The sequence below is a fragment of the Necator americanus genome, chromosome I (assembly GCF_031761385.1).
Source record: "Necator americanus strain Aroian chromosome I, whole genome shotgun sequence".
Taxonomy (NCBI): Eukaryota; Metazoa; Nematoda; class Chromadorea; order Rhabditida; family Ancylostomatidae; genus Necator; species Necator americanus.
This window is the reverse complement of record NC_087371.1, coordinates 2335241-2406519: the sequence shown is the minus strand read 5'-3', so window position 1 is coordinate 2406519 and position 71279 is coordinate 2335241. Positions and strand designations below refer to the sequence as shown.

General features: G+C 37.5%; 8 protein-coding genes across 10 annotated transcripts; 5 read left to right on the top strand and 3 right to left on the bottom strand.

The window, feature by feature from the left end:
* Window positions 1-13104: 13104 nt before the first annotated feature.
* Window positions 13105-15362, bottom strand: RB195_004260 (uncharacterized protein; the record flags this gene model as incomplete). Its single annotated transcript, XM_064181437.1, has 2 exons — window positions 13105-13237; window positions 15289-15362. 2 exons carry the CDS (start codon window positions 15360-15362, stop codon window positions 13105-13107), a joined length of 207 nt encoding a protein of 68 aa, XP_064033289.1.
* A 4292-nt stretch (window positions 15363-19654) lies between these two features.
* RB195_004259 (uncharacterized protein) lies at window positions 19655-27892 on the top strand (the record flags this gene model as incomplete). The annotated part of the gene is made up of 19 exons (XM_013442715.2): window positions 19655-19810; window positions 21042-21210; window positions 21276-21412; window positions 21561-21686; window positions 22481-22552; window positions 23394-23515; window positions 23592-23742; window positions 23795-23894; window positions 23946-24055; window positions 24121-24235; window positions 25335-25471; window positions 25530-25678; window positions 25732-25822; window positions 26259-26384; window positions 26440-26618; window positions 26914-27019; window positions 27417-27512; window positions 27617-27688; window positions 27743-27892. The coding sequence occupies 19 exons, from the start codon at window positions 19655-19657 to the stop codon at window positions 27890-27892; spliced, it is 2364 nt and encodes a 787-aa protein (XP_013298169.2).
* Window positions 27893-30967: 3075 nt separating this feature from the next.
* On the bottom strand, window positions 30968-31712 carry RB195_004258 (uncharacterized protein; the record flags this gene model as incomplete). The annotated part of the gene is made up of 3 exons (XM_064181410.1): window positions 30968-31010; window positions 31133-31209; window positions 31593-31712. 3 exons carry the CDS (start codon window positions 31710-31712, stop codon window positions 30968-30970), a joined length of 240 nt encoding a protein of 79 aa, XP_064033288.1.
* A 1787-nt stretch (window positions 31713-33499) lies between these two features.
* On the top strand, window positions 33500-35473 carry RB195_004257 (uncharacterized protein; the record flags this gene model as incomplete). Its single annotated transcript, XM_064181393.1, has 5 exons — window positions 33500-33568; window positions 33633-33716; window positions 34953-35095; window positions 35337-35381; window positions 35467-35473. 5 exons carry the CDS (start codon window positions 33500-33502, stop codon window positions 35471-35473), a joined length of 348 nt encoding a protein of 115 aa, XP_064033287.1.
* A 1230-nt stretch (window positions 35474-36703) lies between these two features.
* Window positions 36704-39899, bottom strand: RB195_004256 (uncharacterized protein; the record flags this gene model as incomplete). The annotated part of the gene is made up of 12 exons (XM_064181378.1): window positions 36704-36757; window positions 36855-36955; window positions 37010-37094; window positions 37353-37451; window positions 37532-37685; window positions 38056-38138; window positions 38841-39002; window positions 39065-39205; window positions 39262-39350; window positions 39418-39532; window positions 39663-39758; window positions 39810-39899. The coding sequence occupies 12 exons, from the start codon at window positions 39897-39899 to the stop codon at window positions 36704-36706; spliced, it is 1269 nt and encodes a 422-aa protein (XP_064033286.1).
* Window positions 39900-40317: 418 nt separating this feature from the next.
* On the top strand, window positions 40318-45057 carry RB195_004255 (uncharacterized protein; the record flags this gene model as incomplete). 2 transcript variants are annotated; one of them, XM_064181360.1, is made up of 19 exons in its annotated part: window positions 40318-40434; window positions 40972-41086; window positions 41331-41552; window positions 41614-41824; window positions 41898-41985; window positions 42066-42155; window positions 42283-42319; window positions 42607-42654; window positions 42828-42883; window positions 42936-43041; window positions 43120-43194; window positions 43438-43496; window positions 43602-43728; window positions 43811-43940; window positions 44005-44164; window positions 44218-44295; window positions 44614-44727; window positions 44787-44907; window positions 44984-45057. In XM_064181360.1, 19 exons carry the CDS (start codon window positions 40318-40320, stop codon window positions 45055-45057), a joined length of 2028 nt encoding a protein of 675 aa, XP_064033284.1. The 2 variants fall into 2 exon arrangements, with proteins under 2 accessions (XP_064033284.1, XP_064033285.1); XM_064181359.1 differs by having other exon boundaries at window positions 43787-43940.
* Window positions 45058-49918: 4861 nt separating this feature from the next.
* RB195_004254 (uncharacterized protein) lies at window positions 49919-54840 on the top strand (the record flags this gene model as incomplete). Of its 2 annotated transcripts, XM_064181347.1 has the most annotated exons (7): window positions 49919-50129; window positions 50349-50482; window positions 50693-50776; window positions 52428-52555; window positions 52626-52806; window positions 53750-53932; window positions 54673-54840. In XM_064181347.1, the coding sequence occupies 7 exons, from the start codon at window positions 49919-49921 to the stop codon at window positions 54838-54840; spliced, it is 1089 nt and encodes a 362-aa protein (XP_064033282.1). The 2 variants fall into 2 exon arrangements, with proteins under 2 accessions (XP_064033282.1, XP_064033283.1); XM_064181346.1 differs by lacking the exon at window positions 54673-54840 and having other exon boundaries at window positions 53750-53965.
* A 10975-nt stretch (window positions 54841-65815) lies between these two features.
* On the top strand, window positions 65816-69905 carry RB195_004253 (uncharacterized protein; the record flags this gene model as incomplete). The annotated part of the gene is made up of 10 exons (XM_064181334.1): window positions 65816-65834; window positions 65897-65985; window positions 66229-66378; window positions 66457-66588; window positions 67836-67924; window positions 68077-68209; window positions 68324-68437; window positions 69454-69551; window positions 69614-69687; window positions 69787-69905. 10 exons carry the CDS (start codon window positions 65816-65818, stop codon window positions 69903-69905), a joined length of 1017 nt encoding a protein of 338 aa, XP_064033281.1.
* Between the last annotated feature and the right edge of the window lie 1374 nt (window positions 69906-71279).

Sequence of the window (71279 nt, the reverse complement as noted above, 5' to 3'; positions counted from 1 at the left end):
GACTTCTGGAGAATGGTGACGATGAATTGCAAAATTAGTTGCTCTCTATACCCCTCAAGCGGCGAGAGTGTAGAGAAACGAGAGCGACGGCATTGACGTGAGAGACGCAGAAGCAGCTGAGGCGTAGTGCCACACACTTCGACAGTATCCAGAGATGATAGAAGAAAACGAGATAGACGGGGGGAAGAGCGAATTCGCTAATTCCCCGGAATCAGCTGTTCGGGATCAGCAGGCCACTGGAACCGTTGCCGACATGAAGACGTTCCCCCGATGTCGGTGTGATTTTTGGGAACGAACTACGAGTTTATGGACGACTCAGCTTCCGGCGAACCAATGCATGTGGTGGTGGTGGTGGTTGGGGACCGACGGGATGTGGTGGTGGAGAAAGTTCGTCAAATCAAAGTCACAGTGCCTGGGGGAACGAGAATTCATCAGTACAGTAATCAGATGCCCTTTAGGAAGAATCCTATGTAGGAGCGGTTTTCTTTCCGTGTTCGACGACTGAAAATCCATATGACCGCTTATTTACCGTGCGCCAACTCATCGAGGGAAAAGATGCTGACGACAGCATCGTGCCATGCTGTGAGTTACAGCCGGTAATAGACATAATTACATAAGGATTCCTGGAGAAACTAGTGGGAAACCCAATGAGAACTGAGCAGGGAAAACATCAGGGAAAAATCCATTTAATAACTTCACTGGGTGGTGATGTCACTACTGAGGTTGAGTACTCGATCAATTCCCATAAAAACCGTTAGAACCTTAACATTCTGGAAGTTCCTGACGAGTACGCTGTTTTTATGAAAATTCTCCTCACTTTCTCTGCTGACCTTGAACTCCAGAGAAAAAACCTGGAAAATCTGAGGGCAAAAACTGGAAATTTCTTCTGACACTAACCGCTGGCCTATTTGTAATGCTCCTGTTTGTGCTGCGGAACTTCCGAAAAAAACACTGCGCTCTCTTCTTTCTATTAATTTTTCTTATTCCACTCATTAAAAGATCTAAGAATTCATGAACCTCAGGATCTATTTCAACCTCACGACAACATTCCAATTTTTCGGGAGTTCCGCAGGATAAGAGAACATCTACACAGTCTTCATGATGAAATTGCTCAATTTAAAAGAATGATTTTACTAGTGATAAGCGCCGAATAAGAATCTTTACAATCAAACGCACAACAAAGTTCTTGCGGTTCGACCGCAGCACCCAATCGAGAAAACGATACTCTTCGGCGAAGGTTTTGTCGCTGTTGAAGCAGAACCTGCACTGTTTTATGGATAATCCATACGAAATGCTCATTTAACTTTTTTTGTCTTAATTGTTTGTGAATTCCTCAGTGTCATCCTCGAATGGAAAAATTTTTCCATCCATTAAAGTCCTCTCCGTAGCTTAGTTCTATCTAATTTCCCATTGTCTCATAAAATTTCACCGGGATTTCCATTTTTTTGCTAAGGATTATCGTAAAGTACATTAAAGCAATGAATTTTGCGATGTTATTCGAATAAGCAAGTTCGAATGAATATTCGAATATGCCTGGGAATTCTCAAAACAATGTGGGCATCTGCACTATCTGAGGAAAAGTTAGAAATTCGACCAAATAAACAAAAAAATGTCAAAAACCCGAAAAAAAAAACATCCGATTATCCGACTTATTTGAAAAAGAGCCAAGAATCCGATAAAATAAATATTTGAAGAGCTCAGAAGAGTACTTGCTAAAAGGGAAATTCAGAAGAAGTTCAGAATTCAGACGAAGAGTTTTTTTTATCCGAATATTCGAATAATCGAGTGGAAAGAGTAGCAGTAACGGTAGATAGTAACACCAATGTATAATTTCGTTGGACCGGCCGGTTTGGTTTTGAAGAACAATTTCAATTTGTTTATTTTATTTATTTAGAATTAAGAGAATTTAGAGGATTTTATCCTGAAAAAACTGCATTTCTAAATAGAGTTTGGAATGAATTAGTGTTGCTTATTATGCGGGTGCTCTCAAATTTCCGTTTTCCGAGGATTCTGTTCTTGGATCTGCAATTATTTGCCACCATATCCAAGTTTTATATGAATTTCTCATAGCGGCTGTCACTGTCAAGTCGCTTTCTTTAGGATTTTATGGAAGGGGGTTGTGGAGAAGCGATTAAAAAGAAGGTACAACTGTGCTATCTATGTTCGAGACAGCAGTTCCCTGCCAGGTAAACGTGTTGCGGTTCAACCGCAGTAACCAAAAGATCCTTAGTTATTCATCGATAAACATTGTTTTCAATATTCGAGATCTCTAAAGAGTGATTGATTCAATGAAAAAAAAATAGGAGAAAGTAAAAAAAATGGATTGAACCTAACTTTTCTCCAAAAAAAAACTCTTTTTTGAAAGTCAAGAAAAAGAAAAAGTCTTTTTTTTTTTGTTGGAAAATGTTAGGTCCAATCCACTTTTTCACTTTCTCCTCATTTCTCCTCAGGGTAATTTCATAACTTTTTAAACTAATTTTTCTTAAAAAAAAATAGTGGTTGTTGTAGTCTCCATTAGTGCTCGGATTTATATTCAATATTATTTTTTCCCTCCTATCATTGTCACGGTTATAGCAACTAGAAATCCAGAAAATACTTACTAGTCAGGAAAAAGAAATCCGAGGACGCCGAGGACGAAAAAGAGACGGCAACGACAGAAGCAACGTCCCGAGTAGAAACAACCTTATAAGAATATTGAATGAAACGGAAAACAAAAAATAAAAAGATTTTTTTTTTGCTGAGAATTTTTTTTTTGATTTGAGGGAAATTTTTTATTTGCTTTTGATAGATTCGAAAACGTATTTCTTAGTATTTTAATAGATTTTGTGCTACTCTTTGAAGGATTAAAATAATTTTTTGTCTCGTTCTAGCTTTACATCACCAGCGTTTTCGTTAATGAGGAAATTTTCAATTTTTTTAAAGGAAATTTTCATTTCAATTTTAAAAAATTTTCATTTACGATGAACGAAAAAGTTCAAATAAATTATTGAACTGTGAAATTTCTTTTTTTTTTCTTGGAGACTTTTTAGAAAGTGTTTCATATTTCCACGAATATCCACAAAATGTACTGGTCTCAACTTTTTCCGGATTTATCTCATTTTTTTCTAGATTTTGACATAGTAAACGTAAATAATGTGACACAAAGACATGAAAGGAAGTGGAACGAACGTTAACGTTGTCCAGAATTATTGGTGGATTATCCTCATCGAGCTATTTTCTTGCTATTTCCGTCAAATTGTAGAATAAAGTGTCTCCTTTTGCAGTCGCTAACGTTCTCGGGAAAGAGCTATTTTTAGAAATTTTCTTAACGAATTCTTTGAACGAATGCTATAGTTATTGTATACGAAATAAATATGAATAATATAAGCAGTTTATTAACTTTTCACGTCCATATAACATGTGAAAAAGAATTTCTTCAATCATTTCTATTTCTTACTATTTTCGTAACTCCTCTCACGCTATTCTTATCGTGTTAAATTTTATTTCGTTTTCTCTTTTCCCAGAAAACCCATGCGTTATCCGTTAAAAAGACGACGGGTGCAGTGCATGCAGCTTCCTCATTATCCTAATGCACAGTTTTCAGTTTAAAATAGTTAGTAAATAGTAATGAAGTAGTAGTAAAGTAGTTAATGATAAATAAATAGTTTTATATCCATATAGGTAGCTTTGTATGGTGGTAATTTTCTTATTTTTAAACTTTAATAGCTGAGCAAATAGAAAAATATCGATAATGACGGGGCTAAACAGCTCTTCTGTGCTTATTGATGACCTTGACCTTTCAATTTGAATCGTAGAAAAAGTGCACTTCCTGATACTTCCACCTTTTTCACTATAAAGAAAGAAGGAAGGATTAAAAATAATAGAAAATATCAATAGAAAAATTATCTAGCATTAATTACAGTAGTAAACAGCCTAAAGAATTGTTGTTCTGAGCACTTAATGCGTATTTTTACGATTTTTTCGGGGAAAAATTCCTTACATTACTCCATGAGTTGAATAAAACCTGTTATTTCGTATTTTTTCTCTGAATAAGATGCAATAATATCCTTAAAAACAGCACTGCGGACGCGATCCTTCATTTTCTTACTTTTTCATTTTTTAAATTTTTTTTAAAAGAAGAATTTTATTTGATTTTAAGAGAGAATTTTAGGAGAATTTTTTTGCTTTAATTTTATGAACTCTTTTTCACTATATATTATCAAACTTTATTTATTATACTTATTATACTCTATTGCTTTATTTTACTGCCGTTCTCCATTTTATTTTACCATTATTCGATACCATTATTTATTTGATTTTAGTTGCATAGATCGGAAATGCCTCTTTCTAATTTTTTTCTTCCTATTTCTAATATTTCTAATCTAATCTTCCTATTTCTAATATTATTATCATTAATTATTTCTAATAGATTTTTATTGTGTTTTTATTTATGTACTGCTAAGTTTAGCAGTAAGCAAGCTTTGTGGATAATCTGCCTATAGGATCAATGTTCTTGCCTGCCGTGTACAAAGTGCAGCTATTCGACTCTATCCGCTTCAAGTGCACTGGATTCGTTCCATGGGGTGGGGGAAAAAAACGAGAGATTGTTAAATCCCGGCTTTGGATTATTGGATTTACACAGCATCTTCCTCTATTCGCTTTTTTTCCCCTCATATTTCGTTGTTTAATTAGCACTATTCATTAGCACCCTAAGCCTGTACAGAAAAAAAAAGAATTAAGAAAATAATCCCTTAATAATTCAATAATAATAATAACAATAATCTCTTTCTTCTAGCATTCTCGTGGAAAAAAAATGAACCCTATTAAGGATTTGGTGGCTGAGATTATGGAACGGGCACAGAAAAAATGAAATGGAATTATAAATGGGTAATATCAATTTAAATAATCAAGCAGTTAATAATAATAACATATTAATGATAATATAAATTTATATATGTTGAATAGTGTAAATTTAAAAAAGATGAGATCGTCGAATCATCGAAGGAAAGGAAGAAAGGATCCCATTCTATCGTATTACTTAAAACCACGTATCAGTGAGTCTAATTATTATTATTATTATTATTATTATTATTATTATTATTATTATTATTATTATTATTATTATTATTATTATTATTATTATTGTTATTATTATTATTATTACCATTATTTTTTTATTTTTGCTGTGATATCACAATTTTTAAGTGATGTTTCAAAATGTTCTCACTTAGACAAGGTGTGTTTCCTTCTTCTTTCTTCTCTGGTGCACTATTGGTGGATGTAAATAAATAAACAAATAAATAAATATGTTATTTTGCTCATCAAGCTTCTGTTCGCATGTTTATTCATTTTTATTGAGGTACCTTTGTACTAATTACACAAATCGGCAGAAATTATCCTCCAATTTTTTCCGGTCTTACATTTTCTCGATTTTTTCCATCGCTCTGTGGAATAATGGACGAATGTGATCCTTAAAGAAGGGCCTTTGAGTTGTGGACTATCCTCATTTCACATTTTTTTTCCTTTTTTCGAGAACCTTCTATTTCCATGCTGATTCGGAGGGGTTTTTAGTCATTTGCAACGGCGTTATCACTATTAAATTTCCGGATTTTCCTTCCAGCGGATACCTCGCCGAGAAATTATAAACAAAACGTAACTTATGCTCTTTCAGCAATGTCGTCGACGAAAATCTAAGAAGAAATTCTTTTAGGATTTCAGAAAATCCTAGAAACCAAAAAAAAAAGAAACAAATAGCACCTATAAGGGCTGCCAAACAGTAACTTAGGACATTAAAGTTCCTAAAACAAGTGATCGATGACGGCTAAGAGATTCAGAACGATGAAATTAGCATCTCTGTTCGTGGATGTGAATCCATAAATTTTTAGCAGCGATGACTCCCGTTCTGGCTTTTCCCAGCATGCATTAATGGACTGAAGAGGGAAAAAAAACCAACAACGACCCAACGCTTTCCATTTTAATTTTTTTCCCCCGGTTTTACCCGACTTCTAACCTTACCAGCAAGAAAAAAAAAACAATTTTTATTAGCATCAGACATTACTTTAGATTGAACTCATACAAATTAAGAGTGGTCCGTGACTTCTTTTTAACCATAAAAATTTAAAATTAACGAAAATCCTGGTCCTGGTGAAGAATGAATTGCGAGAGTTGAAGCGTCAAATAGGGGACGAGGCAATAGGAGCCGCTTTGTGGATTACAATTAAAAGATTTGAGGAGATGATTGTAATCTATTTATATATTTATTTATTTATTTATTACGCTCAAAGGCGTGCCCAGAGTAAGAGACAAGGAATGAATACAAATAAACAATAGAAAATCCAGCAACGAGAAGAGTAGAATGAGAATAAGCAGGAATAAGTCACGCGAATAGTAATCTACATAAAATTTTTCCATAACTAAATTTTTAGGCGTTGATCTCCGGATGTTCCGGGATCGGAACATCTGAATCGGCATGAGCATGACTCAACGGAATTCTTTGCTAATTCGCATTCCGTAGGATCCTCTCGAATTTTTTTTCGACATTTTTTTTCGTTCAACGGGATTTTATGGATTCAATTATTACTGTATTTATGTACTTATACTGTACTTTAAAATGATTTTCAAGAATTTTTTTTTCCTGAAAATGTCAGCCAAGGTCCACTTCGGGCTCGAACATTAGTCGTAATAACAACGGCGCGGGTCTGTCTCACTTTCTCACTCCCTGCCGCTTTTTCCGAATGTTGACCGGCATCCGGCAACAGCTATTTATTTATTTATTTGTTTAATTGAGCCGAGATATTGTCATATTAATTCATTTCAAATAATAAAAAAAAACCCAATTGTTTGCATTGAACAATTGAAATTTCACAATTGGATTCACAGACTGGAAATATTTATTTTTATTTTTTTTTAAATCTATAGTGATTTTTGAATCTCTAGTTAGTTTATAAATCTATAACAGTAGTTAAATATATAGTAATACTCTAAGAACGTTGGTTACTATTTATATTTGCTATTTATTTTATCTGTTTTTGTTTATTTGAAAGCGCGTATAAGTAGGGTATTGTAAACAAAAACAAAAAAGGACGTAGATCACTTATTTTTTTTATTACTTTTTTTTCTTACTTTACAGCAAAGTTCACCCTTTTTTTCTGAAAATATACGCAATAAGCAGTGAAATTGAAATTTTCAATTTTGTTTACTATTTTACTGGTTTTATTTACTGGTGATTCTCAATTGTGGGTATATTCGCTACTTCTTTAGGCTTCACTCCATTGTCCTCAACAATATTCCCACGATTTTTCCGCGTCATTGCGTCATGCAACAATCGGAGGCAGCGGAAAGCGATGATTAATCGCTGATAGCATAGTTTGTCGCACTGTTTACGAGGAGACCAAAGGAGTGATTTTAAACTTATTCAAAGCCTCTAGGTCCAATCCGATCGTTTTTTTTGTGCCGCTATTAGCGATATGACCCCACGTAATTAAAAGAAAAATTTCTAACAGCTCAATTGCTTCTAAATTACGTTGTACTTCATATCTTATTCCTATGTTATCACCTTTTTATTGTTATTTATTTATGATGTTTACTATTTGTTATATATTATTTATATCGCTTACTATGTGCTCTTCATATATTTTTGCCGTTAATATTTAATTTTTCTTTGTTTTTTTTTAATTCTACCATTATTATTTCACAACAATTTTTTTGAACCAAGAAAAATAATTTCAAACATCAAAAAGGAAACGAATAAGTAGAATGAAATAAGCAAAAAAAAGAAAATGAAAAACACAGATTTTCTAAATAGTTGCTCATTTCTAACACAAAATGAAGGTTAATTTTGCCAATTTTTTCCGGAAATTCTACAATTTTTTTCAAAACTGTTATCTATTGTCACGTGCGTTCATCGTTAAAGACGTCTTTTTTTCTTAAAGTCAAAAAATTTTCCAATAATTCGATTCGATTCTCCACTAGCCCCGCAATTATTTATCGGAGAATTTTTCTGTCGATTTGAATCAACCTCATGCGTGGCTGGCGCATGTACTATGGACTCTTCCTGGATGTTCTGTGTGCTGCTATAAATAAAAATGACCGAACGACCAGTAATCCCGGGAAAAATTTCCCGGGTTTCATTTGTGAAGATTGAAACGAATCCACTTTCTGCTGCTGCTGTTTTTTTTCATTATATGTGAATTTTTCGTCACAAAAATCCCGTTTTGACAATAAATCACAAAATATGCGTATATTTTCTCAGCGACATTTTGTCGCTGTTGATTTCAGCGACAACACGTTACGGGTTAAGTACAAAGAATGATTATTTATGCAAAATTAAACTTAAAATAACTTTTATAAAGCTCCGAAAATCTTAAAAAGCTCCACAAATCCTTCATTAATTCTGGACAACATCGTCCTATTCTTCTCCGTTATCTTTTCCGTCTAATTTTTGTTTATCATGCATAAATGAAAAAACATAATGAGAAAAACCGCGTCGGAAATGGACAAGAAAGCATTTCGATTGTTAAAAAGGCATCTGTTGATTTTAATGCAAAAAAATAAAAGTAAAAAGTGATACAACAATAATAAAGCCAAATATTAAAAATAATTTCAATGATAATGACAAAAAAATTGAAAATGAAATAGAAACTAAAAATTTAAAAAACGGTTGTTCATAGTCATTTTAAAAATACTTTGAAATAATTTTGAAATAAAAAATAATTTATTTCTCACTCATTACCTTTGTCCTCTTCCGGAATTGAAGGAGCGCTCAGGCAGCTGAACACATTTCTCGTCGACGACAGAGGTGAAATCGTTGAAATTAAAAAGAAAAATGTTCAGCGAGCTAAATTTTTCTTTGATTTTCTCCTACAAAATCCCTTTAAAAGGGAACAAATTGACCCAAAGATGGATCGTGGATGTTCATTAATCGCTATTCAAGTGAACCATGCATTAAGATGTAAACAAGCGTTTTTAGACACGAAAGATTGTTTTACACTCTATGTACTGCGGAGAAAAATCACAATTGAATGACTGTAAACAAAAACAATTCGACGACCAGAAATCGCCGAGGGCTCGTGAGAAATTTATGAGATTTCTGGATTTTTAGCATGTAGAGGGGAAAGACGCTTGTAAGTATCGAAATGGTTCACAAATACACCAAAATTATATTGATAACCTAGTGACATATAGGACACAGAGCACTAAATCACTAAAAAAAAATCTTAAAAAAATCGAAAAATTCAAAAATGTTGAATCGTTGCATTTTTCCAAGGAGAAATAATCGTGAAAAATTGTGCAAAAAAATTTGGAACTATTTTTTTCAACATGGCATGACTGGTCGCCTAGTTCTCTTCGTATTCATTGTCTCCTGGTTTAAACCCAATTCCCATTTCCTGGAGAGACCTGGGATGGAGGGAGGGAGAGAGAGAGGGCTGGTTCTGAAAGTAGGCCACGCCAGCCGAGGAGTACATAGATCCTTCGGAATTCCTTCCTGATTCCTGAATTATGTAAGAAGAAGATAGAATTTGTATAGTTTTTTCATGCTTCGTTTATTTTTCGTTTTATTTTCTTTATTTTATTTAAAAAAAACCTATAAGTGTTCTACAAAATAATCCCTGATTTTTTTTAATGAAAAAATTTTTTGAAGGGTTTTTTTCCTCTATTTTCTTCGTGTTTACTTTACCCTACCTTCCCGGTGATATGTATTGGTATTTTTTTTTACATTTTAGAGCAAATTTTACTTTTACCTTTACCTGTTTACCTATCCTGTATGTATTTCCCTTGTCTTTCTCTCGTTCCTGACACTTAGTCGATAACGATGGTAGGATCCCCGTAGGCATCCTATTTCTGGGATAATTCTCAGGAATTGTTGACTATGCATAATTTTTTTTTCTTACATTTAAAGAAATTAGAAAAAAACGGGTGTGCTTGGTACCTCGCTGATCAAATTTTCTTCAGGGGAAATCATCTCGGGTTCTCGAGGCGGTTTTTTTAAGAGTTGAGGTGCCTAACCGTTTATATACATATTTTTCCAATAAATATGGAAAAATCTAATTTGAAAATGATGGAAATGGCTGGAAATGCTACAATCCAGGAGGATGGTAAAAAAAAATAAGCTGTGAACTTGGCTTTTATTTGATTCGATCAATCACCTCTATAAAAAATTTATTTTAAAAAATCTTCTTTAAATTTTTTAAATTTTTTGTCTTATTGAATCTTGAATCAAATCGCTTTCGGACTTTGTAGTTGTGTGCACTTTGTCCACAGTTTGTGGATTTTTTCTATGAAATTTGGATCTTTTCCTAAATCCTACAGTAGGTGCAGTAATTGTAGAGCTCTCTATGTACTATGGAATTATATTTGTTGAAAAATCCTTGAATTCTTGAGTGGTTTCCACTTCCCTCTCATTTTTCCAGAGAAAAAACAAAAACAAAAACAACAGGAAATTGAAGTCGGAGCAATTTTGAAGGCAATTTACGACTCCTGGCATCACCACTTTATGTGGATGGATTGCGCCTACAGCTTCCAGAGCGAAAAGCAGATCATTGTTTATTTGTTTATTGATTATTTTTTGGATTTTCCATTTTTCAAACTACATAGTGGAACTCCTATTCCTCTCCGGAAAACCATGATACTATCTATCATTGAAGGATTTTTTTTTTCAATAATACCATGAAAAAGAAGAACTCCTCTAATGAGGGGAGGAGACTTAGACCTCGTGAAGGAGGGACTCTGAGACTTTCAACGCTTGCTATTGATTGCAAAAAAAAAGTGCAAGTCGGAAAGCCTAATGCAATGCATAACATATGCTCAGCTAAGGAAGCTTAGCTCAGGCCTTTTCATTTCCTGAACACACTATTCAAAGTACAAGAACTTATCCAGAAACGATGAGATGTAAGAGGGACATTATTGTGATTTCATAAAATATTAGGCAGGTGTAGCACAGTCACTGAGAGGTCCGCTATGGCCGCCGCAGGGCCGATGGTTCAAAACCGCCCCAGTGCCAACCAAGCCTTTCATCCCTCTGTGGTCGATAAATTGGTGCCAGGCTTGTCGGGGAGGACAGAAACACTGGCTTGATACATCGGCTGCCCTCGGGAAGTCATTGTATAGGCTAAGAGGCGTTCCGGGACCCAACGATTACGAATTGCAGAAAAACGCGTTGACGCATCCCAAGTGGATTGATACGCCAGCGACTTTTATCTTATTTACAATATTACTGTAAATACTGTGTTCTATTATTTTTTCTATTTTGTTAATTTTTTTTATTCCATCTATTTTATTTTTATTTCTTTTTCGGAAGCAAGCAAGAAGAGAATGTCATAGAACACTCAATTGAAACGGTGAAGCTGGGATTGTCTCGGTTTACGCAAGTGAAAGAAGGGATTCGAAGTTCAACCCCACGTTATCGATCGGGGATCAGAAACTCTGTCGGGTCACGTGATGCGTTTCAACGACAATCGTTGGACCAGAGCCGTAAGCGACTGAATACATACATACCTCTCGACAGTAAACGCGCCACAGGAAGACCGCCGTGTTCTGTGCGAGCTCTTACGGTAGTCGGAGAAGGTCGAACAGAACTTTGTTCAAGGATGACACACCTCGGCGAAGCAAGCGGGGAACCCCGGAACCCCGTCAGGGATCGTTCGTGTCGTTCGTTGGTTCGGTGAACAGCTCAGAGCAGTTCAAGCTTCTTATCCCTCAGGGAAGATGGATCGGTGACAGACTTGTCTGGAAAGATAAAAAGTCTGGGATGACACCTCTGATTCATTGGAAATCATTGTGTAAACCGTAAATAAATCTCAGACAATACTGAATTGAAGTTCGTCTCAAATAGTTGGCGGTTCCGAGACCAAGGTGGTTTCATCGAAGCCAAGGACCTAATTTTCTCGGCTTCGATGAATCTAATTTTATTTTTATTTAATTGTCTATTTTTTATTTACTTCATTACTTATTTCGTTATATATTACTTATTATTTTTATTTAACTTCGACCTTTTAACTTTTAATTTTTAATTTTAAAGAATTAGGGTTTCCAGGGATTTCTGTTATTTTTAAATTTCTCCCCATATTTATTCCAAGATCCTAGATCCATTGTTAATGCACGTGATATCTGAGGAAAAAAATCACTCACAGTCATAAATTTTTCTAAAGAAAATTTGTTTACTAAGATAAACCGCAAGCTCAAATTTTTCTAGAATGTAGGAAATCCTAATCCAAGTCCACGGACGAGAGTCATGTCCAATAAGTTGAGGAGATTTTTTTCAAAAATACGGTGACAACGACGTATTGATTGATATTGATTATTAGCTGATTCCAATTTAATAATAACTTTAAACGAAGATACCGAGACATTTCTTGCTAATCGACTTTTTTGAACATTTAGAGAGAATCAGAAGACGCCCATGTCTCTTTTCTGGAATTTTCTCGGAATGATGTCCGAACCGAAACTGAACGTTGTGATCCGACGATCCTGTTTTCGGGAACTGTTTCTGATCCGTTAATTGCTTTTTGAATGCGCTTACAAGTGGTATTTGTCACTTACGATAACGTAAGCGTACCGTAATCCGGGAAAACATGACAATACGTCAGTGTGGATGGTATATTTTAAAATTATGTATATTTTATCTCGTAACTCAAGGCTCCATTTCTCAGAAATGCCATTTTTCACATGGTAACGCGTAGTTTCGTGAGATCTACCTGACTTCTAAGGGAATTTTTCGTTATTTTCTTTCAAAAAGAGCGCATATTTCCTCTATAAATAAATTTTATTTTTTTTCTCTTCTTTCTACTTTTTCCTCGGGTTAATGAAATCCCCGACATTAAATATTAAGGACTACACCTGTTTTCTTTACGAAGCTGCTTCAATTTATGTAGGTATATTACAGAACTTTTTCTGGAAGAGTTCTTCTCTTCTCAGTATCTAACTGGATCATTCATTCCTATTTCCCTCACTTTTTTCTTCTTCGGCTCATTTTTTCTGATTTATTTATTTGTTTTTGATATGTTATTTTATTTTATATTTTATTTTCTGATATTTTATTTATTTCTGATTTATTGGTTGTCGATCAGAACATTGCAGTTCCTACGTTCTTCTGCATTTTCATTTCAATCTTTAGCTGGACTTATTTTTTTAAAAAAATTTATTCAAAACTGGTTCTGCTTGTTCTTCGTCGTACAAACTGTCCTCGTGTTCCTCCTCGTCCTTCTCATCATCTTTTTCCTCTTTCTTTTCCTTTTCGTCGTCTTCAGGGGCAGCAGGGGAACTGGTAATCACGAGTCATCTTTCTTTGTTTCTTTTTTTTATTAATTAATTACTTAGTTAATTAATTAATTAGTTTATAAGCCAAGGGTTCAGCAAAAAAAAGAAGAAAACTCTTCTCGGAGTCAATTACTGTCCAATATGATTAATTCTGATCGAAATTGGCTCAATCAACGTCTGTGGATACGTTATGTCTCCTTTTACATGGATTTACGGATCCCGAATTTTTTACACGCTTTTTTCCGCATCAAAACAAATGTTGACATTTAAAAAAACAAGCTATTGTTCTGAGGGGAAGGGAACAAATGGTTCTGCATAAATCCATAAATTCACGATTAACATGGACATTTCTTATTTTTACGGACGAAAAAACCCATAAAAACACGCGTTTTATCCGTGTTTCACAGTGTTTTCTGGAGGAATTTCTAATGATTTCTTCGAATCTGTTCTTCTAGAGGAATATTTTCTCTTTTGATATTACAGCGCTTCGTATTTTTCAAAAAATGGCTTATAATATGATTTTTCACACATCCAAACCAGTTCTGGTGTTTTTTTTCCTGAATCCTGGTCAGAGAGCAACTTCAACATGTAGTCAACAACATAAGTTATTCGAAAAAAAAAACAAATAAACAAAAAAACTAATAAACAACCTGTTACGAATAACTACATCATATATCAACTCAGATCGGACTTTCTAATGATTGATTGATTACTAGACGGGTTTAATTGATTGATCAGTAAATTCATTGCAATTACATTGTGCTGCGGAACTCCCGAATCATGCACTCTGATTCTGCCCATGCACACTACACGAGAAGGATTACATCTGTTTTTTTTTTCTGCGAAAAAATTGGAATTTTTGAAAAAGATGAAAAAACAGGACAATTATTGAGTTATTATGTTTAAAAAAGAAAAAAGTTTATTGTGTTGTTTTTATGTTTAAAAAATCTTGTTTAGCTCGTGCACAATATCGTTTTCTCTATTTTGATGTCTATGACTTAAGTGTGTAAATAAATAAACAATTTAATTAATAGTAAGGGGTTGTACCCAGTGTTGATCTGCTTGAATCGGCCAAAGGTCCCATTAATATCTGGGATTAGCTCACAAACTGTAGATGTACTATATAAATTATGAAATTCTGATTCTCTTCTTTAATTTTTTTTTTGTTAGAAATTCCTCCTCTTTTCTCTCACCATTCTCATTCATTACTTACTTGTTTCTTTTCCTTCTTTTGCCCTTCAGATTCCTTTTTTCGTACTTCCTTCCAATCATTTTAATATTTTTACATCATTTAATTCCTTAATTTAATTTTGCTATATTCATTAGTGTTTATCATTAATATTTTATTATTATTGTTGTCCACCACTCTACCCTCTCTCCTGGTGAATTCTCCTCTTTTTATCTCATACAGACAGATTTATGGGACCTCTCATGGGAATTTTGCACTTTTCCAACAAAAAAAAAACAAACAAACAAGGAGACTTGGTCCTGACCCGCTCTATTAATGCAATTTTGAAATCTGACTCTTGTCAAGCATTGGTAGATGACCGGTTTTTTATCTCTCACTAACGTCTTTCTAAGATTTTCGTTTTTTTTTTGAGAGAGAGAGAATTTTCTGGATGAATCCTCCTCAGCATCCTGAAATTACGACACATTTAGATTTCTTTAACCAACTTCTTTAACCGAAAATAATCCATTTATTTACGGCGGTCAACGTCGCGACCCGGCACCGTACAAATAGACACTCAATCACTCGGTTCCCCTAATTCCTCCTCCGCTTATCCTTCTTCGGTTACCTGGTCGAGCTCTGGATTTCCCTCCTCTCCGGAATCGCGCAAGAAGATGGATCGTAGCAAGGAATATCGATTTTCTCGGTGCAGCCATCGAAAACTCCTATCGATATGCTGGAAATACACTTGAACTAGTTGCGCTAGTTGCGTTCTGCGCGTCGATTGCCGTACGGAACTGCGAGCGAGCGGGGCCTGGCTGGTTTTGTTTGAGAGCGCAGCGCCCCGAACTCTTCTCGTCATCGGGTCTACCTACACTATGACTGACCCCGTTTCGCTGTCAGCACCGACCATTATCGATCGATCGCTAGGCTCGAAAGCGTTCCGGATACGAGGCTGCATCCTATCGCTGCGATTCCATCCATTTATTCTTGATCTACGCTCATTTTCCTCGAAAAATTTTCTATTATTTATGTTACTATTGTGATTTTTATCGATTTTGCCATTTAATTATGGGTTTTTCATCTACATCTCCATTTCTTAATTCTCCCCTAAAAGAAATTTCCCCAGGAACGGGATGCAAGGCTCTTCCCGAGAAATTTCTCGCCGTGAATCGATCTCTGTTCATTTTTTCTTGTATCATAATCGTTGCTAATCGCTATTTCACGTTCTGTCCGTATGTTATCCGGCAACATCGGCGCATAAATGAGTCATCCTGGACTGATCTCGGATCATTAACGAGATCATTGAGGATTTCGATCAGAACAACACCAGGTGCAACTGTCGATATCTGTTTATTTACATATTTATTTATTTACAGACATCAGATGTGCAGTAAAAAGGCAGAAAGCAGTGTTGTGTTTGAGCTAAACAAGTTTTTTTTTTAACTGAAAAGTTTTCCTCATTTTCTTCAATTTCTCCTTTTTCCATTTTTTTTTGAAAGAATTTTCAACTTTTCAACAATCTAAACGTACCTAATTCTTCTCTTTATGAGCAAATCAGATTCATCTTTTTTCCATTCGGACTCTTTTTGTAACGAATATGTGTGAAGCACAAGATATATTATTTGTTTACTTATTTATTTACTTGTTTACCACCCTCAAGGGGACTTCTAACATTCGACGGAACAGACTAAAGAAACTAATTTCCGCATGACAAAAAATCTTAAAATGTAATAAATCTGAGGTTTTTCTTGCCGTTCCAATTTGTGAGGCCTAACTAGGTCATTAACTCCGTTGATTGAGGTCAAAAACTCCCAGCGAGATTATCCAATGATCTCCCTTGTCTACTTCTGGAAAAAATTACTTTAAAAAAGCTACTAAGGGCAAGAAATGATGTCAAAGATAGAGAATATTTACGCTTTCTTGAGTCATCCCATAAATAATGCAGCTATTTTTAATAGCCCCGGGGAAATATCCTTTTCGTCATCAAAAATTGAATTTTATAAGAGCGACTTGGAAATTTTACCAGTAAGATGGAAAGAGACTTTAGAAAATCAAGGATTTTATACTTTAGACGAAAAAGATTTTGTCTTTATTAATTTTTAGTAACAAAGATACTACAGAACATGAAAATATTCCTTATGGACTGAAAATTCTCAAATTCTTACGATTTTTTTTTGTAATTAATAGGTGAAAGGTAATTATGCTGGTATATATTACATACTTTGAGAAGTATGATCATCAACGTAGTCATTTTTCCTTCTCTTTCCTATTTCTTCTAACCAACCGTTAAATCCTTTTTTTCTTCCTGAAATTCAATACTCTCTTCGTTAATTGATTTTGTTAATTCAACAAATGCTTCGTTGATGCTTCTGATTTCTGGTTTGTTAGAAGATTTGTTTTGTATTTTTCCTACTACCCCTAAAAATTGCGTCCAGTGCCCGTTTCCAATGAAATTCTTCTAGTTGAATAAACTTGCTTTTGTGGAAAAATATACCCCTATTGGATAAATTGCTAATCAATAAAAAACTTTCCTGCACATAAACACATCACGGTGGGGAAATACTTCTTCTCGCTCGTTTTAGCACTAGAAATATTTCTGCAACGAATTACTAGGTCCCGCAACGAAATGCCGTTGGATCGAATTTGCGCCAGCGGATTAACCATGTGATATTGGTTACTACGATTGGAAAAAGAAGATTCTGGTGGTTCCGTTCCTGTCGTATTTATCCTCTCAAGGACAAGTAAATTGGATATATATATATTATTTATTTATATAAGCTCAGAAACCTCTTTATTTGTAGTCGAAATAATTTCACATTGAAAATTCCTCCGAACTCTGATTTTAACAATGACACAAGAGAGATGTTGGTTTTTAAAAGCTGCACGATTCTGACGTGGTGCGAAAACCACAGGGAAAGAGCAGTGTTCGGATTGTAGATTACGGAAACAAGCGTGATTTCGCTCATCTTTCCCTAATAGTCGTAGAAAAACAGCGTGGAAAATGACGTTCTTTCCTACGAAATCAGTTGCAAGGACCCACCGTTGTGGACGCTCCGCAACCACGTGCGAGCGATCGAGGATCAATGATGTCTCCTCACCAGCCTATGCAAGTAAATCACTGAACAGGCTTCTGAGTGGACTGGAGCTTCCATAAGGGCACGCGTTCTAACGCACCTCGTAGGAATTAAAGTGGTTCCCACGCCGTGTTTTAGGACAACAAGCGGGAATTGAGCGGGGATACAATCGTTTCCATAATCTACAACCCGAATTCTACGTTTTTCTTGGGGTTTCCGTACCACTTCAATTTCCTGATAAGTTCCCTGATAAGCCGGAACTTCACTGGTTGCTAATAGAAACTCTTCAAACGTAGGCGCTACGTTGAGCTGGCGATGACGAATAACGCACGTGTTTCATCGTGTGTGTGCGGCTATATAAACAACGCTCGGATTCATCCCCATGGTTATTGCTTACCCCCCTAAGGGTTTGATCTCCCGATCCACCAGCCCAGTCACATTTCGTTTAATCAGCCTCTACCGTCAGTCTGTTCCACTCAAAATCCCATGAAATCATGCTGGACTAACTTCAAGTCCTTATTCTTGAATCAAATCCTCATCAGTTTCGATTTGTTTCACTCAACCCAGCTGAAGGTCATAACCCAGCTGTTCAGCTGCATCTTTACTGCTTAAAGGCATCATTCCACGAATCTGAGGAGGTACGAATTTCAGGTGGAGTATTCGTATACAGGTTAGTAGATTATGGAGAGGTGGGTGATTCCGTTCATTTCTTCCTAATTGCGGTAATAAAACGGCTTGGAAGATAGGGCTTCGAGCGTTCCGGCACGCTATTTTCTACAAGTTCGGTTGGAGCGCGCCAGCCTTGCGCATGCGCCGCACCTTTCGGGCCGTTTTTCTACGGCAGTTAGGAAGAAATTAATGGAATCACCCCTCTCTCCATAATCTACGATCCCGTATACGAATACTCCACCTGAAATCCGTACCACCTAAGATTCGTGGGGTGATGCCTTTAAAGGAAAGGATTACCTCGGTAATCGAGTTGCCGTGATATTAGCAGACCACCGTGTGATAGATTTACTCCGCTACTGGTAACATAACAGACCACCATATACCCTTTGGCTCGCCCACTATTATCTTCCAAACACGTTCCGGCACAAAACGTTTACAACACGGTTTTTTTTTTTACAAATAAGTACACATTTTGAAGCAACAAAAACATGGACGGATATGGACGGGTCAAAACGACGCATATCCGTAAGCGGCTACGCTTGAAGTGTCGCGGTGGAGATGGCTGTTGGACCAGACGTGGGACCATCGTGCGAACATGGACGGTGCTAGCAGTGGTCCTGACTCGATCCCAACCGCTTCGCTTCACCGCGTCGTTTCGAGCGCAGCCGCTTACGCCGTCTGTCCGTGCTTCATGCTGTTTTGACTCAACTATATATGACCCTGTCTTGCCTTCAATGCCATATGTAGGAGTTGTATTTAATTTTGTTCTATTTTGTGCATCTGCCTGCTTTCTTTTGTGACACCGCCACTAATATTCAGGATACGGTTCCCATCTGATCTCGTTGTTCAAAACTTACGATGTATGCTGGGCTCCTGATCATGACCATACCCTCTTCATTTCTATTCATTATTTCACCTTTATTATTTATCCAGAACGCCTCTAACATTCTGTGAGCCATATTTTCGATTTTTACTCTTATTCCTATTCTTAATTCCTGATTTTTATCCTCGTAATCGTATCATCGGCACTTTGAAGACTCGCTTACTGGTTTAGCTTTTTTCCTTAACCACTGGAACGTTTGCACTCTTGCGCTCATTTCTTGGATCACACTCGTTTCGTGGCTTCTGTGTATGTCTATTTGTTTCTACATTCTGGCAGAATTAAACTATGTTTGTGCTTCATTAATTACTTTTTTTTGTCATTTCTTTTTGTGATGTGATATGTTTCCTGTGCGTGTGTGTCCTCTTCATAATCTATGCATAGGAATTTTCTTGTGGTTTATTCATCCCCATTTCTCTTATGGTGTATTCTCTAGTGTCTAAGATATCGTTTGGAATGAATTAACGCAGTTTGGAATGAACATCCACCAAAAAGTCAAGGGTTTCAAACATTACATTGCTTCTTTTTCTTTTCTCTGCATTTCCTGCTTGTGTTTTCTGGATTCCCCGACGCGAATGGATGCATATTATTGAACCATCTCTCTTATGAGAACGTTATTTCAGCAAAATGCGGATATCGCTGCTCTTCCTTGTATTAACAGTGTTAGTAGTCGCCGATGAGGACTACTATAAACTGCTCGGCATAGAGAGAGACGCAGATGATAGGACTATTCGAAAAGCTTTCAAAAAACTAGCAATTCAAAAGCATCCTGATAAAAATAAGGTTGGTGTCGTTTACGGATTTCTTCAGCAATGCATTCGTGAGCCTTACGAAAGTGAAAGTTGCGCGACTTGCGACCGGCTTAGTCGAGGGGTACGGACGGAGTCGTTCGCTTAAACGATGAAATCCATTAATTTCTGGTGATCTGAATTGAATTAAATGAAAAATAAATAGATGAAAAGTGAATAAAAGATAAATAAAGAAATTGAATGATTGTGATGGACGAACTAGCATAGTTCTCCGACATAAACCGGAAGAGATTTAATATTCAAGAAAATATTTGATCGAATCCTCCTCTGTACTGATTCTTCCAATTATAAATTCTCTGCTTGATAATGAAAAGGAAAAGAAAATATGAAGTACGACTTATTGGCAACATTTAACAAAAGAGCAAAAATTTAATGATAATACCAGGAAACCAGGGAAACTCGTCCACGTCTCGGAGCAGTTGTTTACATTGAAAGGGAAGAAAAGAGGCGTAAACACAGTTCTCCTCAGTTCTTCACTTCCTTAGCGAAATTTCTGGGCTTTCACATATAAAGAGGTCAGAACGAGAAAAAAAAAGAACTGAAAAGAATATTTCATGAGTGTATGTCAGATTTTTTTTTCAAGACTGAAAAGAGTGTACATAGAATACAAATTTGACTGTTCAAACAATCATCAAATTGAGAAATTTGTGGTCTAAAAAAAGACAGACGTACGAAAATCCACAGATGTTCAAATCATCGAATAATTCGAGTAGTCGATATATTCGAATGTTCTGGAGATATGGGTAGACATCAGTTTATTCAAACAGCACAAAATCATACTGTATCATCTTCTTTGTAAGAACTTCCTTTTTAATCATAAGCAATAATATAATGAACATACAACCTAATTTGGAGAAACCAAGAAAAAACAGTTTCTACAAAAAAAAGAGTAAATTCTGTGCGACCTGCCGTCGCTGTACTCTCATGTTTGAAGTTTTTCCTTTCCATTTACTCTTGAACTGCAGACCCATTCTGCATTTGCAGACTATTGAGACAGCACTGGAGATGTGAAGGGAAAGGTGAGCGCGACGGTAGCATTTGCAACCTTAGTACAAACATCTGTTATTTGCACAGGCTCGGGTAATTTGTTTGTGGAAATGCAGAAAAATTAGACATCTACGCCTCTCTGCACCGCTCTCATTTTACTTTACTTGACCTATTCGTTATTTTGACTTCTTCATTGATCGATGTGGACTTCTTTTCAGGATAATCCAAACGCTCATGCAGAGTTTGTGAAAATAAATAAAGCGTACGAGGTGCTGAAAGATGAGGAGACCCGTAAGAAATATGACCAGTTTGGTGAAAAAGGTCTGGAAAATGGGTTCAATGGAGGAAATAACTATCAATCATGGCAGTTTTATAACGAGAATTTTGGTGAGTGATTTCACATTCCCATGTGGAACACCATGTAGCTGTGATGTCACATTTTTTCTTTTCAGGAATATATGATGACGATCCGGAAATTGTCACTTTAAATCGGGCAGATTTCCAACGACAAGTCTCCGACACTAACGAGATGTGGTTTATTAACTTCTATTCGACGTATTGTTCTCATTGCCATCAGTTAGCTCCAACGGTTCGTGTCTCTCGCCTTTTTATTTCTTATATTATATATTTTCATCTTTTTTCTTTTATATATCGTATCAGTTTTCTTTTCTTTTCACTTTTTTCCCGTGTAGGAATCCTTTTTTTCACTCAGCAGATATCTTCAACGCGTTTTTTAGTGGCGAAAGTTTGCCAGAGCCATGGAAGGCGCCGTACGTATCGGAGCAGTCAACTGCGCCGAGGATCCAGCCCTCTGCCAGTCGCAGCGAGTTCACGCCTATCCGTCATTAGTGGTCTATCCGACAGTAAGTTGACTGTTTAGGGCTTAAGGAAGGATTTAAGCAGTACTAGTAGAGTCCTACTAAAATAATGGTCATGGATTTTTCTTTTTTTCAACAAGTACTGGATACATCTGAGGAATTCTACTGCGCAGTGGTTTTTCCAATATTAGTCTTAAAATAATAGTAATAATAGATAGTAATAATTAATAATAGTCATTAAAATAGTAGAAATATTAAGTTGATTCGGCAATATTTTACTTTTCCGATTTATTTATATGAAAATAAGACAAACCTTATTGTGATAGCTCGTGTTTTTATTCATTTTCATCATAGCAACATTCTTTAGTGACTATTGCAGAAAATCACTTGAACCCAGGAAAAGGTTTGTTTTCTTTTCTCTGTGAACTAGATTCCTTACTTCTGCACACGGTAATGATATCGTTATTGTGTTGTGCACTTTAAATTGAAGGAACGTATACAGTTTATCATTACCAATGTACTTCTCTATTTTGTGTTCTTCTGTTATCCAACTTCTCCATGCATTCCACTTTCCAAAGGTAAAAGAAAAACAAGGGTATTTGAGCGGTTTCCCTTAAGATTCTTTGCAATTCGCATTTTCTAAGGGCTTCGATTAGGATACAATCAGTTTCCCCGAGACTGCTAGACTGAAGTAGACTTCCATTTTCCATTTCTTGTAAATACTGATCTAATTTTGATTAATATAGAACCTACCTTAAAAATCTATTTCTTGCATTGTAATGAATACATCATTAAGTTCCTAAAGTAATGAGGTTCACAGGAAAATGCTTTCTTTTCAGGGAGAGTTCTATAATGGTGTACGAGACGTTGAGTTATTGCAGGACTTCATACTTCAAAGAATGACATCAGAGGTAGGTTTTTTTTTGTGTTCTTCGATCTACTACTTTACAAAATCTGCCCTCAATTCAAATTGTATGCATTCTTACTGCATTGTGGTTTTGCAATGTCTGAAAGTATGACATGGAATAGAACCCGAGTGATGAAGAAAAGTTAAGCCTTTTGCCCTTCACGGTTTCTTCAAGTTAACCAGTATCTGCATCTTCATCGACCAACCGTAGATTTGAAAAAAGATGCTTTGTGGAATGTTTACAGTCGGAATCTTTCTGACAACGTTCAATCTTTTACACTGCTTGGAACTTTGGTACACATGAGTTTACATAAGTGTGCTCGCGACGTTTTTTTTTTTGGTGGAAGATTTGTTAAGTGCTAGATTCATCGGTCTTGACGTCATCAGAGACCTAACGAAGAAGAATTTCTTTGAGTATTCGAAGGCTTTCTATCTCAAAAGTCGTATTTCTTGAGTCTTGTTCCGATATCTTTTCAACACAACGGAAATAATCATGTAAGTTTTAAAGGTGACTTCCTAACCTTCCACAGAATGTACAAGTATTAGTTATATGAACTTCTCGTTGAATACACGAACGAATGGCTGCTGTCCTCTAAAATACACAATATCCAGTTGAATGTACGGTTCCAATCAGAATTCTACTTTTTTAGCCTATCGAATTTGAATTCGCCTAGAAATTTCCTTGATACTCTTGTCATTCTTCGCATTTTCCCTTCAGAGTTTCAATCACGTCTCAAATTGAGCTTCTCTGGTATGGATTTTATGTCCAACGCACGAATGTAACTTTAGCAATGCCACATTTAAAGGTCCACGCCAATAGCGCAAATTGATCCGAAAATTTCCAGGTTCTTCACTTGAAATCTGAAAATATCGAGGCTCTTACTATGGAATGGCAACCATACGACTCTAGACCTTGGATAATTGACTTCTGTGATGAATCAGATGCTTGTCTTTCTTCTGTGAACAGGTGAACCTTTTTAATTTACACATTTTCTTTGTGAAACGCGGTATTAGGTGTAGTTCCCACTTTTGCTTTCGTTTAGAAGGAAGCTGGCTGCCATGCTTGAGGGCCTCGTTAACGTGGGAACGGTGGACTGCACAGCACGTGGAGAACACGAGTTGTGTGAACTTTTGGATGCATCGACAGGTGTTTCATTTTATCCAGCAAGAAAAGTGCAAAAGGGATACGAACAGGTGTGACTTCAAGAAGATTTACCTCACACTCTTTCCATCTTTAACCTTCTAGCAAATGAGCTCTCTGGACCCCAGGGAACTCTCTGAGGAGGTGTTGAATTATCTCGAAGATTTGGAAGAGGTGAAAGGAGAAGAACTTGAGCAGCTATTCGGTAATTATCTAAAGATTTTGAAAAGCAAATGCTGTGAACCGATGATTTCAGGCGAAAATGGCGCTGATTGGCCAACTGTCGTGTTATTTGTTCCGAATAAGAACGCGTTGAATGAAAGAAAAGATTACAAGAAGTTGCCTGCTGTCATGCCGGATGTTAGGGTTGGTCAAAAGAGGGGATAATATTTCATCCCAGCAGCATAGAATAGTAACCTCATTCTATATAGATTCTCTTTGCTGATTGCTCCAAATCCATGGACAGATGTCGCCAAACGCTTGATATCCAGAAACTTCCGCAATTTGTCACATTCAAAACAACTGGAGGGTACGAAATTGATTACGGTAAGTTTCATTCCTTGGAGGAATTATGTTAATTATGGAGAGACTATTCGTTAGAGGAAAGAATTCTGGAGACTGATTGTGATTTTCGGGATGCTGAGCCAACCACACCCTTTTTCCCGTTAATGTTCTGTAGAGAAGAACTTGCACGTGACATAGGAAATCACACAAGCTGTGCTAGTTATATATGGCTGTACATGATATTAGAAAAAAATCAAAACGTTAGCACAATCTCAGGTTAACGTAGATTTGATAGACAAAGATCACATCTTTGGCCAAAACTGTCGACGAAACTATTGTTACATAGTCGGGTCGGTAAAGAGAGGGCTTTTTGTAGATGGGGTCTGTTGGTGTAGGATTGTCTTAGCAAATACATTGTTATTTACGTTTCATTACGATAAATTAACACTGGTGTTGTTTACATCATGGGAGTAAACAGTGAAACACTTTATAAGCATTGCCGTAATCATATAACAATTTATGTGAGTGGTGGTCATAAGGAAACGAAAGGAAAGGGTACTAAACTTCCAGAAGCTTATTTTTCTTCATTTACCTTTGTTTTTCCGAGTCCGGACATAAATTTGACAGTTTTATTGTTGTAAAAGTAGACGAAACGAAAAGGGATTCCTCTCCAATGGTCGCGCCTGCTTGGTTTAGTCAAATTCATACTTTAGAATTGATTTTCTGACTTTTTTTTGCATTGGATTTCCTTCTTTTTTCTTTCTAACACGATATTGTAATCAGTGAATTTGTTAGTCGCTCCCATCTATCAAATCTATTCGAATCTATCAAAATTTGCTGCGTTTTAACTTTCACCTTTTAATATATTACGGGACAGTCATTAAGAGGTGCGCTGTGGCCGCATGGTCGATGGTCTAAGACCGCCCCACTGGCACGCAAGCCTTTCATGCCTTCGGGGTCAATATATTGGTACCAGACTTGTCTTAGAGGATAAACACAGCTATTCGATTATCGGCTGTCATTGTATAGGCCAACACGCGTTGTAAAGACTGCAACGATTACGCGTTGAAGTAAAACGTGTTGGCGCAACCCAAGTGGACACCAGGCCTTTATCCTTTTAGTATATTACTAGTAATTACAGTGAACAAAAAGTCATATCATGATGTGCGGGCGTTTATCAAAGAATCGATTGCTTCTCCGCTCCATGTCCTTAACGAAGAGACCTATAACGCCGCAATAAATAGCAAAGAGCTATGGATCATCGACTATTTTGCACCTGTATGTACATCTGTGTACTTGTGTATGATTGCGAATTGATATTTTCACCGTTTTTCAGTGGTGTCCCCCATGTTTGAGACTTATCGGTGAATATCGTCGATTACATTCAATGATTAATCGAGCTGATGAGGTGCTTTCGAAGATCAAGATAGGTTTGATCGATTGCCAGAAATATAATCAAATATGCCGGAATGACGGTGTTCAAAGGTTTGATTACTGTTTTACAAGGTCTGCTAGGAAGGAGGACTTTTAGTTTTCAGTTATCCAACGAGTGCTCTTTATACTTTGGATGATCGCATCCACAAATTTGTTGGATATCACGCTGCGGTGACAATGCTGGAATTGATAGATGTGAGTTTACGAATATTTCGTAGTGCTAGTGTGTGCCAGCAGTTGTGTTACAGTTGTTTCGGGCGACCGTTTATGGCACAGAAACGGAAAATAGTTTAGGCTAAAAGTCGTGTTCGCATATTCTATTGTCAGTGATAGCATTAGAGATGAACGTGGGAAAAATGTGAAGCTGTCGTAAACTAAAAAGATTACTCTGGAAAATTACCGTAAACCATAATTCGTAGATTTTAGGTGTACTTCTAAAGTATTTGTTGATAGGTAGACCTTACTATATCCTGTATACTTCTGTTTCTAGAGTATCTAGAACTGTTTTTCAAGTTTATGCTGTATTGAACGTAGGTGTTGCTTGGCCTTGAAGCAGAAAATGAAGTGTTTCCTCGAATAATGCTATTATTGTGATATTTTGATAAGAAAGATTAGTATACTGTGATTTTAGAATGCTCTAAATCCTGCCGTGGACGAGTTAACGCCCGAACAGTTCACTGAACTTGTAGATGGAAGAAAAGAAGACGAAACTTGGGTAGTTGACTTCTTCGCTCCGTGGTGTGGTCCATGTCAACAGGTAGGCACAAAGTTTCTTTTTCTTTTTGTAAGTGATAATGTTCTCCGATTTCCAGTTAGCTCCAGAATTGCAAAAAGCTGCCCGAGCTCTTCGTTCTTACGATGAACGAGTGCATGTAGGTTCAGTGGATTGTCAGGCATACAGCCAATTCTGCAGTAAACAAGGTGTTTCTTCTTATCCGTCTATTCGTCTCTATCCAGCTGTAAATAGCAAAAGGAGAGTGCAGGCGTACTAGTGAGTCTTTTTTTTCGAAATACCTTTTCTTTTCTTTTCTGGTTGCATTTAATGTACACTAGTGTCCCTTTCCTCGATCCGTATAGTCCTTCCATGAATTTTTGTCCCGTTTGTTCTCCGCATAGCAACCACTTCACAATCTTTAGCAACTTTTTGTTGGCCGCGTGACTTCCTGCACTTGCAAACCTCTTTTTTGCGCTTGTCTCTGCTAACCTCCGCAAACAAGCTATGACCAAGTATCTACATTACATCCGCATGTAGTTTGTTCAGTTTTGTAAATACAAATGTATTCCAGTCCTTACCCACAAAATATGTGGAGAAACGCTGACACGATTGAGCGTTGGGTTTTCGGAATGTTGCCGTCGTTAGTGACCTCACTTGGTAACGATTACTGGACAACGGTATGTCTGTTTTTTGAGTTTACTGAAGTTTTTAGTGTGTATTAGAACTATAGAATACGTACAGTCTTTGTCATGCTTTTGTTCCGGTTGTCGAATAAGTTTACACTGCAAACGCTTATGAAGTTATTAGCAACATTGATTTCAGTGGAATGAAATATCATCGATGACCGATCCAACACGCGATTGTTTTAAAGCGGCGACAAACGAAACAAAAAGAATGACAAACATTACGTATTAGTGTAAACACTCGAAACTTTTCTGAGTACAAAATATGTTGGTGCATTGGAGTTTGAAATGTGATCATGTAGTTTGTTCAAGATTTTCCTGTATCGATTTTTAACACTGCTTATTGTTATTACTTATTCATGATTTTACTGCAGGTGTGGATGTTATTCAGGTGCTTGACTCGGACGAGCCATGGATTGTTGACTTTTATGCACCATGGTGTGGACATTGTGTACAATTTTCACCAGTATACGAACAAATAGCAAAGGTTGGTTCGGATACAGGGATTTCCTTCAAATATTTCCTTTAAATATAATAGTAAATGTTAGCTGGGTCTTATATGAATAGTCTCACATCTCTTACGAATCTTAGGCCTTGGACGGAAAGGTGAAATTGGCAAAAGTGGATTGCGATCAATGGCCTGGAGTATGTCAAGGAGCCCAGGTAGTGTTTTCTTCTGCAAAATTTCTATATCCACACTCAATTACGATCATCTAGGTGCAAGCCTATCCTACTGTACGATTCTATCGAGGACGTCAAGGCGGTAAACGTCAAAACATCTGGGGCATGCAATTACAGACGCAACACAAGGATACTATCGTTCAGACAGTATTAAATCAAATAAGGGAATCACATGACGAGTTATAGGATTACTTCATTGTTTAAATTTGAGATCAAATAGCATAATCAGCGTGAGTTCTGGATGTTATGTACTCACAATCTTGTTGGCGCTTCCTACCTAGTCTGGTAATCTCCAAGAGGATACCTTTAAAAAAACTCATTTATCCTTTATAGTAATTATTAAACAACTCTTTAAACTTGTTGAGTTTACCAACTGTTTTTAACACGAGCTTCGATCTTCCATTTTGTCGAGCATAATAACGTGTGTTTGAATACGGTTTTATGTCGCCTTTGTTTCTTTGTTCTTCTTTTTTTTGCTGGTTCTGGCTTAATTTCTTCTAGGAAAGGTTGTTATTCATCAACTAACCAAATGGATTGGTCTCATTTGTTTTAATAAATGGAACATATCCTCGCGTGAATATTTTCAATTCACACATATTTCATTCTACGAAAATACCGTTTGCCAGAGAAGTGAGTGAAGGTGAGTTTAATGGGCGCATGGACCGTTGACGTTTTCGAAAAAAAAACTTATGGTAAGTTTTGAAAGTAAAATGATGTGGATGTAACGTGAGAACCAGAAATTCTCCGTGAAAATTCGCAGTGTCTTATCCTAGAACGGCAGTAAAGTTGAGTTTTGCATTAGAACTTGTTGCTCGCGTCATGGATATGTGCAGGGCAAACACAGAAATTGTAAAATCATACATTTTCCAGCCTATTTCAATTCAGAATCGGTTTAGCTCAAATTTAGATGATTAAACCTCAAAAAACTCTGTTAAAACAGGCATTAAATCGACAGAGATATTTCTAGATGAACGACGAACGATAAAAACAACAACAACAACAACAACAACAACAACAAAATAGAAGAAGACAAGTCTTGCAAACACAAACGCAAGCACGAGAATTGCAAAGAAAAGGGCGAAAAGGCACCAATCTGTGAGTCTACTATACTAGAAAACCGGAAGAAGTTGGAATATAGAAACCAAGGATCCGAGGATAGGAAGCGAAATCTTGTGACTGAGCGGACTGAGTGGATATTTTGCTGGACTACAACTACTACTTTCACATAAATTGACCGATATGCGTCAAGGCGATTTGAATGGCGGTACAGTTGCGTAAGCGGCTGCGCTCGATGCGGTGCGATGGAGCTAGCGATTGGGATCGAGGTAGGACCATCGATAGCGATTCACGTGAACCGCAGGAATGAACGAACGCAGCCACTTACGCGATTGCACCGAACTCCAGATCGTTTCAATCCAACTACAACATTTTGTAGGTAAAATGTGGTTGGGAAGGTCACTCAGTGGCGCACTTATTCCTCGAAGTAAATAATTAAACCAGTCGAGGCCCTGAGGCTTAAGGATTAGTCTTAGAGGATCTGTGACATGTAAGTTGAAGTTACTAAGAGAAGAAAGTAAGATAGAGCATCCAGAAATAAGTGGGTCACTGAGTGCCACACCCCCACGCAACCCCCCCCCCCCCCCCTTCCCCTATATTTTCGCCCATTTTGTAAGAAAAAGCAGTGTTTCCGCCTTTCGCCATAATAAAAGGTACGTTGAAATATTTGGGACTAAATGTCTCTTATTTTCAGTGCTTTAGTTAGGGCAATTTGCCAAATTTTCCACAGCGACGTCACCTGAATCGATCTTAGCCGCAATTTTTTGTTTGTTTTCTTTTCATTTCTAAGTTTCTTTCTGATTTCTTCCTCTTTTCTGTTTCTTTTTTCGTGTTTTTATTATGTTCGACTGTATTTCCTTTTACTATAGATATCTATTTTGATCCTGTATTGTTCTTAACCTATCGCATTGTTCTCGTTCATGTTCTGCTTTTAAAATTTGGTTCAAATTTGTATTTATGTTAATGTTCTTTTTCTCTTGTTTCCTCGCTTGTCCTCCTTCATTTACAAACAAAAAAAGAACATTAGCATGAAACCAAATACACGAACGTAAGAACAATACAATAACATAAGAACGATACAGATACAATGTAGATCTATGTATATAACAAAACCAAACGCAGTAAACATAACAAAAATAGAAAAAAAAAACTTAAATGATGAAAAAACCAGAAATAAAGTCCAATTTCTTTCGTAAATGCTCAATCTTTTTTCTTAGCAATCGTAGATTAAGAGTGGTGTGAAGCATGTGAATGTTGTTGAGCACTGAGCTCATCGCTTGCAACATAAAATTTTCTCTTTTTTTTTTAAATGACGTTTTTGTCTGAAAAATTGTATTACGGGGTGAATCTTAGCAAAATTCTAGAAAAAGATACTGCATTGGAACCCTGATGATAGTGTGATATTGGTTAAAAGAAGGAAATGAAAATGAAATTCAAGATGTAGCTTTATTTGTGTCTATGTGTTACAGAAATAAACTACGTAACTACTGCTTACGCGAGGCCCCGTAAAGTTTTACTGCCTCAATTCGAACCTCAGTTTCGTATGGACATTGCATGCATGCATCTGCAAAAACAGAGGTCCTGGCCGGGATCGAACCGGCGGCCTTCTGCGTGTAAAGCAGACGTGATAACCACTACACCACAGGACCACATGTCCTAGTCTTCACTAATGCCCGTCAACAAGAGAACCGCTTTTTCCAGTAACATTTCTCATCTGATATATAATCACATTACACCATGTAATTAATGAAATGAATTAAATTGAAACCATCACGAAAACTGAAGTTTATTCGTCCGCCTACGTTTTTTTTTAAATAAATTTAATTAACTAAAACAATTTAATCTCAAAATTAAATTAGTTAAAATTAGTATGCTTTACAAACTTCAACTAACTAATTAATTAAATTCAGACTGTTTTTCAAACTGGATTGAGTCTTCAGAGTGAAGGATATTATAGAAGTCTACGCTGCTCTCTCGAAGGTAATCATAGCATTTCTGATCTGTTCTCGTGGATTGTAGATGTCTGAGCAGTGCTTGACTCACGACAAAAGTCGAGGAAAAGGTGAAGGATATGATAAAATTGAGCACTATTAACAAAAATAAAATATAACGACATGAAATGAATGCAGAAACTACCAGAAAATATATAGCGATCGAACTGTTTGAGTATCGATAAATCTCGGCATAATAAAATGATCTCCTTGATCACCTTGACTCCACCTGCTCGCCGATTTGCTCGAGCGGGTGCCTGTAATACAAAACTGTCCTTTCACACTGGTTCAAAATAAGGACGAGTCGCAATTTTACACAAAAAAGAGTCGCACAAATGAGAGAAGAAAAAACAATAAATCAACTATTTTATGAGGTTACCTTCGAGCAAACAGTTGATGTTTTGATGAAATATGGAAGTTCGTGTCCTTGAGTACTTCTTCAAGTGTGAGTATGGGCTATGTTAGGTTGCAATTATTGCCCTATGGAGAATAGTTGGCGCCATTCTGCTCCCTTCTCATCAATACGACGGTTTTTGCATAGATCCCAAAGAAAGGAATATAATGATATATAAATCGTTTTGAAATTTCCATTTCGTAAAAAGTTTAAAAAGGTAGGAACGAGCGACGGTGCATGACTTTGCCGTACCGTCATTCACCGCGGTTTTTCAATGTTCAAGAATAGAATGAATAGAATGTCTATTCATTATTTCTTTTTCTTCTATTTGCTTTTCTTTTTTTTTGCCAGAGTCGCCCAATGGTTTTTAATTTCGCATGGTACACAAAGAGCATCGACTTTTTCTTCAAAGGACCTTGTAAAAATATAATGAAATTGTCGGTACCGTGTACTGGTGTATATAGAATGTTATGTATTTGTTGTATGCTGTCACTGTAGGTAGGCGTTCCGAACTTTTGCTCTTTCGATTCTCTAAGTTTGAACTCGAATTGTACTGGGCAGTCATGTGCGCGCCAGTCACGTGAACGGCAGCCACGTGATATCAGGCGAGAAATTTCTCTATATAAAAAGCTCGCTCACAGTCAAGCAGTCAGTCGGTTCGTTAAAAGGCATCACCCCACGAATCTGAGGTGATGCAGATTTCAGGTGGAGTATTCGTATACGGGATGGGAGACTACGGAGAGGGGGGTGATCCCGTCCATTTCTTGCTAATTGCCGTAAAAAACGGCCCGGAAGATGCGGCGCCGCACAAGGCTGGCGCGCTCCAAACGAACATCTTGTACAAAATGGTGCGCCAAAACGAATGAAGCCGTGTCTTCCGGGCCGTTTTTTACGACAATTAGGAAGAAATGGACGGAATCACCCCCTTCTCCGTAGTCTCCCATCCTGTATACGAATACTCCACCTGAAATCTGCATCACCTCAGATTCGTGGGGTGATGCCTTTAATTCAGTGCGACACCTCGTAGCGGAGAGCCGTTCGATTAGATGGCAAAGCCCAGGGCACTAGTACAGTGCGATCGAGACGATCGTGTCCCCTAGCGTCTCTCCCAGAAGTGGGGACGGTTGTAGCCGACCCACTAGTGAGTGAGGAGTTGTCGACAGAAGTCAGAGCTCCTTTGGGTCTCAGCAGGAGAGCCCAAGCCTAAGCAGTTGAGAGGCGTCAGAGCGATTGGTGCAGGAGTAGCTGCACAAAAGCTCTAGAACCGTCCGGAGCGGTAGGACTGCATCAGACAAGGGGCCCAAAGGGAACAGCCATGTGAGCGAGGTTGCGCGTGAGTGTCCACTTGTACTTTCAACCCCCTAACTGTATTTATATAATTGTATTTGTACAATATATTAAGGATAAAAGTTAGCCGGCTACCTTGAGTATAGTGAAAAGAATGAAGGGACAAGGTGTTCTTCTGTCATTACTTACAGGTGGGGATGAAACGCCCCAACCATAACAAAATGAGGTATTATTTATGATAACTTGAACGAAAGGTTGTTAATTGACTTATTGATCGACGTTTTCGGAAATCGCCTTTTCCAGAGCTCTATATCATAATATAATAGTGATAATAATAATAAAGGATAAAGTTAAAGGATAAAGTTTTGGTTTATGTGGCCCCCTTTTCGTTTGAGGTTTCGGAACGTGTATCGTGCTTTTCCAATGAGCTCTATATCATAATATAATAGTGATAATAATAATAGTAATAAATAAATAAATAATATTAATATTTCACTAGGTAATATTTAATATCCATAATGAAAAAATATGTCCTGAAAAACGTACAGAATAATTTCTTAACGCAGTAGCAAGCGTGCTATGCCGTGCTACTTCGTACAAGTAAACGAACATCATTATTTGCACATATTTTCTAAGAATCATCCCTAAGTGATGTTCTCAATTGTTAAAAGATCAGAGACTTGAGAAGGTCGGTGAATTGTCGACTTCGTACAGGATTTCGTAATTTCCAAGCGTGTTATCACATCCTGGATACTCTGAACTGGACCTATGGTCGTGTTTGGTTAGGTGCTCAACGAGCAAAAACAGCCGTATTCGGCAAATGATTGGTGATGGATTACTTTTTATACCATTCTTCCATAGAATGTCGTAAGGAAAAAAAAAGAAAGATAAATCAGAACTGACCACTTTACAACGTCTGCAAAACTGGAGACAGTTCAAAAAACCAGACGAGAACCACCACTTTCATACAGATTTAGAGAATATTAATTGGGCGACGGTATAAATAGGACGATACACTGAGTTTTATCATCGGTCTTCATCAAGATTAGGTCAATTAGCCCCGTAATGTATATTTACGTACTCACTCTTCTTCTTCTTCTAAATTTGTCTATCCAGAGTGCAGTTTTGGCAGAGGTGAGTATTTGTTTAGTTACAATATGACATAATTTCCTGTATCTCTAAATTTATCACATCTCAGGAATGCGCTGACGCGACACCTTCAAATGTTTGCTCGCAGAAGAAACTAGAGGGACAATGCACATACTATAAAGCTTATATGGAAGTGAATTGCAAAAAAACATGTGGATTCTGTTGAACTCGATGAACACTGTATTCACTAACACTGGAATCTGTACTCGATAAACCTAAATATCTAGTCCAGTTTGATGGTGAATCAAAATATTTGCAAGCTATCATAGCATTAAATTTAGAAAAACACTCCGAGAATGGGCGGTTGTAGTGCAGCGGTACGGTGGAAAAAACGGTTGAAATGAAGGTGGAACCATCGCAAGCTGAAGCGAGGAATGGCCGTAGGAAAAGTTCCCTCTCGATACTCACCGCTACGCTGAACCGCATCGCTTCGAGCGCAGCCGCCTACGCAACTGCACCGTGCTTCATGTCGTTTTCATCTTACTATACACGACTGATGGTACGAAACAGACGGGCCCTCTCGAAGCGGCGCGATGAAGCTAGCAGTTGGGATCGAGGAGGGACCCTTGCTAGCTCCATTTGCAGTCCGATTAGCTTGCAATCGCCAGCCGGATTGTTCTTTGGCTTAGTTTTTTGGTTGACTTTAGTTGAAACTTACCTGTACATCGGCTGCCTACCGCAAATCATTTAATAGGTCACTGATAGGTCGCAGAGGAAGCTAGAGGGCCAATGCACGTACTATAAAGCTTATATGGAAGTTAATTGCAGAAAATCATGTGAGTTCTGTTGAATGTGTACTCGATAAACATAGACATCTATAGTCGGGTCAATACGAAATGAAGCACGGACATTTGCGCAAGCGGCTGCGCTCGAAGCGGAGCGGTGGAGCGTAGCGGTTGGGATCGCGTAAGGACCCTCACTGCCGCCACTCACCTCTGCAGTTCGCCATGGTCCCACCTCCATTCCAACCGCTGTCTCGACCGCACCGCTTCCGAACGCGGTCACTTACCGGCAACGGTCCGTGTTTCGTGTCGTTTTGACCCAACTGTAGTCCAGTTTGATGGTGAATCAAAATGTTTGTAAGCTATCATAGCATGAAAACTAGAAAAAAAAACACTCTAAGAATGGGCGGCTGTAGCGTAGCGTCGCGTACACGTTCATAAACCTTCAAGCGGATTGTCAACAAGCAAAACATTTTAACCTTCTTATCATTTGTTGACGAGATTGATCAGAGAGAGTTAAGTTAGAAATGAAACACATAAAAGAAGAAACCTATACCACATTGATAAAGGATAAAGTAAAGCGTCTGGTGTTCATCAGTCCGCTTGGGATGCTCCACCACGTTCACTTCAATTCATGATCGTTTTAGGTTTACGACCGCATATCTAGTCTATACTGTGGATTGCGACAATTAGCCGATGCCTGGTCAGTGTTTTTATCCCCTCAGAAATTGCTGCTTCTAATGGTTATGAAATCCGAACGTCTGAAACAAGACGATATCGAACGAAGTGTGTGAGCACGACAGTTGGATACCAAATCAAACTAGATCTTGGCGTACGAAGCTAAAACGTTGGCACGGAAATCGCTGGAGGCGTTTTGAATCCAGGACAAAAACACTCAAAATGAACTGCAACGGCGGAGTCCACTCGATAAGGCGGGAACGTGCGTGATATCTCGGACGGTTCTTCTGATACGAACGAGACATTCGAATCAACCGCTCTCCTGATCGATCAGTCAGCCGTCCCTGGTAAAGGACTCCGATCCAAGGTGATCAGTCACTACGTCCGTGGTTGAAAAAGTAAGCTGAGAGTTTTCTTAGTTCTTAGTGCTTAGTTCAGGGAAGATTTGGTCGTTTTGATTGTGAATTGAACTGACCATTTCAGGTTCTGAAGAGGGCGATTTTGCCGAAAGTTAGTCAAAAAAGTTATTCAACAACATTGTGTAGAGCTTATTAGAAATCAATACAAAAATGAAGGTACAAAGATTGCAACGCATAGTGCTTTAAAATAGTTTCATTCATAGGAACATTCATTGGAATTAGTCGATTTATCAGAAGGAATGATCTTTTCTCCCATTTTACTAGTAGTTGAAGAAATTTCTTCCTGCTAACTTGTTTTAGCAGCAGAAGTTCTTACGATCGTCATACGTTTTCCGAATGAAGTAGTGGATTTCCGCTAGGAATGTTTTTGAAACGATTTAGTGCAGCGGGAAAGAAGTCGCCTTTTGATTACGATATGCTAAGTGCCTGGTCATCTTCTAAAAAGCACTTGAAATATTGTTCAATCTGTGTGCGTGTTTTTTCCCCCTGGAAATCTCTTTTGAACGTATCGCTCCCGTTTTGGTTTCGAAACGTGGGCTGTGCAGAATCAATCAATCTTGTTACAAACATCAGGATCATACAATGTTTCTCGCTAGTTGTTTGTTAGATCAGGAAAAATTGCTGAGTTTTGCGCAAGCGCGTGTCTCGCTGCACGATTGTAGGGCCTTTCCTACTCGGCGGGAGAAACCTTTAGTGTGGGAAAGGGTCGACAGTTTCCCACTGATCAACGTTTGAAAACATCTTCTTTTATTAACATGGCGTAAACTGTATCACAATTTAATAAATCAGCAATGAGGTCCTCATAGATGCACCGTATCTCTCAAATAAAACACAGAAAAACCGAAAAAAAAAGAAAGTTTGAAAAAAAGGAAACCGGCTGTACAGACATTTAAAAGGGAAACAATGGACGTATCCAAAGGAGAGAATCGCTGAACTTTACCACTGAGTTGACATAAGTAATGATAGAGTACAACAAAAACCTTGTGAAGTACTTTCACTACAGTGGGTTAGAATGACCTTAAGCCTGGTTCAGTTGCGGAAGTGTCGGTGTTTCAAGCGTGGAGGTGGAGGTGGGACCATCGCTGGCACCGCACGGACTGCAAAGCTGGGAATTTGCAGCTGATTCAACCTCGCCGTTTACGCAAAGGCACCAAGCTTTAGGTCATTTTGACACGACTATACGTAGTAGTCTTATACGTACAATACAGAAGCAAGAACATCTTCGGCTGTGGAAACAATTCGTTAGGAGATCCAATTACCTTCGTTAATGTCTAGGTTATCACATGAACTCGTCGATTGTTCTATTGATTCTGCGTACTTGTACTCTTATTCAGATCCATTACTTGGACCATAGCCTAAAACAATAAGTATCTAGTTTTTGTAAAATAGAGTAAAAAATATGAAATGTTTAGTAAAAAAAAAATCAAGATGCAATTCTAGACCGTCACAAACCTCCCACATTTCATAGTTGAAAGAAAATATAGCCTGGTGAGTCTCTGCAGCCGATCGATCATCAACATGTAATCTTTCACGCTCCTCACTTGACACATGTACTAAAGGATATTTCAGATTATTACAATTGCAAAAAAAAAATCGGTAGGAAATACCTAGTACTGGAAGTCCATCTTCCCCAACGGAAAGACGTACACGTCCGTCTTTCACCAGAAAAGATACGTAGAACATATTCTCTACCTGCAAAACGCGATGTCAAAAAAGAGGGAAGTAGAAAAAAATGGGCGCGATCGGGAGGAGCGGGATCCTCTTCATGTGAAAGGAGTCTAGCTCATGGGGTGCAGCTCAAGTGGTGAGGATTTTTTCGCCAACCATCCAGAAGTGAAGGTTGTCCCTTCGACAACCTTCCAAAATTAAGGGGGCCGGTGCACCGGCTTCGACTATTGCATGTATGAAAAAAAAGATGGGAAAACAAATAAGGAGACGAATAAGCCTTACAGATTTAGCAAAATCAGTGGGATCAATAACAAAGGAGTAAAAGTCAACATTCGGGGTGTCCTTCCAAGCTCGCTTCAACGATTTTCGCACCTTGTCAAGCTAAAAAAAAGCTTATTAAGGTTATTAAGAGGAAGAACTATGAATTTTCCAAGTTAGTAAAATTTTCATAAATAGCCGACCTCTTTAGCGACAGAAATCTCATCATCGTCACCTTGATTTTGCTTATTAGTAAGTACAACCGCAGCTTCCTTCTCATCTTTTCCTCTTTTAGCTCGCTCCTTCTTTGGTTTCATAGAACATGATTCCGCACTGTCTTCAACAACAATGGACCGTCTGAATTTCAAAGATAGGTGGAGATGAACAGCAACGTTATCACTCATTTGTGACGGATAGCATTCTTGTAACACGATGGAATACAGACTGAAGGTAACACACGTACTAGAAGGAAGGACAGAATTTAATTTTTAAAGAAGGCAGAAAAAAAGTCGTATTATTCAAAAGGATCTCCTCGAATAATCGCAACTTCATCTTTATTTAAAAGGCTAGAAGTTGAAAGCTCAATATTCAATTCAACGACAGAAGAATTGGAACAAAAAATCTCTCGGAAATAATATTTAGCGCATTTGGGTTAAACAAATTGAATAACGAAGATTAGAAACCCGTGAATAAAGAAAATAAAAACTATCGAAGAACAGAAACTCACATTGATTGGTAATCAAAAGAGACGTCGTAGGTCAGTGTACCAAGGTCCTGACGCCCAAGCCATGCCCATTGATTTAAGCTGATCTTGAAAACAGAACTCTTCACACGATGAATGTTTTTCGGAACATCTTTCAAGTTTTATCAGTATATTAGGAGATATAAGATGAACAATAAAGAGAAATTTTCCAAAACGAGCAACTACTACTTCAACAGCAACTATAAGCGTAAAGGATAATATTTTCTGGAGAAAGCTATGCCAATATCACCACTTTATGATGAGCTCAAGTTATAAAATTTATGAGTAAGAGTCGGTATTCTCAACCGTAAATTGTATAGGCTGTCCAACAACATCAATCCCTTAGAATTCCGCAAGGAAAACTCAAATATTAGTGAATTTTGAGGTGTTGTATTCATCAAAGAAAAGAAGAGGCCTCCACCGTATGGCCATTCCAGTACAAAAGCGAAGAAACCGTTGTCAAATAAGGAATATATTTGCTTGATCACTCTGTCAAGAATAATTTTGAGGGTAGCTTTGATGCGCAGTTATACAAACATTTCAAAGCAAGGAAGGGTCAACCAGCAATCTAGGAACGCTTGATGGTTCTGCGAATCAAATATACAGTGTCTCGTTGGATAATGAACGCAAATCGTCATAAAAATGCACCCTTCTGAGAGTTCATTGTCTGAGGGAAGAAGAATGACATAAATACAGCCTCCAAGGATGAGTATGGTTCAAAGGAGCAACCCACAAAATGTATAGACATTGCATTTAGAGCATATCCGCACCTTTGGAGCAACTGATCTTCTGCTTTGACTATCCTGTGTGCTGATGGAAGTGGTTGGTGAATGTTCTCGATCAAATTCCTCATCGTCTTCTTTCAGTAATTCGTTATCCTCCCCATCAATGATAGGAGCGGATGTTGTTGGCTCAGAGGTTAGAAATAATGTCTAAGTGATATTTAATTAATTGCAAAGACTAAAAAAGAAGTGAAACAACTAAATGAACTTACTAATGCGTCTGCAAATTTTGCTGCAGTAACCGTCCTCTCAGCATTTGAACTTTGGAAGGACTGCATCTGAGTCATAAGCACCTTCGCCATCGACAGTAACGTATCAGCATCAGCGGCAAGCTCTTTTCCTCCAGCACCCACCTAATAAACATAAACAATCAACAACAACATGCAAATCTCAAATAACCCTCACTTACACTTCGATACGAACGATCCACATTATCGAATGATTTCCCGAGATTCTCAATAAGGTCCGTATTTTCATTCGCATTCGTCCTCTGCTCACCTAGAATCAAAGATATCGTTTCAGCTCATTTGGAGGAAATTTTGTGGATATTTTAACACACTTATACCTTCAAACTGACTACATATATCCTGATAAGCTTCTCTAATGCTAGCTCTCTTAGCGAATTGTTCCGTGGGATCAACTGCTCCTACTTGAGAATTAAGCCGAGTTGCTTCTTCCAGCTTGAAATATTTTAAATTTGCTCAAATATTTCTTAATATTTGTCGGAATCTAAGCGATAAGATCTGGTAATATGTAAGAACTGAGTCGAATATGAAAAAGAAAGAGTAAAAAATCATCAAATGATCAAACCTGCGCTCTTGTGAGACCGTCTTCACGAACAGAAGGTTCCTCATCGCTTTCATCGTCATTACTATTATTATCACGCAAAGGACGAGGCATAAATGTCTGAGAGAGTGTTGTTTACTTGAAAAACCAAGGAAATAAACAACAACCAACCATGTGATTTTGATAAAACTTCAACTTACCGCGCTTTAAATGGTAGATGTTCACATCTGGAACAAAGAGGCGTGGTCCTAACACATCCATAATTGCCTGCCCTCTGTCTGGTCCAAGAAATTTTCTTGCAAGTAAGGGTTTGTCCCTTATTTCCTTACTGTAACTGTTTTCAGGATTAGATCCCACAAGTAAATAACCTTGATTTGATTTGAAGTACTCGTACATAGTAGTCAATAATAATAGACTACTTTATCGGTCAATGGTTGTCTTCATCGCCCGTGAACCAGTCATTTGTATGAGTTGTCCGCATCCTACATTCAAATCCGAGCAGTTTATTGCGAAACTTTCACGCATATATAGCCGTTTCTGAGCACAATGACGATCTTTCTGTGACTGGATATCTTGTTTTCCTCTTTACAACAATTTTTGCCATAATGTAGTATAAATTAAGTTGAGTTATTTAGAAAAAAAGTGAGACGCATGTATAAATTTCGTCATTTCCAGAAATATGACCACCGCATACAATTTTCCGGACTTGAATATATCGCCGATAAGTATTGTTGATGAAGAGGATATTGCTGGTATTCGTGATCGAAGAGTCGAAGATTTCCAGCACACACTTCCTGTAGGTCATTTTTAGAGGTTTTCTGCGTTTGGAAACGTGTAATCTATATATATTTTCTTGAGTTCGAGTACATTTTCATATCTCAAGTTCTTATCACTGTTTTAAGTGGGCATCGCTTTAAGGGAATGAACATTTCTTTTTCCTTCGGTTCCAGTTGGAAGATGTACTTGGGGACGGTTCCTATACTGAGAACTGGCTATCGTGCCGTATTATTTATTGCCTCTAATTTCGACCTTATTGAGGGAGGAGAAGAATTTCCGTCGTTTACCTTGCAATCTACGTCGGTCTGAAACTGTTCCATTTGAGTATCTCTGCGAAAAGTTCAGGAATTTCTTCCTTCTTGAAAAACTGTAGTCATTTTTCAAAAATAAACTAATTAGTTCAGTCTAGGTGAACTATGAAGTATCCGTAAACAACTCAGAGATTTGAGGGATTTTTTGATCATTGATGATCACATTTTTTGATCCATACTCCCAAATCCATCATATTCACGAAGAAAAAAACTTTACTTGAGTTATTCATTTCACTCTTCTTCAGGTTCACGTTCCTCTAGAACAGTCTCTAAAAGGGCTTTCAATTTCTGACAGCACTCCATCGGGAAACCCATCAGTTGTTCCAGATTCGGATCCTATAAGACTAGAAGCTGCTTCAGGTTAGTTTTATCAAATTCTTGTACTGTACGAAGAGAATTATTCAGTTGTATTAAGTCTGGCATGCTATTATGCTTCTTTTTATTCTCTTTAGTATAATAGTTCTTCTGGTTCCATAATAATTATTGAAGAGCGGAAAAATTTAACACAATTTAAAGTGAAGTAAATCTCTGGGACAGCTATGTTACCTGAAATGGCGCTTTCTTGCATTTTTTTTTTATCGAAACGATTTCTAACTCGTTATAGAAGATGAATACCACGGTAGTCTCGTCACAGCACGAACAAGTAGTGGTGATCGCCGGACTGGTCACTCACATGTTTCACTGCGACTCGGGGATTCGTTTGACGAATCTTCGGAGGAAGCCTTCATAGCCTTGGAAAACAGAATGAAACATTCACTGTTCTCTGTAGCTGAATCATGCGATATAGCTTCAGCTTCGCAGGATTCGTTCTGTTATATTTTAAGCGGTTTGTATTCTGAGAACGGCTAAAGTTACTACGTATCCAGAAACAAAATCCTTTTTTTAAGGTTGTTGTGTTTGTGTTGAGATGGGATGTTGTAAGGAGTCATCGTCGGATGTCCGATCCTGTTTGCGCCGTATGGGAGCGGTGGTTTCACGGCGCTTTACTGAAACAACCACCCACGTGGTTTTCTCGTACGGCGGAAGCACCGAAATTCTTCAAAGCGTCTTCGCCTCTTCAACGAGACCATTTTTGGTCGATCCTCATTGGGTGCACGAGTGAGTTTTTCACACGTAAACTCGTCCTAGTTCTTTTGTGGACCCTTTTACTTATTTGAAACTCGGTTTTAAGATGTTTCAAGACTCAAACACGAGTACCGGAGGAGAATTTTTCACTGTATGAGTGCCGTTATTTGGTGAACGCTCTTCGTCGCAGTTTGGTAGGTGCTTTTTTGGATTTCTTTACTCGCTTTAAAGACTTTGAGTGCCATCTTTTTGTTGCAACAATTCCTTTAATCAGGATCAGCAGAACATATCCGGTTGCAGAAGTATAGTGCTGCAAAATATTACGAACGAGAATGGTCATGTTACACATGGAAATATATCTGAGGTGAGTAAACTAGTGTTTTTTTTTTTTACCAATCGTGCAGTTTTATGTTTCAAACTGAACAAAATGTTTTCCGGATGTGGAAGTGACGTTTAGCAGAACGATGAATGCATCGGAACTACTCTTGAAGTTGGATTTGCTTTCGAAACGACTGGATAAGATAGGAGGTTTTTGTGTTTGGATTTACGTATTTCACCCCACCCTTTCTTTCCATTTGATAATGCATTATATTTTTTTGGTGTGTAGTCTTTCAAGAACTTTCTATTTCCTCACATTATTTTCTTTCTGAAGGTGTTAATCCGACTATTCAGTTCTTTAAATTCCATATAGATTTGTTTTTGTGCCTCTGCGCGCTTTCGCATCTGTTTGCTCTTTTTTTAAACTTGTTTTTCTGCACTCACTACTTATTTCCAGTATCCTTTCACTTATGTGCACGGTACTTCATTAATTTTAGCCGCGACAACATGTGTGCTTGGAAATCGCTGCCCCAGCGTTTTGAAAGGTTAGTTTTCTCATTCTAGTTTTTAAAACGGCATCATATTTGGGATAAATATCGTTCCACTTTGCGAAATTCCATTTTTTATTTATTCATTTCATTCATTCAAAAAAGTCATTAAAATCACTAAAATAACTACACCACAGTAACAACAGTTGAAAATGTCACTCCATTTCCAGGAAAACACCTGCGACCAGAATTTCCGCCAATCTGTCCTTCAAGAACTGCTCACAAAGTAACGTTCTTTTGTCTTTGAATGTTGTCGTTTGTTTAGAAGTATCTTTTAGGGTGTTGCTACAGTCAAAATCACTCGCCGACGTACCCACGGTGCGTTTCCGTTGGAGTATCGAGAACCGTCCAGTATCGCTGTGAAGTTGGTTCAAGAATCCAGAGGTTGGCCGTATCCGAAGCTCTTGAGTCACAAAACACTTTTTAAAAACTCAAGTCATGTTTGATACTTAGTGGTTTCAGAGGAACAAGCTGCTATATGCGGTAGGCCGAGCAAGTCACGGATGGATAATTCGGATTTACTCAAGGAAAATGAAGGTCTATTCACTGTTTCAACTTTCTTAGAATCTTGGTCCCTAATTGCGTTTTCTTGATGCAGATTTATCTAAAATTGATTCGAATACCGAAAAACACCAAATATCCTGTTCTTAGGCGATCTACACCCTTCACATTGTTTTTCCTATTTGAAATCCTTTTCAAAATCCGATTTATTAGTATTCTGTTTACTTTGATAGCTGATTGCTTTGGTTGCTTCCCAGTCTTATACGAACTTGTTTTTAGAACCTAGAAGCACCCAAGCTTGTGATCTTCCTCTAACTTCGAAGAGGGACGCGGTTTCGGTCAGTTTACTTTCCAATTTCCGGAGTTATCCAGGGTTTTCCGAAATTTTTTTCGTTGATTTTATCCCAAAGATTTCTTCGTAGTTTTCTGCAGAATTCTTCCAGAGAACGAAGAAAATCGTCAGCGAACAGCAGGGGACCCAATTCTTGAAGTCACCGCGGAAATGTCTCGTCGCTGTTGAAAACAGCTCTGAGCTAGGGGGACTACTTGGGCTTAAAACTCCTTCCCAGCGTAAGTTTATGTAACTACTTAGTTCTCTTTGAAAAAATCTTTTACCTGCTTCTTGAAGGTGGTATCTATGGACCTCTTGTAGAAACAGCCTCTTCTCTAATCAATGAACTGCAATCTGCATCCAGTTCAGCTGAGTTTGTGGGTAGAAGACAAACTACACGAATCACAAATAAAACTAGAGATGGAGTCGTTTTTACAGGATTTGTGAAGGAGTTGGTGTTCTACAAGTTTATTGCCTTAAACTGTTATTTTTCCTGAATGATGTCGCCCGTTAAGAATAGAACGAGAACTTTATCCTCATGTTCGTGACTTGGGCTTGAAAGTTCATTCGAAAATTAGTGCAAGAACGTATTGCCTTGTAAGTGCAAATGGAGAACGGACGCTCAACACATTGCGAGCTGTGGTTATGGGTATCCCAGTGGTGACGCCTGACTGGGTAAGACTACCGGCTTCCTTCTGCTTCAAGAAAATGAATTTGTGGTTTTACAGGTTGAGATGTGTGTTGATTACAACAGACTGCTGCCATTAGATAAATTTGAACACAAACGATGGAAGGAACTGATTCAGGTTTGGTTTCATTTTTAGGTTCCGATGATATCCTTTTGATCTTAATTTTTCACTAGCTCCTGTTCTCAACACGTTTCGTATTATATGCCTCTTAGTCCTTAGTAGTAATTACTATGTGACCTTACAAGTACTTTTATACTATTGTTCGTTTCGTTGTGGTAAGTCTTACATTTACTTCCGTAATTATTGGTTTGAGTTTCATCACTTACTCATCACTCACTAAAGTCAGTTTCCTTTGTTTTGAACTATTTTGATGTTTTTACGAATGAGAAATATTCGAAAGGAAAAAAGTTACCGAAATACAGAACAGTTTTGCAGAAGAGAGCACGAAACTGTAACTTATTTGATGACTATGGGCCAATTATGGTGTGTGAGGATTGTGCCCCTCCTTCTGATGTCCTCAAATGGTTGATTGAGGAAAGTGGAGGAGAGGTAGGTGTTGGTAAAATTTGCATTAGTGCTTGACTATAAGTACAACCCTCTTTTTTTAGCTTACCACTGACCCACAAGAGTGCTCCTTAATCGTTGCTCCAGCACAACATTCTTTAGAAATATTATGCTCAGAAGAAATGGGAGCACCTCCCCCTGTTGTTATTGAAAAATATATTCTAGGTTTGTTTTTCGGCCCTGCCAATCAGTTTATACTTTTAGGCGCAGACGGAAATCAATGATCCAAGTCTTATTTTAGACTGTATTTGCGAAAATGCGGTGTTAGATGTGGACGATTACATGGAACACCAAGTTGTTGATGATCTCTTATGATATTCTTATATTGGATATTGCTCTTTTGTAACCTTTCTAGCTCAAATAACATACTAACTCAATCTGCAATCTTTCAAATAAAGAATTATATTTGAAGTATTTTGGAATTACTTGGCGGAAGCAAAGATATTCCGTGGATTTCTTTAGCTAGATGCCAAATTGCTCCTTTATCTGGAAACATACGTCTACTTCTCGAGCTTGTCGAAGAGTCACTTGAACCTCACAGAAACTCCGTTATTATTGTGTCAAATAAGATACTTACGCAAGTACAGGTACTACTAATCGTTGCATATTCACATGATACATCCATTTGTATAAACGGATCAAAACTAGCTGAAGCTCGGAGCATTTGCCTCGAAGCAGTGTGTGCGAGCTGGAGTTTGCTAGAGTTGCAGACTTCAGATGTGAATGGTCCCACCTCGATCAGAACTATACATGTTATTTCTCGAGATTGTCGAAGAGTCACTTGAGCCTCAAAGAAACTCCGTTATTATTGTGTCAAATACGATACTTACGCAAGTACAGGTACTACTAATCACTGCATATTCACGTGATACATCCATTTGTATGGAAGGGTCAAAACGACGACGGTGGAGGCAGCTGTTGGGAGCGACTTGGGACCGTCGCAAATGCAGCGAAGGGTGGTGCCAGCAAGTGTTTCAGGACTCTTTGCCAGTGTTGTGGACTTCCGAAGAGCCTCGAATGGAGAAGCGTACGCAATTGCGTACGATCAGGGCCATCTCGTTTAGATCCCACTATCTCAGCATCTTTGAGCCTGGAGGCTTGCGCTGTCGTTCACGACTGCAAGAGTGTTAATTCCTAAAGCCGGGTCAAAACGACATGAATCACGAGTATAGTTGCCGCTGCCTTTCTGCCGAATCGGCAGCCCTTCAAAAGTGGCGCTTAGTGTTAAGAGGCTTAGCTATTGGAACCGAGGTGGGACCGTCGCAAACTGCAGCGATAGGTGGTGCCAGCACCTTCGCTGCACCTGTTTCATTGCCTAATCTTTCAAACCTAGATTTTCATATATATGCTCCATTCCGATAGATTGCTATATATCTCGAAAGAAGCCGCGTACGCAATTGCGTACGTGGTTCATGTCGTTTTCACCCTACTATATGTATGTGTGACTGGAGGACCGTTACATGGGATCAATTGGGGCAGACCAGCAAGAACGTAAAGGATCTGGCTTCTCACGGCTGTCACAATCTACTCTAAACGGTTAGCACAGGCTTTAGGTAGCGAGTTGATTGGCTTTCGTTTTAGGAATTGTTGCCAAATGATTTCCATACAGATCGGCGAGCTGATGTTTATTTCTTTAGAGATTGCATTCCACCTTACTCTCCTTCGTTGCTGAGATCATTCCCGATCATTCTATTTCTCCTTTGAACTGCGTTGAATTGATTTTCAAATAATCTCTTTTAATTATTGATTTGCCAAAGATACGGCTTTGAATTCCACGACTCCGAAATAAACAGACTTTCAATAGCGATAACCACCAGCGAGCAAGGAGTCGTCTTTTGGCAAGATGTTAATCATTCTTATGGATACCCAAAATAAAGTATAAGACAAAGCAGATCCGCTCTGTTAACACATTCTTTATGTAGCTGAGTTGATTGGCTTTCTTTTAGGAATTTGTTGCAAAAATCATATGAGTTTTGCGAAATCATTTCCACTTCGAACTGTTCTAAATCCTCCCCTTTAGAGCATTGCAGTCCACCTTGCTCTCCCTAAAACTGTATCTTCGGCAATTCAATAATTAAAAGCGATTATTTAGCGAAAAGCAATACTGGGCAATTCAGAGGAGAAATGGAATGATTTCCACAACGAAGAAGGAGAGTAAGGTGAAATGCAATCTCTAAAGGGGAGAGATAAACATCAGTGGAAATGTATGGGACATATGGCTAACTCGTATCTAAACTTACACCCGGCTGCGGGAGACTCCACCTCTTGGACCAATGCTAACGGGCCGCGAAATTCGAAACGGTACAGTGAGTAACTAATTCCTCTGCTGCATCAGTAGATTAACCTTGGAAAAACCTAGGTGACGATTGCTTTACGGTACTTTACGAACTCTTACCACAAAACAGACGAAAAAAATATCACAATAAACTTCAATCCAAAGGATGAAAATAGAACTTGGGGTTTTTGACCCTTATCTTGCAGCTGGAGAGGATTACTTTAGTGGACTTCATAGCTAACATTCTTTACTCTTCCTCTGTCCAGTTTTCTTCACTTTTTTCCATTTGCTCTTGCATTGCTTTCCTTATTTAATTTTTTATTTTCACTTCCTTTCATCTCTTGCATCATCTATTCTTACTTGTCTTTTTTCTCCGTCCTACTTTTATTGTTTCTGTGTATTTTGTTTTGTGTTAATCCATTGTTTTGCTTGTTATGATTATTCTATCTTGTTTCTCCGTCTTCTAAGGTTGTATTTTTGTGCTTTTTCTAGGTTTTATTCTTTTTGCCTCCTCAGAAAGACTTTCGGTTCCAATTTCTTTGTTTTTTATTTATGCAGTATGTTTTATCCCTGTACCACACATTTACTTCATTCATGTTTGTTTCATTTTCGTGTGTCTCAGTGTTCTTGAATCCATTCTTTTTTTGTTTGTGCTTTTTCACTTTTTCTTCTTAACCTTACTTTCCTTTTTTCACTCTGCTTTTACTTCAGAGCATGTAATTGTGTTGCTTACTTTGCTCCTACTTAGAGATGATACTGCATGATAATCGGCACTTATATCACGTTAATATAAGACAAGAACATTGAAGCTAAAAGAACACAATTCGTATAGACAAAATAGTGGAGGTTTCTCAAGTGAAAGTAAAGACTTCTTCAGTATCTCTTTCTAGTTGGGGGAAGACACTTTTACTACAAAAAATCTTGGATTATATTGCTCCAGCATTGGTACAAAATGATGAAAAAAAGTACGAAAGTAAGCCAGTGTGGTCTATGACAAAACTAGATAGGGTTTTCAAACGTAGTTACCTGAAGTGATCTTTCTCAACTGCAAGGTAAAGATCAAAAAATCCAAATTCTAGTTCCATCCCTTACTCAGTTTGAAATTCAGAGATCATACTTCCTTTCTTTCTTCGATTATGATTAATTGTGATATTCTTCTCGTTCGTTTTATGGTAGGAGTACGTGAACCAAAGAAGTCGAAATCAAACTTTCTCAGTCTTATTCTCTGAAACAAGGAGGAGGGTTAGCCGCTTGTTTTTGAATTAGCAGCATTATTTTGAATGAGTCAGCATTGGTCCAAGGTGCGGAGCATCTCGCAGCCAGATGAATTTAGATTCCGAGACATATGGCTACAACTCTTTAAAAGAACCCAATTTTCAACAATTTAAAGAATGTTTTTCAGAGAGGTTTGTGTATGTATGACGAGTAAAGTGGAATGCAATCGCTAAAGGGGGTAAAATCAGTCGAAATTTTACCATCATTTGGCAACAATTCTCAAATCTCTGTACACAAAAATGTTTAACAAAGGACTGTCAGCGGATTCATGGAATCAACAGCTATTGAGGTTCTTTGGCCACTCCTGCTAGCTAAGAATTAAATAGTACATACGGATGACAGAAGAAATGAACATGATCATCTAGGACCTAACTTCCTTTCTCCAAGTAGGCACTTAAAGCTAAAATAGTAGCGAGGGGTTATAGCGAAGGTGGAGTTATCACTTTCTGTGTCAATACTTGATACTGTGAGAATCAAGTGAAAACAGTAGTGAACTTAATTATTTTGAAAGAAGTCCGCCTGTAAAAAAAACAAATCGAATGAAAAGACAAATCAAGTAAAACAGGGATGGGATAAAGGACGAGAAAAGGAATGAAAATCTGAAATAAATAAGCGATAATAATAAATAAGGAGATCAATGCATAAACAAGTGAAACAACGAGAAGAAAAGTGGACAGAGGAAGAAAAAAGGTATAGGCTACGTAGTTACCTGAAGTGATCTTTCTCAGCTGCAAGGTAAGGATCAAAAAATCCAAATTCTAGTTTCATCCCTTACTCAGTTTGAAATCCAGAGATTATACTTCCTTTCTTTCTTCGATTATGATTTATTGTGATATTCTTCTCGTTCGTTTTATGGTAGGAGTACGTGAACCACCGTAAAGCAGTCATCTTCTACCTTTCTCGAACCTTATTCCTCTGAAACAACGGAGGAAGTGGTTACTCGCTCTAGTATTTTGAATTTCATGGCGCGTTAGGATTGGTCCAATGTGCGGAGCATCCCGCAGCCGGGTGTAAGTTTGGATACGAGTCATATGGCTACAACTCGTAAAAGAAACCCAATTTTCAACAACATAAAGAATGTGTTAACAGAGAGGATTGTGCCAGCCGTGAGTTATGGAAGCCAAGAATCATTGACGTTCTTGCCAAAAACAACTCCATGCTAGCACATGTCAAGAAATAAAGACTACTTACGTAAGAAAGAAGTAACAACAACATAGAATACGTATCTAGGAATAGCAAGTAGGCACTTAAAGCTAGAATAGGCGATGTGGCAGCTATAGCGAAGGTGGAAGTTATCACTTTCACCTATTTACCTCAGGTCGAATAGCTACGAGTGCCTTTTAACGCCAAAGGCCCTCACGCTTGTGAAGGGCCGCCGATTTGGCGGAAATGGCAGCGGGCCAGCGCGCCGCGACAGGATTGTACATCGTACAACTTTTTTTCTATGGTCTGGCCCAATTGAAAGGAAGTCTGGTTGCAACCTCCCCGAGTTTCCTAGCAAAAGCTATTTACGATGAAAGTGTTGACTTCGCTTTATGCGAAAAGTAGGAGAACTCGCGTGATGAAACAAAAATGGGCTAAGATGGCGACGGAGAGTTTTTTTTTTACTCTGGGCTTCTTCAGCGCATGCTTTTACGCGCTGTGTCTTCATCTATCCTTCTAATCGGCGGTTGTACTGAGAGACAAGAAGCTGGCGCCCTACGCTCCATAGAAGAAGTAGCCTTTCGTCAAACTGAATCTGGTTTGAATGCCAGTTCTCGAATTGTGGGTCAACTTCAACAACCACGGCGGAGTCCTGCTGTGCTTCGAGAGCGAAATGCTGCTCTTATAGTTGGAGGTCGGTGTTAGTGTCTAAAATCTCATTCAAGAACTGTTTAGGTCCTATTTAATACTATTAGTTTTTTTTTTTATTCTTATACTATTCTTATATTTTATCCATTATTTTATTTATTTTGTTGTATTGCATATGTTTTTTTTCCCACCCTTTTCTTTCTTTTTTTCATTGGATTTGCCCTGCCGGACTTGACTTTAGATGTTGTTGGTGATGATGTTTTAGGATGCAAAGGAAAAGACTCTCATTTGAATAGTAGTGAACGTATCCAGAAAATTAACGATCAGTGGAAATGCGAGCCAGCACCGCTTCCTAACGCTGTAGAAGGGAGGAGCTGCGCAGCGTTCTCTAATTTGGATGTAAGCTTAATATTGTTCAGCGTATGGATTTTGCTGAGAAAAATAGGAAAATTCTCGTGATTAGTGTTTTTTCTTGCCTGGTTAAGCCACTTTTCGTCGTAAGCTTTATTATTCTTTTTGAATGATTGACCACTTATTCTTTCCTTACTTTAATCGCCTTCTTTTAATGTTTTCTGGAATCGCAATTCGTTCCATTCAACTTAGTTTCAGGATTCATCTGGTGTCATCGTTGGTGGATTTAATGGTAATGACTGCTTAAAAAGTGTGGAACTCTTTAAAATGAACGAGAAAGAGGTTAGCGAATGGAAGTAAAAATACAGAAACTGATGCCGGATGCCCGGGTTTTTGAATAGATTCAGGGCACCCGGCAAAGCGAAAATTTTCCATTTCCTGAGCACTCAAAAAAGCTCAGTTAAAGGCATCACCCCACGAATCTGAGGTGGTGCAGATTTCAGGTGGAGTATTCGTATACGGGATGGGAGACTACGAAGAGGGAGGTAATTCCGTCCATTTCTTGCTAATTGCCGTAAAAAACGGCTCAGAAGATGCGGCGCCGCACAAGACTGGCGCGCTCCAATCGAACCTCTTGTACAAAATGGTGCGCCAAAACGAATGAAGCTGTGTCTTCCGGGCCGTTTTTTACGGCAATTAGCAAGAAATGGACGGAATTACTTCCCTCTCCGCAGTCTCCCATCACGTATACGAATACTCCACCTGAAATCTGCACCACCTCAGATTCGTGGGGTGATGCCTTTAATGGACTGTTTGGACATCTGGAAATCTGGCTATTTCCGAACATTCGGATGTCCTAATATTTGTCAATGTGGCTATCTGAAGAGTTAGTTCAATCGATAATTAGTGGATTGACCCAGCCTTTGTGATTTATCTTTGTAAAATTTATATCCTATTTCTGTATATGCGTTTTACTGACTTAAAATCTACGAAAAATAGTAAAATAATTGCAAAAATCTTCGTTCATGGTTTGGTAACCTGAAGTTTGGTTTAATCGGCGAATAAACGTGAGCTGGTATGATTATCAAATGGCAGTGCCATTCCTGTTTTAGTTTCTTCGTCTTTGGAAAAAAATTCCTTTGTGGATGTCGCTCAAATAAAACACGTGGTTTACCCAGCTGGAGCGTTTTGATGCTCTATGAGGATGTCCATAAAATAAAACGAGTTTCCTTAGGAGTGATGACTGTGAAGTTATGGATGTGCAACAGAAAATCCACTAGAGAAGAATATTTGTTTGTTTTTCTGGTTTGGTGAGAACAGGTAGCGGCTAATGAATGGTTTTGCAACAATCTGTATCAATACTTGCGGATAGTATATCGGACATAATTTTTGTGGATTTCATCCTTGTGTTCTCGTTAGTGATGAAATCGAGTGAAAATCCTTACTAAAGACATCATTACATTCACGTGTGGAACTTGATCCTGAATCACGACCTAGTCCCGGCTTGAAATCGCAGTTGCAGCTGAGTCAAAAGCTGAGAAAGCTAGTTGCAGTTACGTAAACGGCATCATTGATCTTTTGGAGTTGACCACGAACTCAAAGGTTCAAAATTACCTCAACATTTTTGATCGAATCAATCAAATAATGGAAAAGTCTAACATCGAATACTCGAATAACCTCTTCGCTCATTTTTGAATAAAACAACATTTGAATTTTTAAATGATTTTCTTGAGCTGTAGCCAACATTGGTATTGATTGAATCAATCGAATTGATCTTTATTAAACAACAACAAGAGCAGAAAATCAATTAAAAACTACGTTTCAACATGCCAAGATGCCAAAGACAGTCAAACAAAAGGCAACATTTGAACATTTGTTTGAAAATTCGACTATTCGAGGAACTGGCATGAAATATCAAATGAAATAATGTGTAATAAGTTCCGCACTATGCGATGATATTAAAATTAAAAACAAGTACCTGGGAAAAGTTTAGGTTGTTTCAACAACACTAGAAAATATCCCTTTCCGAATTAAAAATGGTGTGGCAGTGTCCGTGGGAGATGATAGTATCCTTTTATTTGGTGGATGGGATGAAAGTCATACGACGAAAGCAGTTTTCAGGTTCTTCTTCTGCTTCTCTGCCCTCTATACTCTTTATCCTGAAAAAAGGTTATTTCTGATCTATTTCCAGGTTAAGCTTCAATAAACAACATGATTCCTATCATGTGGACATGGAATCCATCCTACCGTATGATGTGGAAGGACACTGCTGTGCTATTCATAACGGTTACGTCTACATTATTGGTGGCTATGACGGTATTTCTGTATTGGGTACGATCATCCGGTATTCGATTGCGGACAAAAAATCTGAGGTACTGCCTTGATTTATTTCCTTATAAAATTTCCGTTAAAAAAGTGTACGCCGAAATTTTTGAAGCCATAAATTTTTTTTCATAGCAAAATGAAACCTAATAAAAGTTTTTTTTTTACATTGGAGAAGTTTCCAACATTTTGAAATTGATCAGTCATCACAGCCCGAAAAACTTGACTTGCAGTGGTTAATTGCGTTTGTTTTGGGACCCTAGCTGGCTTCAATCGAAGAGTAAAGCGATGGTCCCATCGTTTTATTTTGGGGGCAACCGCTTGTGCAATTGCAATGCGAGTCAGGTGGTTCTCACCTGATTTTTTTTTTCTATACCCATGCCCTCGTTTTTTTTAATTGAAATATTTCTACTTCTGAGGAATTCATAGCAGGGTCAAAACGACATGAAGCACTGTGCAGTTGCATAAGGAAGCGGCTATCCTCGAAGCGCTGTCACAGCGTAGCGGTTAGAGTGTAGATGGGACCCTTGCTGATATCATTCCTGCCTGTTGTTCGCGATGCTCCTACCCTTGACAATACTGTATCTGTGGGACCCTCTACGATGGGTTAAAAACAGTTTTAAGCGATTGCGTCTTTGCCATGCATTCTTTCTATGGTTTTCCTCGCATGGAAGGGGTTTGCCTTTGGAAGTTTGAGGGGAATAAAAGGAACTTGTCAACCAGAGAAGGTCCTTGCATTGCGGCGCACGCGTCGCCGCCATAAATAAAAGAGATCCACCGCCGAGTATAAATATGTTAGAGATATACGGCACCGACATTTGCTTGGAAGATTTCGAATGAAACGGTCATCTAGCATCCATCATTATTCTCGTCCTAGGGATTGAGTGTGGCTGGAATTTTGAGAAAAATAAGATTTGCGGCCTGGTATTTTTTTGTTTAAACTATTTTTTTCGAGAGCTATTACGTGAGAAGCATATTTTTTTTGTTTTGCAGATACTACCAGTTCGCCTGTCCACACCCCGTGAGAACCATGTCTGTGAAGTGGTGTTTGACCGTTACATAGTTGTGATGGCTGGATGGGATGGAAAGCGTGCGCTTGATTCCGTGGAAGTCTTTGAAATAGTGGATGAACCTCCATACCTAGTCCCAGTTAGTGTGAACCTCAAATTAGCTCAGGTAAGAAATCGACCAGGATCTATAGCGTATTAAATTCGATTTATATTGTCCCTTATGAACTTTAAAGGTATCACCCCACGAATCTGAGGTGATACAGATTTCAGGTGGAGTATTCGTATACGGGATCGAAGATTATGGAGAGAGGGGTGACGCCGTCCATTTCTTCCTAATTGCCGTAAAAAATGGCCCGGAAGATACACCTTCGGGCGTTCTGGCGCGCTACTTTCTACAAAGAGTTCGATTGGAGCGCGCCAGCCTTGTGCACGCGCCGCATCTCTCGGACCGTTTTTTACGGCAATTAGGAAGAAATGGACGGAATCGCCCTTCTTTCCATAATCTACGATCCCGTATACGAATACTCCACCTGAGATCCGTACCACCTCAGATTCGTGGAGTGATGCCTTTAAATGGTACAAATGTACCGCTACATATATTCTGTCCAATAGTTTCTTACGGTATAATTTCCATTGTTGTTAATCCGGGTGTTCTTGTTCTTTCTATTACTTGTTTCCATCGTTCGTGAGTTTGCAAATAGCTAGGCCTGTATCCTGAAAAAGGTATCATTTCAATAAACATTATACTTCTATAGTTCTCAAGAACTTCCGCAGTTTTCCAAGATTTTCATATTGTTTTCCTCCAGTGAAGTATGGGACATCAACACAACGCTGCAATTTTAAATGAAATTTCTCTCAAGTACGTAGAAATTCAAATCAATCGACTAGCTGCACTTTTTTGAATAGGATTTCGCTGTTGGAGCTAGCGGTTACGATCGTGATGGGACCATCGGTCGTGCTTTTCTCACCTTTGCAAACCGAGTGGAGCCAGCGATGGGCTTCCTTGATCGCAATCTCTACCACAGCCGCCTACGCATCTGCGCTAGGTTTAAAGGCATCACCCCACGAATGTGAGGTGCTACGGATTTCAGGTGGAGTATTCGTATACGGGATGGGAGACTATGGAGAGGGGTGTGATTTCGTCCATTTCTTCCTAATTGCCGTAAAAAACGGCCCGGAAGATGCGGCGCTTGTAGAAGGCTGGCGCGCTCCAATCGAACCTCTCGTAAAAAACAGCGCGCCGGAACGTTCGAAGCTGTATCTTCCGGGCCGTTTTCTACGGCAATTAGGAAGAAATGAATGGAATCACCCTTCTCTCAATAATCTACAATCCCGTAAACGAATACTCCACCAGAAATCCGTACCACTCCAGATTCATGGAGTGATGCCTTTAAGGTTGTTTTGATTCAAGCACACTACCCAGGATATGTCCATACTTGTATCACTAAGGCTCAAAAGTAGGGTGGAGACAGCTTGAAGGGATTTTTTGCGTAGTACAATGGCATAAACGCAGAATGTTGGTGGTTATTATTTAGACTTTTGGTTTGCCTATCAAAAACATATCCCTATTCGATTCCGGTCTCGAATAAACGGATTTACGCAGTTGTTTCTTCTCCTTAGTTATTCATTACAAAATAAATCTAGGATCTATATTGAATATTATTGAATTTATTCAGGTAGGGGCTATGTGTATAGTACTAACTGATTATTTATAAATTTCTAGTTTAAATAACAGGAAAAATACAAAATATGAAAGAAATGTAAGATTCGAAGTTTCCTCGTGATACTTTATGAGAGGGGAATGTTCCTTTCATAGAGTTCACGGCTATAATGAGGTAATTAAGAATATTCACGACTTAGGCCTCAGGGTTCAACGAAAAGGAATACGCGAAGAGGAAACACCGTCTCAGAATTGAAATGGAATTCATGCTTAACTTTTCTTTTATCCCACAAATTAAATGAATTTTCTTAAATTCCTTATGTAACCTACTAGTGCTGGGAGATTTGGTATGGATCAGAGGCCTGCACTTTTTTTTCATATTTTTTTTACTATGTAAAGTGAAGAGTTTATTCTTCTCTCCGGAACAAGAGATACAAGAGTATTGTTCGAAATTTCGGTTAAAGGCAGCGTATCAAGAAATTGACGTCGTTGGGAAACCATTGGAAAATGTAGAGATCGGGGTGTAGATCAGAAATATGAGCGTGACGGCGCTCAATTTTCTCTATTCTTTCTAGAAGAGGCCGTGTGAACCGCCTTTTCGGCCTACGAGGCACGTTAGAACGTTTGGTTTAATGACATGCTGTCTTTAATGGTAATTTAGAAAATGAAATGAGAGATATGAGTAATTAATACATTTAGTAAAATACGAGTAACTAATAAATCTATAACTTAATTTTCTGGCACATTCCACCTGTTTTTCACAACACCTCTATATGATTATTTGCCGTCTACGCGGTACAAACGCAATTTCTTCGAGACTTACTCGCCTCATTTTTCCATTAAGCGCCGTAACGGCGCGTAACGATGCTATCATCCACCACTCAATCTCAATCCACAACTGTGACCGGCTCGTGGAGGATTATTGATGTAAGCACCAACAGCTAAACATATATGAATATAATATATAATATATTTAATTATTTACAATGTACTTAATATATTGCCCATGTTCGACTGTCTTTAAATCTCGGCATGTTGAAACGTAGGTTTTAATTGTATTGTTTTTTTTTCTTGTATTTAATTATATTTCTTGTATTCTTCTTATTAAGTACAGCAATTGAACTTAATATATTTTTTGTAACATGTGATATATATATTGTAATTATTCATGATATATTTATTACTTTACTATACATATTTCACCACTTATTTATATTATATTATGTTTACTGTTTAATTAATTATACTTATTTATGTATTTTACCAGTTTTTATTTCGCTGTTTTTCATATTTAATGTTTTATCAAACATATTTTACCATATTTATTTATTCTACTAATATTTATTTAGCATTTTCTATCTGTGCAATAAAACTCCTCCTCTAGACGTTGCTTTCTATTAATTTTTAGCAAATTTTTCTTCATCTATTTTTTCACATAAGCAATTTTATCTATTATTTTTATAAGTTTGTTAATTTTAATTTTAATTCTTAGCGAGTTTAGCCAGTAAAATGTGTTTTTATCTCTCAAAAATCTAGAAATATCATATTTTGCTCAATGTGAGTGAATATAATTTATCAGGGAAAATGAAAATTTATAGAAATTTCTCGTATTAAAATAAAAATTGTTTTATTTAACTGTAAAACTGGGCGATAATATTTTTTTGCTACATATTTTCACATTCAAAACAATTTTGACACTGAAAAATTTTACGCGGTGTCTCTAGTGCTTTAAAAAATTTGCTCGATTTGTGAAAATATTTTAAGTACCTGCTACATAGTTCTGTTAGCACAAATACGATTTCCTCTTTTTTTTTCTTCTTTTTTCTCTTTGAAAAATTTGAAGTTTCAATCTCAACTAATTTTCTAGTAATTTCTGATCTTGATTGTTTTTTTTTTGTATATATTTACAAAAGACTTATGATGGTGTGATGTATATCAATGGAATGGCGTATTTTTTAAAATATTCTTACCGTATTTTTTCTCTCCACAGAAATTATGAGCAGTAATTTCTGATTTTGATTGTTTTTTTTTGTTTACAGTTGTAAAATATTTATGATGCTGCGATGTCTAACAGTGGACTGGAATATTTTTTAGAAATTTTCTTGCCATATTTTTTCCCCTCCAGAGAAACTATAAGCAGTAATGCACTATAAAATCGATGTAATGTCACTGAATGCGATTATTTCCACCTTAGTTGTGCTTTTCAATCCTGCAATAGATGGGATTGAAAGGAAGGACTTTTAGTTACGTCGTTAATTCCTTGATGTTCTCAAACAAATGAAAAGAAGACATTGATTCTATCCTTTTGTGCCAAAATGCTACTCCTCGCGGAAGAGATTACGGTAGTGAGTGATGAAATGTATATAAATTTAGGAATTTGATATTTTTCTCGGCTTTATTCCGTTTCTTCTTCGTTCTATTCGGTCTTTTTTTTCTGAATTGCACTCTAATGAGAATAATTTTTGCTAAATTTCTTCTTTCAACGAAAGTGCTCCAGTCTAAGTTCCTTGCTCATATTTAGCGCTTTAGTTGACTCTTTTTTTGAAAAGATGTTACCTCAATTTTTTTTCGATTAAGGAAAATTTCCCTTTCCCTGGACAGTTTCTCCTAACAGATCATAGATCCTCACTCATCTGATCTCTCTGATTATTTTTTTCTCAAGCAGATTTTTATCTGCTAACAGCGAATGTCATAGAATTCTCCTATTTTTAAGTTTTTATTCCTGATTATTTCCTATTTTCGAAAATTTCAAAAAAAAGACGAATAAAGTCGATTTCAGAAATCTTATTAGTGAAGCGAAATCGAATTCGACTACTACGTTCCCGTGGAAACATTTTAGGTGCAGCTATATATTTGGTGGCATAAATTATATGAATATAAATATAAATAATAATATAATGTAAATAATAGATATAAACAAATATATAAATTCAGGTTATACTAGTGATTTAAATTTGTATATATGTTATATGTATATTACATTGATTATTATACTATATTATTTTATATTATGTTATTATATTATTATATTTATTGTACTTTATGTTTATTATATATCACAAATATGTCTATGAATTTATAGTTCAATTTAAACAACATTATAAACAGTTCAAATCTAACTACATCGTGTTTCCTGAAATTCCTGACGCATTGCCTTGAGGTATCCATTGGTAGCTACCATTCTTATTCACTAATAACTAGAACGCGTTATGCCACTCATTTTTCCATTCCCGCAAACAAATCACAGCGTGAGTGACGTCACAGGAAATTCTCACAACATTTTAGGATATGGACAGCAATTTTCCCGGCACTACAGTAAGCTTTGCTAATATTGGAGGGTAAAAAATCATTTTATTAATAAAGGGAAAAAAAAAAAAAGGGGAAAAAAAAAATTTAAAAAAAATTTTTAAAAAAATTTTAAAAAAAAAAAAAAAATAAAATTTTATGGAAAAAAAAAAAAAAAAAACCCCCAATTTCGTTGCTACCTATTCTATGGTAAAGCTTTGCTAATATTTTGGAAAGGGTAAAAAATACTTAATTTTGTAGGTATTTTTTTACAATAAATTTAAAAATGATCAAACGCTTAAAAATAAGGAGAAAAAAATTTCGTCAAAATATTGTAAGAGATTTAATAGAGGCCTCTAAGTTCTACAGGATTTTGTTTTTTTTTCCCAAATTTTAGGAAGATTTTGCCGTTTCTTTCAGATCATTAAAACAGAATATGAAATGGACAAAACGAAACAATTCCGACATTTTGTATTTGGTGGCATTTGATTTTAATAGATTTTTTTTTGTATTTGTGGCGGTAAGGCTGCGTAGTCCTCCCGAGAAATTGAAACGGTATCCTCCCCCTTGTCTGAATAGCTGTAATTATCTCACATTTTAAAAAACTCGAATTTTACTACCACAGACTCCACTTAGTCTTTATTTCCTTAAATAACGGAAGAAAAATCGACAAGTGTTCCATTTTTGTTCAAATACACTGATCCTGGGAGAGCACGTACCCGCTAATTATGTTCCCACCATATACAAGCGTTCATACTTCAGCTAATCTTTGGATCCGTTCCACAAACATTTAATTTTCTCTGGCAAAAAATCGCTAGGTTGATTACCTTCATATTTTGTGACTTTTTTGTTCGACAAAAAAAACAGATTATTTATACGGAGGGTTAAACCTGAGACTCCATGAAATCCTTAAAAACGCTCTGCTCTAAACGCTCTAGACTTCATTTCAGAGACTTAAGGACTTTGTGAACTTTTGTTGTGAACTGTTTTTTTTCAACTTATTGACAATTTTTGCGGTTTTTTTGCATATCTGATTTTTCTATCTTATTTTTCATTTTCCTGATCCATATTGACATTTTTGTTTGTTTGTTTGTTTGTTGTTAATATTATTCGGAAATAGTCCATCAAGTGCAAAAAACTTTTAAGAAAGTTAGAAAATCATGGAAAAATAAACGTTGAAGCGTGTGCAGCTCACCTTTGAGTCGCGCTGTTGTCAAAAAATTAAAAACAAACAGTAATGTGAGAAAACAACACGTACCTAAAGAACACAAGTAACAAATTAGAAAAGGATGTTCATAGATCATCCTAGAAAGTTCGGAAATTGCTTAGCATTTGTAGAAATTCTGATCAATGCATGTTTAAAAAATCACGTTTCTAATGCGGCTCGTATAGCAGAATCAAGGTGATGTCAAAAATAAATCGATTATCGATTAAATACATTCTACAAAGTACCGATATTTGAATAATCAAATATCCCGCAGTCTTTGTCGCATTCCGGAAACTCTACATGGTTAGATCTACAGCGAAAGAAGCAACTTTATCTTGGAAATTTATTTAATTCATTTATTAAAAATTTATTATTATTTATCGATCGTTACTGGAATGAGATTATCTACAAGCTGCTGATATTCGTGATCAACATCTTCGTTTACCTCTAACGACCAAGGATAACGCTCCTGTGTCGAACTTTTAACGGTACAAAAGGAAAAATCTAGTCATTGCCTGAGGCAACGATCCACGCCTTCCTCGCCTTGTTTCGCTTTTCATCACAGCTCACTACGGCACTTTTTGCACTGTTTGTTGCACGTTTCTCGTTTAAATCTCGTCTCGCAGTTTTCAACACAATCCACTTTGAAATTTCACCTGTGTGATGTACGGAGCAAGGTATTTAGTTGAGTGGCATATTGACAAGTTGTGTACTGGATCGGATCAGCAGTGCTGTTGGGGGGTGAGCACGATATGAACCACGGTGTAGTTGCGTAAGCGGCTGCGGTCGAAGGGATGCGACGGCGGAAGCGGGTGGAGTCGAGGTGGGACCGTCGCAACATGCAGCGGGGAATAGTAATAGTGAAAGTCCTCCCTCGGTTCTAAACGCTACGCTTCACCGTATCACTTCGGGCGCAGCCGCTTACGGAACTGCACCGTGCTTCATATCATCCTTATTCTAATTTACATAGCTTTGGGGTGCGCATGGTCAAAGCAATAGGGAAAAACCCGGGAACATTTCTTTTCCAAATGTTGAGATGAAAAATGTTTCTGTTGAGGCGAAAATGATACTTCGGCATATTTCACCGTAATTCATAACTTTGGGGCTGGTGTAGTGTAGCGGTTAAATTTTGCACGATGGAGTTTGAATCCGCCCTAGTGCCCACCAACCTTTCTCCCCTCTGGGGGGAAAAAATATTCCCCACATTTTTGGGAGGAAAAAAAAAAAAAATAAAAAAAAACCCCCCCCCCCCAAAAAAATATTATTTCCGCCAAATAAACCTTACTAAAACACAAACAATTTATAATTAAAAAAAAAGGGGGGGATCCCCAAAAAATAAATAAAAAAAAAAAAAAAATTTTTTAATTTTTTTTATAAAAAAAAAAAAAAAATGTTGTTGTCCTTGTCTTGGTGTCAATTTACCGATGTCGAAGAGAAAAAAGCTTGGATGCTCTAAAGGTGTTCATCCGTGCAGATTGCGTTGTGACTGCTGGATTTTCTTCTGGACAGAGTCACTACACCGATTTTACGCATTATTTTTCAATTGCAATAAACCGCAATATTGCTGGATCCATCAGACGGTCGGAAATAGGATGTTTGACCAGCTGCAGTAGAGTAAAATTATAAAATTTCGAAAGTTAACAGAGCTATGCTAATGCCAAGAAAATTGCCAAGTTTGTTTGTTTGGGAAGTTTTACCATATCCTGTGTATTCTTCTGACTAGGTCTCGTGCCAACTGTTTGGGGCACTGAAGCCGGATCTACGGGAGAAAACATTCCGAAATCAGAAAGAGCTGGAAAGTGTGATTTCAGCGTTTCTTCGAATCGCAGCCGCTAGAGTTCTGGACTTGTTGGATTGATAGTCCAGTAAAGCGTTAAGCTAAGCGAACTCCCAGATCAATCATCGACTGGGAGCTCTTCGCTTCGCTTGTCGAAGTTAAGGGAGATACCGTTATGGACAACATCGACGACGAATATGAACGACTTGTAGAACATCTTCACGACCGTACGAGAAATGAAGAATTTCAAAACCACCAAGAGACGCCTGTCTCTAAAAACTCTATACGTATACGTAATGGACGTTTTGATGATCATCATTTTGTAGATCTATGAACAATAAAATTATGGTTTTTAATTTATTTTCTTGAGCTGTAGCCAAGATTGGTATTGATCATCTTTCTTGGCTATAGCTCAAGAGAATCAATTAAAAACTACGTTTCAACATGCCGAGATTCAAAGACAGTCGAACATGGGTGGTAAAATTATAATTTTTCGGAAAAAAGTGTGAAATTTGCTGGAAGACTTTCGGACCAACCTAATATTTGATGTGTTTGTGACCAACTGTGATACAGCAATCGTATCAGTTAATTTTTACAATTATGTCCCAGTCACTGTAGAATTTCCGGAACTAATTTATTACGCTAGCCGCATATATGTGTTCCAACTTTGACAAAAACATGTTGTAATAAATTATTACTTCAATTCTTTGTTGAAATCTGACATTTTTTTATTTTCATTTTTTATTACAGTGGTAGTGATTTTTGGTTTCATACGCCTTCTAATTATAAATTCTGTTTTTAAGAAACTAAAAAAAAACAACGTATAGTTGCTACGGATTTGCGTAAAAATTGTTATAACCGAATGTATTATTATTTTATATTTTATTATTATTTAAGATTAATGTATTATTATTTCTTGTATTTTCTTCACGCATTTAATAGCTTCAAAGTAGAAACACACAAACGTCGCACTCCTCTCGCTTTTCGTTCCCCTTTATCCTTGATATCTACAAAATATTTATAGCGACTAGCTCACTCTATTAAAATTCTTTCCAGAACTTTTCAAACTTCCAGCTCAGGTAGCGTATCCTTTACTACCCTCTCTCTCCACCTGAAGAATAAATGAACTCATTAGCAACGTTTCATTAAAGTTGCATCGTGTACTTCATACTCTTTGCTCTACCGAGTACGTGTTGGATATCATCGGATGATTCATTCCTGAAAATTCCGCTGTTGATCTGTTTTTTCTCACACGTGTCATGCACCTGTCGACCTCGAAAACCTCAAGTTGAACCTCACAAACCACGGCCCAGCGAGGCCGTCGCACTGCTCTTTCTTTCTTTCTTTTTTTCCTTTTCGTATCTGGCGCGTTAAGCCCCAGTTTTTCTGATTTTCCCAGGATTTTAGCGCCAAAAAATCAATTGTATAGATATTTGTTGTTCACATGAGTATGAGGATGTTTTGGACTCCATTGTTCCTTAGACAGTTATTTATTTATTGTGCTGAATGGAAAATCCCGAAAAAAGCGAAACTTGCCAACCAGCACGGTGGTTCAGAAGAATTTAAGAGTTTTTTCCCGTCTTTCAAGAGTCTGATTTTGGTGATTTTTTTTAAGCTGACACAATTTACTAACTCTATGTAGGTCCGTATAGGCGGGTGTAGTGTAGCGGTTAGAGGTTCCGCTTCCTGCACGATCGATCCTTTATTTATCCTTTATCCTTTGTGTAGTTACTACATAATGATTTATTATTGATCCATGTTCTTCAAGTTCAAGTGTTTCAAGGATGAATTTTCCGTAGATGATCGATGAACAGTTTCATACTTCGTCGTCTTTAAAATAATCGATACCGTACTTTATAGCTACATAGGAAGAGGCTGTGAACTTTTTCTCATACTCCTCGGATGCTATATTAACATTGGGATTCAGATTTTTTTGCAAGCCTGCAACCTTACAAAGCAATAAATTGCCATAAACTTAGGATTAGGAAGGAAACATCTTCTCTGTCCTCTATGACCGCATTTTCTCTCAATGTGGGTTCCGGAACCTCCTGATTAAGAAGATTCAGTTTGCCTGCACATACATAGAATAGTGGAATTAGCTCCTATTGATATCCAGCACGAGGTGGTAATGACAAGCGGAAATGTTCATCCGTAAAAACATTATTAATATGATTCACCGTATCAATAAAACTATCACTAAAAGGTAATAATTATTTCAAGATAATGCTAAAGCTAATAAAAGCGAATAGTTTTTTTAGAGGGTATTTTATTTTTTTTTGTTCCATATTTTTTCCGTACTACTTACACCTCTTACTCCTGCAACTAAATTTTATTCTACAGGGTGACTGCAAATGATTCTAACAATGTTTCAGTCAATTTTTTATGTGTAATTTACTGTGAAATAAATTCATTCAATGAATTTTTATCACCCTCCCACTTGGGTAGGTCAAAACGAAACTTGTAACATAGGTGCGATAGTGAGGACCCGGCACCCTCGTCAGGTGAGGGGGTCTAACTCATAGGGTGTAACTGTAGTGATAAGGAGCCTTCAGACCAGAACCGTCCAGAAGTGAAAGGGGTCCCATCGTCAACGGTCAAAAGTGAAAGGGGTCCCATTGTCAACGGTCCCAAAGTGAAAATGGCCGTAGCATTGGCTCCGACCATCGAATCCATGACTTGCAATAAAGGATAAAAGGATAAAGTGTGTCCGGCGTTAATCAATCCGCTTGGGACCTGCGCCATCACCACGTTCACTTCAATTCAGAATTTCTTGAGGTTTACGAACGTGTAACTGGCCCGAACAGTGACTTGTGGGGGCTAGCCGATGTGTTTAGTCAGTGTTTTTTCCTCAAAGACATGTCTGTTACCAATTTGTCGACCACGGAAGGATGAAAGGCTTGGTGAGCACTGGGGCGGATTCGAACCTCTGATCGATCACCCGACCAGGAAGAGGAACCTCTAACCGCCACATTACACCCGCCCCTTGACTTCTAACTTGCAATATCATAAATAAAACGCTAAAACATGCTTTTTCTATTGGGTATTAATAAAAATAGATGGGTATTATATATTTTGATGCTAGAAGACCTCAAAACCCGACGAATCATTTGTAATCACTCTGTATTTTTAACATCCGACAACTAGTAACTATGGAGAAATCAAAGATATTCAGGTATTCAGCTGCTGTGGTAAACAGGAATAATAAATTCACATCATCAAATTGAGAGGATACCAGGAATTCAAAAAAAACCATAAATTGCGCAGGTGTTAGAAACAGGTGCAAAAGGAAACGTTTGCAGCAGCCTGATGAATGGTGGATGGTTGATCCCTCACTGCAATCATTTGACTCGTCTATTTTTCTTCCTTCTTCTTTATTTTCATTCTCTTTTCTTCTTCTTCACTTGCTTTCCTCTTCTTTTTTCTTCTCCTCTTTCTCCTTATTCTTTCTCTTATTTCTGTTCCAAATTTCATGTTTTTTTTAATGGATACAGAGTTTTTGCAAAAAAAAAGAAAGAAATCACCACCGTTCACATAACAGCAAAGAAATTCTTAAAAAATTAAAATAAACAAAGTCCAAATTATATTATTTGCTCTCAAAGGTCTGCTCACCCTTGGAAAACTGGAAGCGGTTAATCCTAAACAGAAATGCGAAGTTTTTCTGGAGTGTTCTTTTTGTTTTTTGTTTTTCTTTTTTGTTCTGGAGTGTTTTTCAGCACTCTTCTTGAAGTGTACTCCTACTCAATGGTTCTGATCTTCTACATTTACCTCAATCATTCCATTTTCCATCAATCAATAACAAAACTATCAGAAAAAGAGGTATTTTTTGTAGGGAAAAAGAAGAGGAAATTTTCGGGGGGATGAAATTAAAAAAATCATATTTTTCCAATTCACTGAGAATCTTTCGTGTTAATCTCTTCAGAAGTTATCGCAGAAGTTGCCTCGGAAAAATGAAAAGTGGATCATTTTTGATTCTGGATTTTCCAGCAAAGATAGTTTGAGCCACTCATTCGGCAAATAGTCAATGTGAAAAAAAATTCTGTTCGCTGTGGAGGTTCGTTGAATGACTCGGAAGATCTTCTCGCCCTAGAAATTTTCTGCTACACACTGAAAATTAGCCAATATGGACACGGATCTTGGAGGTATTTAATCGATACAGAGTGCTAGATACTGTATTCTCCTTCAATGATCCGAATTTTTTAAGGTAGGACCGAGCTAAGTGACATCATAGTTGGTGTTTGCATGATGTTCCTCTCGGTCGGCTGTGGAATTGCTTACGGACTTATATTATTGGTAAGTTCCTTCCATTACATGAACTCCTTTGAGAAATAAACAAAAAAATTTTAAAAAACAAATAGGAAAATAGGCACATAAAATATAAATATAAATATAAGCATAAATATAAAATGTATAAATACGTAAATAAATATAAGTATATAAATAAATAGGAAAATAGGCATATAGAATAAGTAGGCATATAACTACGAATAAATAAAAATAAAAAACGCATAAAAATAGATGATCGGAATTTTTCAGACAATTTGGAGGGATGGTGAACTGCTAAGGATGACCTCATACAAACTTATGTTCGCGTTGGGAATTTTTGATGTTGTTCAATGTTTTCCACATTTTGTCACTGGAATATTTACCGTATTCCAATCAGTATTTAGTCCTACGTTAGCGCAGGTATGTAGTGATTCATCCACGTTTTCAAAAATTATATTACAATAAATGAATGAATGGAGTTGAATTCAATTATTTCAGGGTATGGGCGTTTTGGCTACACCTGCATATGTCGCTTATGCTGTGCTCACCGTATTATTATCGTTTAATAGACTTGTACAAATTCATTCACCTCAGTTAGATGCAAAACTTTTCTCGAAGAATGCTATACGTGTGAGTTTGTTCGTAAAAATAAACTAAAAGGATCAGATCACAAATCTTACGTGGTATGGGAATCCAAGGAAAGGAAAAGCTAGAGGACGGGTTTTAGATTCGAGCGGATCCAGGCTAATTCCGCTCATCTCTCGTTAATCCCCGTAAAAAATGGCGCCAAAGACGCAATTTCTTACGATTGATTGAGTTCCAGTGCCTCATCCTTGCGCACGCGCCGCATCCACGCGCAAGCGGTCGAAAATCAATAAGATGCTCTCATCAGACTATCCAAGTGAAGCGGATGAATAGGTTGCTGAAAAGACCGTGTGTACATAGAGGAGCGTTATTACGTACTTCGTAGGAATTGAGGCTGTTCTCACGCCATTCTTTTTTTACGACAATTATGGAGAGGCGAGCGGAACCGTCCCGGATCCTGAAATATACAACACAACCCTAGCTCTCTAGCTTTCCCCACGGATTTTTTCAGTACGTCAGAACGTCGTGGTATGCTCTCTTTATGGGATGGTGATGAACGGTTACAGGTGTGTGCGCGTATTCGATCTGCCTGACGGCGTTACGGACTCGGCAGAGATCCGGAGACAGTGCTACGTTGCTTTTTCTCTGCTTCCTTATCGATGAAAATCGATAGGGCTATAGTCGGGTCGGTTCGGGTCAAAAGGGCCTGAAGCTAGAGGTGCAGTTGCGTAAGCGGCTACACTTGGGTTTTTGAGGTGGGACCCTGTCTAGGTTCACCGATCGCTGCAGTCCGAGTCTGAAACCAGTGCGATGGTTCCATCTCGGTGCCCTGCTCCCGTTCAAGTGCACCCGCTTACGCAACCGCATCGAGCTTCAGATCGTTTCGACCCAACTAGAGGTAAACAGTGGTCAAGGCGGAAATAAACGTGCCTAGTGAAGAAAATTGTGTAGTTTCTATCTTTTGTTTCCACTAAGGATTGTGGATCGATGATAAATTAATTGACCATCCTATTTTCCCTTCGGTTTCCATTTTCTTTTTCGTTCAGCTGAAATGAGCCCTGAAAAGGTATGTACTTCACAGAGGAATTCACGGTGAAGTGCTGATTTATCTGAAACAACAGCGATACCCACGTTAGACTTAGCTCATTTTTGCTCCAGAGAAATCCTATGAATTCTGGCATTTTCTCATCACTTTTCGGGTAACCCAGAAAAAGTTTTCCAGAAAAAAAGCGCTATGACGAAAAGATTTCGCGACAGATATTTTCGTATAAGCTATATTTATTTCGTTTCAGTACTGGTTTGCTTTTGTGGGAATAATATGGTTAACGTTTGCTGTTTTTCTATCCTCACCATGGGCTGCTATTGTTTACTATCCAGACCTGTGAGTCTTACGGTGGTTTCATCTATTTTTTTTCTCTGGAAACTTTTCCTTTTCCTTTTTTCTCAGATCATCGTTCAGGTTAGTTTTTTTTCTCTTCTACAGGTCCATTAGTGTTTATTAAGGTGATTTTATCAAAAATAGGATCTTTCCAGGTATTCCTGGGACTATGATTACACTCTGAAATTTTCCTTCTACGTCCAGAAAGTTGAGATGGTTATTGAGCTTAGCACCATCCTATTATCTGCCGTATTCTACGTTCTTGTCGCTATAACACTTTATAGAACCGTAAGGTTTTTTCCGGATCTTCACTAAAATCCTCATATAAGTTCTGTAGATCACTATATCCAGAGTTTATGATCCTTGGTGGATGTGTACCCTCGCTTTATCCTCATATTCCAGCGAAAACGTTTTCTTGCACGTTCAAATTCTCGAGCCGAAGTGAAGATATTGATTCAAGCGTTCGTTATCACTGCCTACTGTACCGTACTCAATTTTCTATGGCATAACTCTCAGGTGAATCCTTTCAGGATGACATTTACTGTTATAAACATTCCAAATAACATTTTTATTGTTGGCGAAGAACTATTTCGGAGGTATGTGAGCGATTTATTAACCTTGTCGACAAAATTCTTCTTGTAAGATCGTTGCGAGATCGTTTTCCATCCAATTTTTATCGTATGTATGCATGAAATTTGATGGAAAAAATTAAAATCGTCTCTGAAACATTCAGTTTATACTTGCTTAACCAAAAATTTGTACCTTTTTACATCCCTGATCCACCCCCTGGATCCCGCAATCAACATCCCTATCTCTAGGTCTTCCAGCAATTTCCCTCACCACGTCAGATTCGTGGTATGCTGCCTTTAATCGGGAGTGCTCAACAAACAAAGAAATTTACGAAAACGAAAAAAAAAATTACGAAAATTACGGAATTTTCCGGATATTCTGCGTGGAATTCTTCTTAACGTCTCAAAGTTCCTCGTATAACACTCCGAAACTGACGGGATTGACCTATCTACATCGCTTCATTCACAGATATCCACGCCATCGATCAATTGGAAATTTCTCGTCATGGCGGGAATATGTGACTCCTGGAATCCTCAGCACATCCTTATCCAATTCTTTTTTTCTATTGATTTGCTTAGTAGGGTATCTATTTCAGTTCAAAGACGAATTTTTTTCTTTTTTTCAATTTTCTTTTTTCAAATTTTTTCTTCAAACGAATTTTTTCAATTTTTTTTGTGTAAGTAAGGAAATCTGGGATTGTCGAGGCGTCACCTAATTTAAGCAATTTTCAAGTTAAAGTTCTTTTCTTTCTGTTTTTCTTTGTTCTAGTAGTGCAATGAAATCCATATGAATTGATTTTCTTTTTTTTTCAACAACCATAATTCATATGTTAGTCAACAGGCTATTTAAAGGCGTAGAAGTTATTGTTAATAAAGTAAGATCCAGAAGAAGAAGGAGGACTTCTGGATAAGACGCAAATTTCTGCTCATAACTGATTTTTTTTAACAGAATTCTACATTTAGACGCTTCTTCCTGCAAATATTTGGTCTTATATGACGTTAAATATGATGTGGATTTTAAATAGTGGTGTTTATCCGCTTATTTATTTCATTGTCAACAGGTAGTTGAAGAGCTATGTCAGATCAAAGAGAGCTATGATCTCCAATACGTCAATTTTTCTAGAGCAATCCGTGAACGAATTGCCACCAGGAGAACAAACATCACTGCTGTGTCGATGTTAACGAGGGCGCCAAAAAGTAAGCAGTTACTGTATTTTATTGTAGTTTTATTTACTATTTATTTATTTTTTATTTATTTATTTATTTTTACGGTAACTGAGATCCTGACGATTTTAGAGAGCTCAGCTGAAGCGGATGATCCGTCGAAATGTAAAATCATCCGAACACATTTGAACGGAGACGTGAGGACCGGTATGGCCCTGAAAAGTTTCCAAAAATTGCAATTTGTTAGCTAACAAGCAATCAATTCGAAAAAAATATTGATTAGTGATCTCTAATACCGGTAATAAATAAATCATATTATTCGAAAGTCTTTTTTTTGCATGAAATCAGCACGTGTTTTTAGTTTTTTTTTCTTTTCAAATACATTTATGATAAAGCCTCGAAGATCCCTTAAAAAGCCTAATAATTTCCAGTAAAAATAAATATTGCATAAATAATATTGCAATAATATCGGAATGTTTGACTTTCGTTAAATTAATTTCGTCTTAGTAAGATGTGGTATTGATTTTTTTCAAAGCGAACATTACCTTAGGCTGTTGATTGATTTTATTGGATAATTTTCCAGGAAAACACCTTTTTCCGAGCCAGCCTCAATTGGGTTTCAATGATAGTAATTCTTCTAAGGAATTTCTTTTTCTTTCGAAACATAAAATTACTTTAACTTCAATTTCTAAGAATTTTTTTCCCGGTACAATTATCTCAACTTGATTTCTTGGAAAAAAAACCTTCTGCCCAATTTGATCCCTTCAAAATTTTCTCGTTCCTAGACATTAACAAACATTAAAAGGGAGGACTTGTCACAAAAAAAAGGAAGAAAGGCAGAACTTAAACACTAACATTTGAAAAATCGATTTGGACACTACTGAACGAAAGGAAAAACAGATGTTTTTTTCCAGGATTATATAATTTTTGCTGTCACCAACCACGGAATTCATATGAAATACTTGGCGATTCCCGTTGCTACACAACAAAATCTTACCAGGTGTAATATATTCTCGTAATTATTGAGTTACCCAATATAATTCCTTGTTTTGCAACGAGCATATTGACAAAAACGCAAAAGAGGAAATAGTGGCACGAATTCTAGTTAGATTATGTAGCTTGGTATCCTGAACAATGTGAAACAGTTCGGATGAAATGACAATGAATCCTTCAATCAAGCGTCGTGCCTCGATTGCGTTGCGAGATCAATCACGATCACGATTCACTGGATTCAGAGAGCAATTTGGCCGGGATGATCACTTTACTAAAGGTAGCATACCACGCGATTGACAAAATGTTGAGATTTCTCCGGGAAAAGATAGCGTTAGTGGTGTAGGTGACGACAGCGAGCTTGTTCACACTCAATTCCCCCTAATCACCATAGAAAACAGCGTGGAAAACAGCCTTCCTGTACGAATGTTCCTACGACGCACCTGTTAACGCGCCACTTCGTCGAACGCAGGTGCGCCCGTGAGCGAGCGGACAACAATCGATGAAATTACTCCAGCGATCTCTAAGGTAACACCAATGGACAAACTTCCAGGGGGAACTGACGCGAGGGTAGCGTTAAAAGGCGCCTCGTAGGACAATTCGTACAGCAGGACCCTTTCCCACGCCATTTTTCA